The sequence below is a fragment of the Amblyraja radiata genome, chromosome 16 (genome assembly GCF_010909765.2).
Source record: "Amblyraja radiata isolate CabotCenter1 chromosome 16, sAmbRad1.1.pri, whole genome shotgun sequence".
In the NCBI taxonomy this organism is placed as follows: domain Eukaryota; kingdom Metazoa; phylum Chordata; class Chondrichthyes; order Rajiformes; family Rajidae; genus Amblyraja; species Amblyraja radiata.
The window spans coordinates 44,824,455-44,888,713 of NC_045971.1; the positions used below are offsets into that span (position 1 = coordinate 44,824,455).

The window sequence follows — 64,259 nt, forward strand, 5'->3', positions numbered from 1 at the left end:
AAAAAGCCCCTCACATTCCTATTAAATCTTTCCCAAAATTTCCCAAATTCATTCGAATTACGTTTAGGTCATGAGCAGGGAGATTTTTTGTGGTGCACTGTGCTGGTTGAGCTGTTGGATGATCAAAGTGTAACTGATCTGACTATGAAAATGGGAAAAAGGCAGAGAATTAAAATATTTTTAAAGATAGATTATTTTAATACAGCTATCAGAAAACTATTGAAATGGTTTATATAATGTACAAAAAATTGCTTTGTGCTGAAATTGTCAATTCTGTGTTGTCAACAGGATCTAGACCTTCACTGTTTCTTCTTGAATAAGTGCATTGGAAAAAGAAACCATCGTTTTTTCTACATTTTACTCTTTTCCCTAACCGTCTATTTTCTTCTCATGTTTTCCTTCTGCACAATTTTCCTAGTGAAGAATCCCAATTCAACATTTCTACCCAAGTTCACCACGTATCCTTTTACTGGCATTTGAAAGTAGTTATGAGCACAATATATCCCACATTGCAAATTGCTTAATAAATTAGACTCCAGCATTACAGATAATTAAGCAATACAGAAGTAGCCTATTGAGATTAGTGATGGATCCTGCATCATTTCACCCCATAAGTGGCGGCGCTGGGAACGGCTGCGGCTCGCCTGCAGTCCGTTTGTCTTTACTTTTTTGTGTTGTTTTTTTTTCGTTTTGTGTAGTTGCGTTTTTATTTTTTAGGTTGTGTTTATGTGGGGGGGGGGGGGGGAGTTTAAACGGGGTCTGCTGTCTCCCGTGAGGACGGCCTGGCGAGTGGCCGAGACTCTCCCGCGAGGGGCTGTGGCACTCCCGTCGGAGTGGCCCAGCCCGAGGGAGGAACGGCACTCCCGTCGGAGTGGCCCAGCCCGAGGGAGGAACGGCACTCCCGTCGGAGTGGCCCAGCCCGAGGGAGAACGGCACTCCCGTCAGAGTGGCCCAGCCCGAGGGAGGAACGGTACTCCTGTCGGAGTGGCCCAGCCCGAGGGACGAACAGCACTCCCGTCGGAGTGGCCCAGCCCGAGGGACGAACAGCACTCCCGTCGGAGTGGCCCAGCTCGAGGGAGAACGGCACTCCCGTCAGAGTGGCCCAGCTCGAGGGAGGAACGGCACTCACGTGAGGGCGATCCGGCTCGGGGCTGGAACGGTGCTCCGGTGGCTGGGACGGCGTTCTGGCGGCGGTGACCTGAGTCCTGGGTTCAGCCGCGGGCCAGCGGCTGCGTATGCTGGACTGGAGGGCGGCAGCTTCGACCACCCCCGGGCCGCGGTGTTTGAGCCGGCCCGTTGCGGGGTTCGGTGAGCCGCGGGACTGTTGTGCCATCGCCCGGTGGGGAATCGCCTCAGCGCAGAGGGAGAAGAGGAGGGAAGAGACAGTAACCCTAAGATTTTTTTGCCTCCACCACAGTGAGGAGGTGCTTGGTGGACTCACTGTGGTGGATGTTAATTTGTGTTTACTGTTGTTTATTATTGTATGATGTATGTATGACTGCAGGCACGAAATTTCGTTCAGACCGTAAGGTCTGAATGACAATAAAGGAATTCAATTCAATTCAATTCAATTCAATTCAATTCAATTCAATAAACACCCAGATTAAAGACAGCCCTCACGTTAGGTTACAATGCTGGCACCATACAGGGCAACCGCGCCAATAGCCTCTCGTCTTTTTCTTCTTTTGCTATTTTGGTCTGTGTTTACTGTGTTTACTTGTGTGTTATTAGTGTACCTTTAGTTTTTGTATTATGTGGGGGTGGGGAAAAACTTTTAAATCTCTTTCCTCGACGGCGCGAGCCTGCATCGACCAAAGCTCACGGGAATTCTCAGGAAACCGAAGCCGAGGTGCGGGCGTGCGTCGCCAAAGCTCGAGGGCCCGAGTCGAGGCTCAGGCGGGCAAATGTCTTCCGTAGACGGGTGTGTTTTAAACAACGGGGGGGGGGGGGGGGGGGAGGAGGGGTGGGAGGTGAAGTCAGTCGCAGTGCGAGCAGACGGCAGGCAGATCCATTGTCACGTCGTCAGCGGAAAAAGACAAGCGTTTTTAATTCAAAGTTGGATCGATTTTGTGAACATTTGAATTAATAATTCAAGAAATAAAGCACAACCTTTTCAGGTAAGCCGATTTTTTTACTCCAGGGGGTAAATCTCTACCAGAATATGTCAAAATATTCCCATTCACGCGTCGTTTTTTTCAAGTAGATGTGATCACACACAAACAAATAACTACCACACACACATGCACACACCCCTCCATAACACACCTCCCACACACACCTCCCACACACACCTCCCAACACCCTCCACACACCCCCTCCCACACACCCTCCCACACACACCCTCCCACACACCCTCCCACACAACACCTCCCACACAACACCTCCCACCACACCCACCACCCTCCCACACACACCTCCTCCCCACACACCTCCACACACACACACCTCCCTCCCACACACCTCCCACACACACACCCATCCCACACACCCCTCCCACACACACCCTCCCTACACACACCCTCCGCACAAAACAACCTCCCCCACACACAACCCTCCCACACACACCTGCCACACACACCGCCACCTCCCACACACCCCTCCCACACACACCGTCCCACACCACAGCCCTCCCACATACACCTCCCACACACACACCCCTCCCACACACACCTCCCACACACACACCCCTCCCACACACACCTCCCACACACACACCCCTCCCACACACACACCCCTCCCACACACACCTCCCACACACACCCACATCCAAGATCAGAGTTTTATAGATATATGGATATGATGTATCCTGTTGCTTTTTTGTATGACTGTTGGCAAATCAAATTCCTTGTCTGTTTACACACTTGGCTAATAAATTAATTACAATTACAATTAAAAAATTACAATTAAGTAGACCTCTTGGAATTCCATGGTGCATTTTTCCAAAACATAAATCTTAATTATCTAGAGTGCAACAAGATTAATTTCTGTAATGCTGCAGTTGCTCTAAGCCCCAATGCATATGTTTCTAGGGCTTTAGATGGTAAATTGATCAGTGAAGTAACCAGATTGTGTTCAGTTGTGTAAGGCAGAGAAGGAAGTGTAATAATATTCCTGAATATAATGTTGGACATATTCAGGAATAGGGAACAAGTTTCTCCTCCTCCCACATAACAGTGATGACCCATTTCTTGGCTGAAGATTCATTAAACAATTTACTTGTCTCTTTTAATGTTGATTGCAAGAAATTATATTTTCCTTAATAATGTTTTGCAGTTTTATTCTTGCAACAATTTCACTTCTTGCTTCTGTGCCGTTAGTTTTTCTCTTTCGCTTTTCAGATACCTCATTGCAGCTGGAATGAACACATATGAGCAGGTAAAAGTAAAGATAACAGTTGTAATTTAATGTTCACTTTATTTAAACACAGAAACAGGGATTTAACCTAATTAGTCTGTGTTTAGGGTTCACATGAGCCTCTCCCCACCCTTATTTATTCATCCCATGACATGTATTTCTCTGGCTTCCCTTGAAGCCATTCGTGTCATTTGCCTTAATTATTGTTCAAAATACTAACTGCTGTTATGGCAAAGGAGTTTTCTGAATCACCTTTTGGATTTAGTGGTGTGGTGATTCCTTGTCTTGCTACCTGCCATAAAGCATAGATTAGCCATTTTAAATCAGTTGAGTTGTTAAAGTCATTAAACTCTTCACTCAAACCCTAGTATATGCTCATAGACCTTTAATCAATGAATTTGAAATGTAAGACTAATTGATCAAAATATTTTCTCGTGGTTGTTGTGAGATTGCCCTCTGGAAGAACCGGTCACAAGAGGCTCCCAGTACAAAGAAACAAATTAAATCTGGTCCTGATGTGACATGGTAAAGCTCATGGCCTCTGACTTACTGAGTTTCCTGTTATGTTACGATGTTCAATTTGGTTCTGGACTGTTTCAATGCAGTTGTGATTAATTACCATGTGAGCCTGGGGGATGGGCTATGGGTGCAGGGTGGGGGATGGGCTGTGGGTGGGGGATGGGGTGGGTGGGGGATGGGCGGGTTGTGGGTGCAGGGTGGGGGATGGGCTGTGGGTGCAGGGTGGGGGATGGGCTGTGGGTGCAGGGTGGGGGATGGGCTGTGGGTGCAGGGTGGGGGATGGGATGTGGGTGCAGGGTGGGGGGTGGGCTGTGGGTGCAGGGAGGGGGATGGGCTGTGGGTGCAGGGTGGGGGATGGGCTGTGGGTGCAGGGTGGGGGGTGGGCTGTGGGTGCAGGGTGGGTGTGGGCTGTGGGTGCAGGGTGGGGGATGGGCTGTGGGTGCAGGGTGGGGGATGGGCTGTGGGTGCAGGGTGGGGGATGGGCTGTGGGTGCAGGGTGGGAGATGGGCTGTGGGTGCAGGGTGGGGGATGGGCTGTGGGTGCAGGGTGGGGGATGGGCTGTGGGTGCAGGGTGGGGGATGGGCTGTGGGTGCAGGGTGGGGAAGAAAAGTCCACAGGGACTGGAGTCAAGTCACTTGGTGTAAAATCAAAATACTGCAGTGCTGGAACTCTGAAATAACAACTGGAAACACCCACTGAATATATTTATTTTATACTTTGCTGATTTTACCTGATTTTCACCCAGAGAGTTGTGTATCTGTGGTTTTCATCCAGAGAGTTGTGTATCTGTGGTTTTCATCCAGAGAGTTGTGAATCTGTGGAAACCTCTGCTTCAGAAGGCAGTGGAGGCCAATTCTCGGGATGGTTTCAAGTGAGAGTTAGATAGAGCTGTTAAAGAAAGCGGAGTCAAGGGGTATGGGGAGAAGGCAGGAACGGGGTACTGATTGTGTGGTTAATCAGTCATGATCACAGTGGATGGTGGCGCTGGCTTGTAGGGGAAAATGGCCTACTCCTGCACCTATTCTCTATTGTCCATTGACTGATCAATATGATGTTCTTGCTGACAGATTATGAGGACATATAAACATGAAAGGAATCCATTTGATAAAGGAATGTTGGAGAAACTTTACTGTCCTGTTGTTCGGTCACCAGCTATCGAGGTAAGATTGCCTTGTAAAATAAGAACTTGAGACAACGTAATGTATTGGCCAATCTGTATTATTTAAATACAGAAATGTTATTCAATCAACTGAGTGAATTCCCGGTTTTACCCTGTGAGAAATATTTGCCTTCCACCCATCCTGCAGCTAAATTAACTTTTCCTTCCAGTTCCAATGAAGGGTCTTTGACCTAAAATCTTAACTCAATTTCTCTTCCTACAGATGTAGCCTGATCGGCTGAATATTTCCAGCATTTTCTGGTTTTATTGTGGCATTTAAATAAACCTCCTTGAGGGAGGATTTCTGCTGTCTGGCATCAGGCCACAGCAAATTCACATCCTGAAGTGTCCCAGCAATGGACACTGCTGTGTGAGGATCTTTACCAGAAGAACTGCGATGGTTCAAGATGGTAGTCCACCATCGCTTTCTCAAGGGCAATTGAAAATAGGCAATAAATGCAGATCCTATTAGGGACACTTGAAAAATATATTGATTTTCTTTAGCCAGAGGGTGGTGAATCTGTGGAATTCATTGCTACAGATCGCTGAGGAGGCCAAGACATTAAGTATTTTAAAAGAGGAGATTTATAGGTTTTTGATTAGTAAGGGTGTCAAAGGTTGGGAGAGAAGGCAGAATGGGGTTGAGAAAGAAAAACAGATCAGTTATGATTGAATGGTGGAGTTAACTTGATGGGCCGAATGGTCTATTTTTGCTCCTATGTGTTATGGTCTTATAGACTTCTTATGGTTCTAGCTGTATTGTAAGGCTGAACATCAGCATTACTAATTTAATTCACTTTGTTTTATTTTAGTTGCAAAAAAAAGAATAAAGTCACCGTGCTCCCAAGTTCTCTGGTGGAATGTCCGTCCGTCAGTTCAAAGTGTGCGGACACCACATCTGCCACTTTTATAGCCATCCTATCTCGTTCCAATGCTGTTGTTCCACTACCTGTCGCATTTGTTCCTACTTTACCCAACCGCCCTCAAAGTGCCCCCCTTGCCCACTTTCTCTTACCTTAATGAAAACTCTGGTGCTCCATTTCAAACTCTTTCCTCTCAACTGGACTATTTACCTGTTACCACATTAGCTACCCATTCCCCTGATGATACCCACGCCAGCCTCACTTTCCAGCAGCCCTTTGGAAAGCAACAGATTGTGTCACCTGGATGATTCTTGTGTCGTGATCAAACAGTGAGTACCTCTCAACAATAATAATATGTTAATTAATGAATGAAAATCTAGTTCAACAGAAAATTAAAACCAAAAGAATTATTTTTTTTAACTTCTGACCATTTTCTTCAGGAATTGTCAGCTATTGTTTACAGGGATTGTCTTTTGCAGGCTCCAGCACAAATGTGATATTTGGGCAAAATGATTCTCCCTGAACGTGGATCAAAAAGTTAGCAATTCACAAACATCTGTGAGGACAGGAAGAGACATAGAGGTAACATTCTACAACATTTTATTGGTGAGTTGCAGTTTCTAGTTGTTCTGTATTGGTATTTGTTTATTATTAGTGTGTACCAAGATAGAATGAAAAATGTTGTTGACAAACTATCCAGGTAAATCATACCAAATGAGTACATAAGATGGAGCAAAAGAGAAAATATACAGTTTGATTAAAAACACAATCAAATCATCCAAAATTCCAGCAGCCTCCCAGTTTTCTTACTTTTTAATCTATGGCCTATGACTGATTTAGACATGTTTATTTAACCATCCCGGGCAATAAGGCCAGTTTCAACACCATTAACTCTCCCCCAGAGTCCCCCACAAACTGTTTTTTGCTTAAAATTGTGTGTGGGCTATGTGTTAACTTCCACTTTACAAGATTGCTTCTTGATAATCAAAAGCTTTGAATCCCCTCAATTGGAGCGACAAGAGACAAGAGGGGATAAATTAATACAAATGAAATATTTCTCTGAGCAATCAAGGAAGGATAAAATTGCAGAGGATTTGGATGCAATTGTCTGATTTTAACTATTTACTAGACCAAGTGGGACACGTTGGGTCCCATCTCCTCAACGCACGGTTGCAGGGGGTGTGGGGGGAGGTGGGTGGCCTGCCGTTTCACACACACTAACCACTCCTCACACATTCACTAACCACCCCCACCCACACACACACGCTAACCCCCTCTCACTCTTGATATCTATATTACTAAATCTCTGATCTTGACCGCTTTTGGCTGACTGTGCTGCGATTTCTGAGAGAACGCCGCCATCTACGGCCGTCATTTTTGGCCACCTCGCTCAGAGCCCCCCTCCGCCATAAGAGTGCGGAGGATTTTTCCCGTCGATGATTAGAGAGATATTAATGGCTTTACAAAATTTCCCATTCTCTCTGCTGCCCCCGCTGGTGGCAGGGGGAAGGACTATAAAACCCGGAAGTGTCGTGCCTCACACAGTCTCTGATGGACCCGGGAAGCGAAAGGGTCACGGCTCTCTGAGCTGCGGATCTACTCCATGGTGAGTCCCCTCGATGTGCTTTTCAGCCAATTGATATGTATTTTGTCGGCTTGCTTGCAACGTGTATTTTCCCGCAATTGCTTGGAGTTTTGAAACTTGGTTTCAGCCAATTGATATGCCTTTTGTCCGCTTGCTTGCAACGTGTATTTTACCGCAATTGCTTGGTGTTTTTAAACTTGGTTTCAGCCACTTGATATGTACTCTGTCGGCTTGCTTGCAACGTGTATTTTACCGCAATGGCTTGGAATTTTTTGAAGTTGGTTTCAGCCAATTGATATGTATTCTGTCGGCTTGCTTGCAATGTGTTTTGTCCCGCTATTGCTTGGCGTTTTTTAAAGGGCTTTCAGCAACCGTTTTCACATGGATAAAGCATGAATAAACATTTTATTAGATCAGAACTGTGTTTAAGTTTAAAATTGGCGTTCATTCTGTGATTTTCGCTTGGTTGCAAGATGGCGTCGGTGACGTCATTTCCGGTCAGCGGCAAGATGGCATCCACGACGCAATTTCCGGTCGGTGGCAAGATGGCGCTGACTGCGGAAGATACAGAGTGCTGGCGCTGCTGAATAATTCAACAGAGCTGGCTGCTTTGTCTATGGTAAGTGTGTGTTTGTTGGACGTTATTTAAAAGCGTGTTTTTGTTTCAGCAGCAGCCTCTACAGCAGGCTTTAAACGTTTAAATCGTTCGTTTTATACACTGTCTGTTTACCATTTTCTTAAGTTACTTGGCATTTTAGTATTGACTGTGAGTGTGTGTGTGTGTGTGTTTTCTTCAGGAAATGTTTGGTTGTAAAGAGTTTGTAAATTTGTTTCTGTTGGCTGTTTAAAATAAATGTTTACAGAAAAGAAAATATTTGTTGTAAAGAGTTTGCAAATTTGTTTCTCTTGGGTTTTAAAATGGTTGCAACCGGTTTCAGATGGATATAGCATGAATAAACATTTTATTAGATGAGAACTGTGTTTAATTTTGAAATTGGCGCTCATTCTGTGATGTTGGCTGGGTTGCAAGATGGCGTCGGTGACGTCATTTGCGGACAGCGGCAAGATGGCGTCGATGACGTCATTTCCGGTTGGTGGCAAGATGGCGCTGACTGCAAAAGACACAGAGTACAGGCGCTGCAGAATAATTCATGAATTTACTGCTCTGTCTATGGTAAGTGTGTTGTTAATTAAATGCAGCAATTTGTTTCAGCAGCAGCCTCCAGAGCAGGTTTTAAAGATTTGTTTTACACATTGTGTATTCAACACGTTTTTGCGACTCCTAACAGACAAAGCAGACCAATTCTTAATGATTTGGTCTCCATATATCGACTTCTTACAAGCATATGGTGCAACATAACAGTAGAAATTAACTGTTTCGGGATCGGGTGAAGGGTGGTCAAGAATAATAAATAGCTATTTCTCCCTCAGTCCTCTGTTTTCTATCGCCTTTTTTTCTCTCTCTTTTCTTTCCTTCACCTCTTTTCGATATCACACTATTTTCTACTATTCTCTTTCCTTTCTTCCATTTACTGCTAAAAAAAATAAGTTGTGCATAAAATGTAACATGTCAATATATATTAGGTATCTACAAGGTACCACATTATTGTACTTACTTCTAATAAAATAAAACTAAAAAAACACATTTTGAAGTTGCTTGGCATTTTAGTATTGTGTGTGTATGTGTGTGAATATATGTGTGTGTGTGTGTGTATATGTATGTGTGTGAATATGTGTGAATATATGTGTATGTGTGTGTGTGTATATATATGTGTGTGTGTGCGTGTGTGAATATGTGTGTGAATATATGTGTGTGTGTGTGTGTGACCATGTGTGTGAATGAGTGCGTGTGTGAGAATGTGTGTAAATGAGTCTGTGAGAATGTGTGTGTGTGAATGAGTGTGAATGTGTGAATGAGTATGTGTGTGAGTGCAAATGAGTATGTGTGTGTGTGTGTATATGTGTGTGAATGAGTGTGTGTGTGAGAATGTGTGTGTGTGTGCGCGAGTGAGTCTGAATGATCTGTGTGTGTATATGTGTGAATGCGTCTGTATATATGAGTGTGTGTGTATATGTGTGTGTGAATATGAGTGTGTGAATGAGTCTGTGTGTGTGAGTGGGTGAGGTGGAGAGTGTGATGAATGTATGTGTGTGAATATATTTGTGTGAGTCTGTGAATATGTATTTGTGTGTGTATATGTGTGTGTGTAAATGTATATGTGTGTGTATGTGTGTGAGAGAATATATGTGTATGAATATTTGTGTGAATATGTATATGTGCATGTGTGTGAATATGTGTGTGTATGTGTGTGTGTGACTGAATATGTGCGTGTGTGAATGAATGTGTGTGAATATGTCTGAATATGTTTGTGTGTCTGAGAATGTGTGAATGAGTCTGTGTGTGCTTGTGTGAGAATGTGTGTGTGAATGAGTCTATGTGTGTGTAAATTAGTGTGTGAACGAGTGTGAATGACTGAATGAGTCTGCGTGTGTGTGAATGAGTGAGTGAATGAGTGCATGTGTATATGTGTGTGAATGAATGTGGGTGTGAATGAGTCTGTGTGTATATGTGTATGTGAATGAGTGTTTGCGCATATATGAGAGTGTGTATATGAGGGTGTGTGTGAATGAGTCTCTGTATGTGTATATATATGTGTGTGTATATGAGAATGTGTATATGAGTCTGTGTGTATATGAGTGTGTGAATAAGTCTGTATGTGTGTATATATATATGTGTGTGTATATGAGTGTGTGTTTATATGAGTGTGCATATGAGTGTGTGAATGAGTCTCTATATGTATATCTATCTATCTTCTATCTATCTATTCATCTATTCATCTACCATCTACCATCTACCATTTATCATCTATCATCTATCATCTATCATCTATCATCTATCAATCATTCTGACAGGCCACCTAACAGTAGTAGTGAAGTTGGAGATGGTATCAAACAGGAAATTAGAAATGCGTGCGACAAAGGCAAAACTGTTATAATGGGTGACTTCAATCTACATATAGATTGGGTGAATCAAATTGGCAGGGGTGCTGAGGAAGAGGATTTTTTGGAATGTATGCGGGATAGTTATCTAAATCAACATGTAGAGGAACCAACGAGAGAGCAGGCTATTTTAGACTGGGTATTGAGTAATGAGGAAGGGTTAGTTAGCAGTCTTGTTGTACGTGCCCCCTTGGGCAAGAGTGACCATAATATGGTTGAGTTCTTCATTAGGATGGAGAGTGACATTGTTAATTCAGAAACAATGGTTCTGAACTTAAAGAAAGGTAACTTTGAGGGTATGAGACGTGAATTGGCCAAGATTGACTGGCAATTAATTCTACAAGGGTTGACGGTGGACATGCAATGGAAGACATTTAAAGACTGCATGGATGAACTACAAAAATTGTTCATCCCAGTTTGGCAAAAGAATAAATCAGGAAAGGTAGTGCATCCGTGGATAACAAGGGAAATCAGGGATAGTATCAAAGCGAAGGATGATGCGTACAAATTAGCCAGAAAAAGCAGCATACCGGAGGACTGGGAGAAATTCAGAGACCAGCAGAGGAGGACAAAGGGCTTAATTAGGAAAGGAAAAATAGATTATGAAAGAAAACTGGCAGGGAACATAAAAACTGACTGCAAAAGTTTTTATAGATATGTGAAAAGAAAGAGATTAGTTAAAACAAATGTAGGTCCCTTGCAGTCAGAAACGGGTGAGTTGATCATGGGGAACAAGGATATGGCGGACCAATTGAATAACTACTTTGGTTCCGTCTTCACTAAGGAAGACATAAATAATCTGCCGGAAATAGCAGGGGACCGCGGGTCAAAGGAGTTGGAGGAATTGAGTGAAATCCAGGTTAGCCGGGAAGTGGTGTTGGGTAAATTAAATGGATTAAAGGCCGATAAATCCCCAGGGCCAGATAGGCTGCATCCCAGAGTACTTAAGGAAGTAGCTCCAGAAATAGTGGATGCATTAGTAATAATCTTTCAAAACTCTTTAGATTCTGGAGTAGTTCCTGAGGATTGGCGGGTAGCAAACGTAACCCCACTTTTTAAGAAGGGAGGGAGAGAGAAAACGGGGAATTACAGACCAGTTAGTCTAACATCGGTAGTGGGGAAACTGCTAGAGTAAGTTATTAAAGATGGGATAGCAGCACATTTGGAAAGTGGTGAAATCATTGGACAAAGTCAGCATGGATTTACAAAAGGTAAATCATGTCTGACGAATCTTATGGAATTTTTCGAGGATGTAACTAGTAGCGTGGATAGGGGAGAACCAGTGGATGTGGTGTATCTGGACTTCCAGAAGGCTTTCGACAAGGTCCCACATAAGAGATTAGTTTACAAACTTAAAGCACACGGCATTGGGGGTTCAGTATTGATGTGGATAGAGAACTGGCTGGCAAACAGGAAGCAAAGAGTAGGAGTAAACGGGTCCTTTTCACAATGGCAGGCAGTGACTAGTGGGGTACCGCAAGGCTCAGTGCTGGGACCCCAGCTATTTACAATATATATTAATGATCTGGATGAGGGAATTGAAGGCAATATCTCCAAGTTTGCGGATGACACTAAGCTGGGGGGCAGTGTTAGCTGTGAGGAGGATGCTAGGAGACTGCAAGGTGACTTGGATAGGCTGGGTGAGTGGGCAAATGTTTGGCAGATGCAGTATAATGTGGATAAATGTGAGGTTATCCATTTTGGTGGCAAAAACATGAAAGCAGACTATTATCTAAATGGTGGCCGACTAGGAAAAGGGGAGATGCAGCGAGACCTGGGTGTCATGGTACACCAGTCATTGAAAGTGGGCATGCAGGTGCAGCAGGCAGTGAAGAAAGCGAATGGTATGTTAGCTTTCATAGCAAAAGGATTTGAGTATAGGAGCAGGGAGGTTCTACTGCAGTTGTACAGGGTCTTGGTGAGACCACACCTGGAGTATTGCGTACAGTTTTGGTCTCCAAATCTGAGGAAGGACATTATTGCCATAGAGGGAGTGCAGAGAAGGTTCACCAGACTGATTCCTGGGATGTCAGGACTGTCTTATGAAGAAAGACTGGATAGACTTGGTTTATACTCTCTAGAATTTAGGAGATTGAGAGGGGATCTTATAGAAACTTACAAAATTCTTAAGGGGTTGGACAGGCTAGATGCAGGAAGATTGGTCCCGATGTTGGGGAAGTCCAGGACAAGGGGTCACAGCTTAAGGATAAGGGGGAAATCCTTTAAAACCGAGATGAGAAGAACTTTTTTCACACAGAGAGTGGTGAATCTCTGGAACTCCCTGCCACAGAGGGTAGTCGAGGCCAGTTCATTGGCTATATTTAAGAGGGAGTTAGATGTGGCCCTTGTGGCTAAGGGGATCAGAGGGTATGGAGAGAAGGCAGGTACGGGATACTGAGTTGGATGATCAGCCATGATCATATTGAATGGCGGTGCAGGCTCGAAGGGCCGAATGGCCTACTCCTGCACCTAATTTCTATGTTTCTATGTTTCTATTCTATAAAACTCTAGCCCCATCCGTCCAACATCCGTCCGTCCGGCTGCCTGTCTGCCTTTTGATTCGTTGACTTTCTGCCTTTTGATTTGTTGACGGCTGCTCCTTCCTATCAGCTTCCAACACACTTCGAAACAGCTTCCAACACACTTCGAGACAAACTTGCAAGACAGGAACACTCTGAACCTTTCACTGCTGCAGCAGGCAGGGGAGGTGCAATTTGATTTTTTTTTTAATCCACTGCTGAGGGAGGCAGGGGAGTGCTGGAATCTTACATTTATAACCATATAACCATATAACAATTACAGCACGGAAACAGGCCATCTCGACCCCTCTAGTCCGTGCCGAACACATAGTCTCCCCTAGTCCCATATACCTGCGCTCAGACCATAACCCTCCATTCCTTTCCCATCCATATAACTATCCAATTTATTTTTAAATGATAAAAACGAACCTGCCTCCACCACCTTCACTGGAAGCTCATTCCACACAGCTACCACTCTCTGAGTAAAGAAGTTCCCCCTCATGTTACCCCTAAACCTCAGTCCCTTAATTCTCAAGTCATGTCCCCTTGTTTGAATCTTCCCTACTCTCAGTGGGAAAAGCTTTTCCACGTCAACTCTGTCTATCCCTCTCATCATTTTAAAAACCTCTATCAAGTCCCCCCTTAACCTTCTGCGCTCCAAAGAATAAAGCCCTAACTTGTTCAACCTTTCTCTGTAACTTAGTTGCTGAAACCCAGGCAACATTTGGGGACGGCTTCAGTTCCATTGGAGGAGACGAGTGCATGGTGGAATATTGGGTTGGGGGATCACACCATTGGGGGAGCAGACCCAACGGGTCTGCACTTGGTCTAGTATATCTATAAAACTCTCGTGCCATCCGTCCGGCTGCCGTCCGGCTGCCTTTCTGCCTTTTGATTCGTGCCCGATACTCGCAGATGTCCAATCGGAATGGCCGATGCTCGCAGATGTCCAATCGGAATGGATCCATTTACATGTACGGCTGCCGGCTGCATTTCTTCCTTTGATTCCTTGCCACGCCGGATCCAGACGCTCAATCTCCGAGATCTTTTCCATTTCGGTAGAGATTTCGCTTTTCTTTCTAAGTATCTGCTCCTCATTACATTTCGTCGTGTTTAAGTACACGTTTTTAATCACATCCTTCTCCCCCCCCCCCCCCCCCCAGTATTTCACAAATAAACTGGCTTCTCACCCATACAAACAGCCATTTCAGCTTCCAACACACTTCGAAACAAAGCTGCAAGACAGGAACACTGAACTTTTCACTGCTGCAGCAGGCAGGGGAGGTGCAATTTGATTTTTTTTTAAATCCACTGCTGAGGGACGCAGGGGAGTGCTGGAATCTTACTTTTGGGAACGGCTTCAGTTCCATTGGAGGAGACGGGTGCATGGTGGAATATTGGCTTGGGGGATCACACCATTGGGGGAGCAGACCCAACGGGTCTGCACTTGGTCTAGTATATTACTAAAACTCTGTTCTTGACCGCTTTTGGTGATCTGTGCTGCGATTTCCGAGAGAACGCCGCCACCTACGGCCGTCATTTTTGGCCACCTCGCTCAGAGCCCCACTCTGCCGCATGTGTGCCGAGGATTTTTCCTGTCGATGAAATATGACCGAGATATTAATGTTTTTACAACATTCCCCATTCTTTCTGCTGCCCCCGCTGGCTCTACTCCAAGGTGAGTCCCCTGCATATGCTTTTTCAGCCAATTGATATGTATGTTGTTCACCATTCACCATGGTCTGAAGTTTCTTGGCATTTTGTTGGAAAGAGTTTGTAAATTTGTCTATCTATATTGTCTTTGAAATGTATATTGAACATGAAATCCATTTGTATATTTGTCTATTTATATTGTCTTTGAAATGTGTATTGAAAATAAAAAGCATTTGCAAATTTGTCTATCTATATTGTCTTTGAAATGTGTATTGAACATGAAATGCATTTGCAAATTTGCCTATCTATATTGTCTTTGAAATGTGTATTGAACATGAAAGGCATTTGCAAATTTATCTATCTATATTGTCTTTGAAACGTGTATAGAACATGAAATTCATTTGTATATTGTCTATCTATATTGTCTTTGAAATGTGCATTGAACATGAAATGCATTTGTTATTGTTATAAAGCGTTTGCAAATTTGTTTCTCTTGGATTTTAAAATGGTTGCACCCGTTTTCAGGTGACTAAAGCATGATGTCTGTATTGTCTTTGAAATGTTTATGTAAATTAAAATGCATTTGTTGCAACGTTTTCAGGTGGAATAAAGCTTTTTATTTGGACCAGAACTGTGTTTAAATTTAAAATTGGCGCTCATTTTGTGATTTTGGCGGTTGCAAGATGGCGGCGATGACGTAATTTCCGGTGATCGGTAAGCCGGCGGCGATGACGTCATTTCCGGTAGGAGGCAAGATGGCGGCGATGACGTTATTTCCGGTCGGAGGGAAGATGGCGCTGCCTGCTGAAGACGGAGTGCACGAGGTGTTGAATAATTCTACAGAATTGGTAAGTGTTGCAGCAAAAGCTGCATTGTGTTTCAGCCAAAGCTGCATTGTGTTTCAGCCAAAGCTGCATTGTCTTTCAGCCAAAGCTGCATTGTGTTTCAGCCAAAGGTGCATTGTCTTTCAGCCAAAGGTGCATTGTCTTTCAGCCAAAGGTGCATTGTCTTTCAGCCAAAGGTGCATTGTCTTTCAGCCAAAGCTGCATTGTGTTGCAGCATTGTGTTTCAGCCACAGACTACAACAGGATTTGAAGATTCGTTCAAATATTCGGCTGCTTTCTCTATGGTAAGTCTGTTTGTTGGACGTTATTTAAAAGCAGCATTTTGTTTCAGCAAAAGACTCTACAGCAAGATTTGAATATTAGTTTTACACAGTGTATTTTAGTGTTGTGTGTGTGAATGCGGGTGTGAATATATATATATATATATATATATATGTGTGTGAATATATATGTGTGTGTGAATATATATATATGTGTGAATGTGTGTGTGTGTGAATATATATGTGTGTATATGATTGTGTGAATATATATGTGTGTGTGAATATATGTGTGAATATATATGTGTTTGTGTGTGTGAATATATATGTTTGTGTGTGTGAATATATATATATGTGTGTGTGTGTGTGTGAATATATAGTTGTGTGTGTGTGAATATATATGTGTGTGTGTGAATGTGTGTGTGTGTGTGCGTGTGAATATATATGTTGTGTGTGTGTGTGAAATAATATAGTATTTCGTAGTTCAGAGCTTAATTAAGTTGAAGCTGTTCCTCAATGTAGATGTTACCGTTTTCAGTTTACAAAAGTCAGTCAGTCAGTCTAAAGGGCATGAGTTAATCCCAAGGCAGTGAGTGAATCCACAGGTCATGAGTAAATCGCTCACTGCTCCCTCACCTCCACTGGCTATAGGATGCACCCCCTACTGAAGACGCCCTCATCCCCTGCATGAGCCCCCCCCCCATTTCTCATCAGCTCACGAGAACCCCTGCCTGAAGCTGTGCCCCACCCTTGGCTGCATGATGTTTACCACCCCCCCCCCCCACCCCACCCTGACAGCCCCCACCTCAAAAAAATGTTTTGCACAAAATCTTCAGTTCATTAACAACTGAAATTGTCTTTAGGCTGCTTTTTCAACATCATGTCAGGAAATGTTAGAGGTCAAGGTGATGTGGCTATTGCTGTGGTATCATATAACCATATAACAATTACAGCACGGAAACAGGCCATCTCGACCCTTCTAGTCCGTGCCGAACACATAATCTCCCCTAGTCCCATATACCTGCGCTCAGACCATAACCCTCCATTCCTTTCCCATCCATATAACTATCCAATTTATTTTTAAATGATAAAAACGAACCTGCCTCCACCACCTTTACTGGAAGCTCATTCCACACAGCTACCACTCTCTGAGTAAAGAAGTTCCCCCTCATGTTACCCCTAAACTTCAGTCCCTTAATTCTCAAGTCATGTCCCCTTGTTTGAATCTTCCCTACTCTCAGTGGGAAAAGCTTATCCACGTCAACTCTGTCTATCCCTCTCATCATTTTAAAGACCTCTATCAAGTCCCCCCTTAACCTTCTGCGCTCCAAAGAATAAAGCCCTAACTTGTTCAACCTTTCTCTGTAACTTAGTTGCTGAAACCCAGGCAACATTCTAGTAAATCTCCTCTGTACTCTCTCTATTTTGTTGACATCCTTCCTATAATTAGGCGACCAAAATTGTACACCATACTCCAGAATTGGCCTCACCAATGCCTTGTACAATTTTAACATTATATCCCAACTTCTATACTCAATGCTCTGATTTATAAAGGCCAGCACACCAAAAGCTTTCTTTACCACCCTATCTACATGAGATTCCACTTTCAGGGAACTGTGCACAGTTATTCCCAGATCCCTCTGTTCACCTACATTCTTCAACTCACTACCATTTACCATGTACGTCCTATTTTGATTTTTCCTGCCAAGATGTAGCACCTCACACTTATCAGCATTAAACTCCATCTGCCATCTTTCAGCCCACTCTTCCAACTGGCATAAATCTCTCTGTAGACTTTGAAAATCTACTTCATTATCCACAACCCCACCTATCTTAGTATCATCTGCATACTTACTAATCCAATTTACCACACCATCATCCAGATCATTGATGTACATGACAAACAACAGTGGACCCAACACAGATCCCGGTGGCACCCCACTCGTCACTGGCCTCCAACCTGACAAACAACCATCCACCATTACTCTCTGGCATCTCCCATTCAGCCACTGTTGAATCCATCTTGCTACTCCACCATTAATACCCAACCATTGAACCATCTTAACCAACCTTCCATGAGGAACCTTGTCAAAGGCCTTACTGAAGTCCATATACACAACATCCACTGCTTTACCCTCATCAATTTCCGAGTAACATCTTCAAAAAATTCAAGAAGATTAGTTAAACATGACCTTCCAGGCACAAATCCATGTTGACTGTTCCTAATCAGACCCTGTTTATCCAGATGCTTATATATATTATCTCTAAGTATTCTTTCCATTAATTTGCCCACCACTGACGTCAAACTAACAGGTCTATAATTGCTAGGTTTACTCTTAGATAGATAGATAGATAGATAAATACTTTATTAATCCCCTTATTCAGGGGAAATTCTGATGTCCTTGCAGCACACTAATAAAAATACAACACAGTATTCATAAAGAAATTCAACACCAAAACATCCCCCCACAGTGATTCCCACTGTGGGGGAAGGCACAAAGTCCAGTCCCCATCCTCTTGTCCACCCATAGTCGGGCCTATTGAGGCCTCCACAGTCGCCGCCACGGCGCCCGATGTTCTCGCCGGGTGATGGTACTCCGGCGTCGGGAGAACCCCCAGCAGCTTGGGGTGCCAGGAACGGCCGCCTTCCCACCGGAGCCTGCGGCTTCCAAGCCAACAGACCACGCCAGACGGAGCTCCGCACACTGGTGATCTCGGCGAGATGTAAGTTCAAACGTCTTAGACCCCTTTTTAAACAATGGAACAACATGCGCAGTACGCCAATCCTCTGGCACTATTCCCGTTTCTAATGACATTTGAAATATTTCTGCCATAGCCCCTGCTATTTCTACACTAACTTCCCTCAATGTCCTAGGGAATATCCTGTCCGGACCTGGAGACTTATCCACTTTTATATTTCTCAAAAGTGTCAGTACTTCCTCTTCTTTGATCCTCATAGTTTCCATAGCTACTCTACTTGTTTCCCTTACCTCACATAATTCAATATCCTTCTCCTTGGTGAATACCGAAGAAAAGAAACTGTTCAATATCTCCCCCATCTCTTTTGGCTCTGCAGATAGTTGGCCACTCTGACTCTCTAATGGACCAATTTTATCCCTCGTTATCCTTTTGCTATTAATATAGCGGTAGAAACCCTTCGGATTTACTTTTACCTTACTTGCCAAAGCAACCTCATATCTTCTTTTAGCTTTTCTAATTTCTATCTTAAGATTCTTTTTACATTCTTTATACTCCTCAAGCACCTCATTTACTCCATGCTGCCTATAATTATTGTAGATCTCCCTCTTTTTCCGAACCAAGTGTCCAATTTCCCTTGAAAACCATGGCTCTTTACAATTTTTACGATTTCCTTTCAACCGAACAGGGACATAAAGATTCTGTACTCTTAAAATGTCACCTTTAAATGTACTCCATTTCTCTTCCACATCTTTCCCATAAAACAAACTGTCCCAATTCACTCCTTTTAAATCCTTTCGCATCTCCTCAAAGTTAGCCTTTCTCCAATCAAAAATCTCAACCCTAGGTCCAGTTTTGTCCCTCTCCGTAATTATATTGAAACTAATGGTATTGTGATCACTGGACCCGAACTGTTCCCCAACGCATACCTCTGCCACCTGACCCATCTCATTTCCTAACAGGATGTCCAGTACCGCCCCTTCTCTAGTAGGTACTTCTATGTATTGTTGCAAAAAACTATCCTGCACACATTTTACAAACTCCAACCCATCCAGCCCATTTACAGAATGTGTTTCCCAGTCTATGCCTTTGAAATCTCCCACAATCACTACCTTGTGCTTACTACTAATATCTGCAATCTCCTTACATATTTGCTCTTCCAATTCTCGCTCCCCATTTGGCGGTCTATAATACACCCCTATAAGTGTTGCTACCCATTTCCCATTTCTCAGTTCCACCCAAATAGCCTCCCTAGACGAGCCCTCTAATCTATCCTGCCAAAGCACTGCTGTCTTCCCTGATAAGCAATGCAACACCTCCACCTCTTGCCCCTCCAATTCTATCACACCTGAAGCAACGAAATCCTGGAATATTTAGTTTCCAATCACAGCCCTCCTGCAACCATGTTTCACTGATCGCCACAACATCATACTTCCAGGTGTCAATCCAGGCTCTAAGTTCATCCACTTTTCTTACAATGCTCCTAGCATTAAAATATACACATTTAAGAAACCCACCCTCTCTTATTCTCTGATTATTTTCTTTTTCTTCTCTCTCCCCTACATTTTGGGTCAGATTGCTACCATTCTCTGCCCCCTGCTTCACACACTGACTGCTAGCTTTCCCAATTTGAGTCCCTCCCCCCATCCATACTAGTTTAAAGTCTCCCCAGTAGCCTTTGCAAATCTCCCCGCCAGGATATTGGTCCCCCTTGAGTTCAAGTGCAACCCGTCCTTTTTGTACAGGTCGCACCTTCCCCAAAAGAGGTCCCAATGATCCAGAAACTTGAATCCATACCCACTGCACCAGTCCCTCATCCACGCATTTATCCTCCACCTCGCTCGATTCCTACTCTCACTGTCGCGTGGCACAGGCAGTAATCCTGAGATTGTTACCTTTCCAGTCCTTCTCCTTAACTCTCTACCTAACTCCCTAAATTCTTCTTTCAGGACCTCTTCTCTTTTTTTAGCTATGTCGTTGGTACCTATATGCACCACAACCTCAGGCTCCTCTCCCTCCCTCTGGGATAGCAGCTACATTTCTGCCTGGTGGAAGAACTACACATTCTCGATTTAAGATACCCATCCAAGTGGCCGAGGATACATTGTGCAACATCGAGAAGAACTCTAAGATGGCACATTTCACGAGGCAAGTGAAAGTCATTGTTTGGGATGAATGTCCAATGATTAGGAGAGAATGGTTTGAAGTTGTGGACAGAACTTTTCCAGATGTCTTCAGCAGCACCAAGCATTTTGGTGCCCCCCCCCCCTGCCAGTACAGGCCTCAGTGACTGAGCTGCCAGTCCTCAGTGACTGAGCTGCCAGCCCAAAAATCCATTCCGCCCACAAAGTCCATACTGGCCCTCTGGAAACCAGTACCTATGGCCCAACATACTAGCTCAACAGAAATATGAAGGGAAATGTCAAAGGTTTCCTGAAGGATGGAACATCGCCCAAGAATGTTGTCATTAATAGCGTGCTTCAATGAATGATGACTTCTGAGGTATTCTCAGATTTTCCTTCTTAAAATTTTTAAAAAGTGGGATGACATTTGCAATCCTCTAATCCACAGGAACGGATGCTGAATCTATAGAATATTGGAAAATGGTCACCAATACGTCCACGATTTCTAGAGCCACTTCCTTAAGTACCCTGGGATGCAGACCATCAGGCCCTGGGGTTTCATCAGCCTTCATTCACATCAGCCGACCCAACACCATTTCCTGCCTAATGTGGATTTCCTTCAGTTCCTGACACACCAGATCCTCTGCCCACTAGTACATCAGGAAGATTGTTTGTGTCCTGCTTAGTGAAGATGGATCCAAAGTCCCTATTCAACTCATCTGACATATCCTTGTTCCGCATAATAAATTCACCATTTTCAGTCTTTACGGGTCCAACGTTGGTGTTAACTAATGTTTTCCTCTGCTATACAAAATGTGCCGTTATTACTACTTTAGTAATTGACTCTAGCATCTTCCCACCACCACTGTCACACTAACTGGTCTATAATTCCCCGTCATCCCTACAACCTGAAATAGTAACATTTGCAGCTATGATAGTAACAGCCATACCTCCAACTCAGGTCGGCATGGAAAGACTGTTCTCCGCACTGAAAATAATTAAATCAGATTTAAGGGCTTCAATGAAAGAGGATCTGGTAGAAGCAATTCTGTTCCGAAGGATGTTATTAAACAAATTCAAGGTACACTTTGGCAACTTTTTTTTCTCTTCACTTACCTAAAGAAGCTTTTACTACCCTCCTTTATATTCTTGGCTAGCTTGCCTTCGCACTTCATCTTTTCTCCCCATTTTGCCTTTTTGGTTATCTTCTGTTGCTCTTTAAACATTACCCATTCCTCCTGCTTCCCGTTCATCTTTGTTTCGTTGTACTTCTCTTTTTATTTTATACTGTCCATGACATCCCTTACTCCCCTTGGAATCTTTCTTCCTCTTAGGAATGAACTGTTCCTGCACCTTCTGTATTATTCCCAGAAATACCTGCCATTGTTGTTCCATTGTCATCCCTGCTAGGGTATATTTTCAGTCAACTTTGGACAGCTCCTGGCTCCTCCCTCATGGCTCCATAGTCCCCCTTGTTCAACTGTAGCACTGACACCTCGGATTTATCCTTCTCCCTCTCAAATTGTAGATTAAAATTTATCACATTAGTCTAGGCCTCCCTGATGTAGTTTGGCCTAGTTCTGCCCTCCTCGGCCTACCGAGTCCCAGAGCAGCCGTCCCAGGACTGTTTGAGCCCAATCCAACGTGTTTATGTTTGGTGGTGGAGAAACTCAGCAGGTGCAGCAGCATCTATGGAGCGAAGGAAATAGGCGACGTTTCGGGCCGAAACCCTTCTTCAGACTGATGGGGGGTAGGGGGGAGACGGAAGGAAAAAGGGAGGAGGAGGAGCCCGAGGGCGGGGGGATGGGAGGAGACAGCTCGAGGGTTAAGGAAGGGGAGGAGACAGCAAGGGCTAGCAAAATTGGGAGAATTCAACGTTCATGCCATCAGGACGCAACCTACCCAGGCGGAATATGAGGTGCTGTTCCTCCAATGTCCGGTGTTGCTCACTGGCAATCGTTTCGCCGAACACCTCCGCTCAGTCCGCAATAACCTACCTGAACTCCCGGTGGCTCAGCACTTCAACTCCCCCTCCCATTCCCAATCTGACCTCTCTGTCCTGGGTCTCCTCCATTGCCAGAGTGAGCAACACCGGAAATTGGAGGAACAGCACCTCATATTCCGCCTGGGTAGCTTGCGTCCTGATAGCATGAACGTTGAATTCTACGAATTTTGCTCCGAACCTCGTCTCTAACTGCACACCCTCTGTGATCCCCCCGGCCCTCCAACTGTACGACCACATCCTTACCCAGACTCGATACCACAGCCACAGCCACATTTGCTTCCTCGGGGCCTGCCTGTGCCTCCATCTCATACCCATGGCTTCCAGCTCCAGTTCCCTACCTCCCAGTTCGGACCCCAACCGGACCATCGGTACCGACTGGCTATCCACCGGCATACCCAGCAATTCTCCAACCGGGCACTGAGATCCACCCTGGTCCCGATGCGCCGGCACCAGCAGGACCTCGCATCGACACTCCCTGAACTTCAGGCCTCACTAACCCATATCTGCAACGGACCCCAATTATATTTAATCCGCCTGAAGATCCACCTCTTCAATCAAAAATTCCTGGCCTACCTTAATTCCACCAAGGATCTTAAATTATCCCGCCTCCAGGCCGCTCCCGACGCCCCGCGACTTGACCACCAGCAGACTCCAGGCCCCAACTCCGGCCTGCATCGCCTGCCCGAGTCCCGCGATGCCATCTTGGCCACGAGGAGCGCCTTCAATACTCACCAAGACGCCGCCTTCACCGACCTCCACATCGATGCCGCCGCCGACCCTCACCTGCCTACCGATGATGCCCACCCTCGCCGCTTCTACGGTAACTTGGACCCCCTCCCCATCGCTGATTCCTCCGACCCTCGCCGCCCTCCGGGACCGCCCAGCCTCATCGCCGCACCGGGCCCACCCGGCATCGCCGCCGGACCGGGCCCACCCTGCATCGTCAGCGGACCGGGCCCACTGAACATCGCCGCCGCACTGGGCCCGCCTAACACCGCCGCCGCACTGGGCCCATCCAGCATCGTCGCCGGACTGGGCCCACGGAACATCGCCGCCGCACTGGGCCCGCCTAACACCGCCACCGGACCGGGGCTCCCCCAACATGGCCGCAGCAACGCACCCGACTCATCTCGCCGCCGACCATCCGCCCACCGGGACCTCCTACACATCGCCCGCGGACCCCGACTCAACTGCCACCGGACTCCGACCATCGGGTCCGTTGACTCGCGCCACTCCAGCAACCCACAGCCGTCGCCTTACCTGGAGCCTGGACTCTGCACTGGGCCTGGAGCCTCCACGCTGCTCACTCCCACTCTCCTGGGCTCAACTCCACTGGGTCCTAGTGCCCGTCTGCCCAGCCTTGCTAACCTCAGTGGCTGTTCCACTGACTCTCCCCATCCCCCTCCAACCATGTCACCCCCGCTCTTTCCCACCCACATTACAGCCCTCTCACCCCCCACCCCCTGACCACCCACCACCCCCTCAACACCCACAGCCCCCCCCCCCCTACACATCGCCCTGTCCCCAGTCCACCCACCTGCCTTCCTCTGGCCCCAACTCCCATCCCTGCCGGGTGTTCACCATCCCCCCCGACCTCCCCCTCTCCCACACCGAATGGTCTGTCCTCAGCAGAGGTCTTACCTTTGTCCCCCTCCGACCCCATCTCAATGATTCCGCGCCCACCATGCTTGGAGCGCTTCTAACGTCGCCTCCGCCTCACAGTGCACTTCCATGGGAAGGAGTCCTCGCCCCTTTTTCCCGTCTCCAACGCACCCCCTCTTCGTGGAACCCCCTCGTAACGTCCCGGCTCTGGAACTCTTTATCCAGAACTGCCGCCGCGACGTCAACCGCCTCAACTTCTCCACTCCCCTGTCTCACTCCAATCTCTCCCCCTCTGAACGCACTGCCATTGAATCACTCCGCAAAAACCCAGATTGGGGCATCAAACCAGCCGACAAGGGAGGTGCCGTGGTAGTCTGGCGCGTCGATCTCTACAAAGCTGAGGCCACGCGCCAACTCTCGGACACCTCCTCCTACTTACCCTTGGACCATGACCCCACTGACGAGCACCAGGCCACCATATCTAGCACCATCACCGACTTCATCAATTCCCACGCCCTGCCCGACCAAGCTTCCAACCTCATCGTTCCCCAGCCCCGCACGGCCCGTTTTTACCTTCTCCCCAAAATCCACAAACCCGGCTCTCCCGGCAGACCCAGCCTGTTCGTGCCCCACCGAACTAATCTCCACATACCTTGACTCCATACTATCCCCCTTGGTCAAATCCCTTCCCACCTATGTTCTAGACACCTCAGACACTCTGCCGCCTCCACGCATTACACTCTCTAGGCCCTCACCCCCTCATCTTCACCATGGATGTCCACTCACTCTACACCTCCATCCCCCACCAGGATGGCCTCAAAGCCCTCCGGTTCTTCCTCGACCAGAGGAGCAACCTATACCCAGCCACTGACACTCTCCTCCGCCTAGCGGAGTTGGCCTCACCCTCAACAACTTTATGTTTGACTCCTCCCATTTCCTCCAAACACAAGGCGTAGCTATGGGCACACGCATGGGCCCCAGCTACGCCTGCCTCTTTGTCGGGTACGTTGAACAATCCTTGTCCAATACGTTCCAGGGCCCCATTCCCGACCTCTACCTCCGTTACATTGACGACTGCTTTGGGGCAACCTCCTGCACCTACACACAACTGACTGACTTCATCCACTTCACCACCAACTTCCATCCGGCACTCCAATACACCTGGACCATTTCCGACACTTCCCTACCATTCCTTGACCTCACCATCTCCATCGCAGGGGACAGACTTCTGACCGACATACACTACAAACCAACTGACTCACATGGCTATCTGGACTACACGTCTCCCCACCCTGCCCCCTGTAAGGACTCCATCCCCTACTCCCAATTCCTCCGCCTACGCCACATCTGTTCCCAGGATGAGACATTCCATACCAGGGCATCGGAAATGTCCTCGTTCTTCAGGGAACGGGGATTCGCCTCCGCCACCATAGATGAGGCTCGCACCAGGGTCTCATCCATACCCCGCAACACTGCTCTCTCTCCCCATCCCCGCACTCGCAACAAGGGCAGAGTCCCCCTGGTCCTCACCTTTCACCCCACCAGCCGGCAAATACAACACATAATCCTCCGCCATTTCCGCCACCTCCAACGTGACCCCACCACTCGCCACATCTTCCCATCTCCCCATATGTCTGCCTTCCGCAAAGACCGCTCCCTCCGCAACTCCCTTGTCAATTCTTCCCTTCCCTCCCGTACCACACCCTCCCCGGGCACTTTCCGTTGCAACCGCAAGAAATGCAACACCTGTCCCTTCACCTCCCCCCTCCACTCCATTCAAGGACCCAAGCAGTCGTTCCAGGTGCGACAAAGGTTCACCTGTATCTCCTCCAACCTCATCTACTGCATCCGCTGCTCTAGATGTCAGCTGATTTATATCGGGGAGACAGCGGAGGTTGGGCGATCGTTTCGCCGAACAGCTCCGCTCAGTCCGCAATAACCTACCTGAACTCCCGGTGGCTCAGCACTTCAACTCCCCCTCCCATTCCTAATCCGACCTCTCTGTCCTGGGTCTCCTCCATTGCCAGAGTGAGCAACACCGGAAATTGGAGGAACAGCACCTCATATTCCGCCTGGGTAGCTTGCGGACGATGGTATGAACGTTGAATTCTCCCAATTTTGCTAGCCCTTGCTGTCTCCTCCCCTTCCTTAACCCTCGAGCTGTCTCCTCCCATCCCCCCCACCCTCTGGCTCCTCCTCCCGTTTTCCTTCCTTCTCCCCCCCCCCCCCCACCCCTCATCAGTCTGAAGAAGGGTTTCGGCCCGAAACGTCGCCTATTTCCTTCGCTCCATAGATGCTGCTGCACCCGCTGAGTTTCTCCAGCAATCTTGTGTACCTTCGATCTTCCAGCATCTGCAGTTGCTTCTTGAACACAACTGTTTATGTTTGGTGGCTAGATTCAATTTGCACCCTTTGTCCAGGCTACTGTTTGGGAGCCTGTAGACAATTCCCATCAGTCTTTTTATCCATACTGACTCCACATCTCCCGATTCCATGTCATCCCTCGCAAGGGACTGAATTTCATTCCTTACCAACAGAGCTACCCATCCCCTCTGCCCACCTGTCTGTCTTTTCAATAGAACGTATGCCCTTGACTATTCAGTTCCCAGCCCTGGCCCTCTTGCACCCATGGCTCTGTAATTCCCACAACATTATACTTGACAATTTCTAACCGAGCCACAAGCTCGTCCACTTCATTTCTTATTATTTGTGCATTCATATATAATAATAATAAATTTAATTTTTATAGCGCTTTTCTAAGACTCAAAGGACCAGGACCCGCCCCCTCCTTGCGTCCGACCAATTAGAACCGCGTCCTCGCCGCAGGAGACCGCATCCTATAGGCCGAGCCACCGCCAGGTGGCGCTACAGTCGGAGGACCAGACACGCTGCACTGCGGCCTCCCGCCGCCAGGTGGCGCTACCATCGGAGGACCAGTGGTCGCCCCTTGACCCCGCGGCTCCTACACCACGTGGGGGGGGGGGGGGGCAAAATAAGAGCAGCTGCAGATGCTGCAAACCTGAGATAAAACCTCAAGGGGGGGCAGACCAAAGATCTTAGAGCAAGATGGGCTACTCCTGTGAAATACAATGGGCTGGAGTACAAGAGTACAACGGTACAAGAACTGTTCCAGAGCCGCTGTCTGAAAAAAGCTCAGAAATTGCTAAGGACAAACTGCACCCCCTCCACATACACCTGGATCTCCTGCCATCAGGCAAGAGATATCGAAGCATCAAAGCACAGACCACAAGACTGCTAAACAGTTTCCGACCACAGGCTGTGAGGCTGCTACACAGTCACTCTACTCACAGTCACTTGATTCTGCGGCTGGCACGGACACTTTAATAACTGACACTGGCCACTTTAATATCTGGCACTGGCCACTCAAATCAGCTGCCCCGGACATTTTTATGATTGGGTTATTGTATTTTAACATTGTGTTTTACCTGCTTTTAACTATTTATACTGTTCCATCAGGGACTGGATTGTTTTTAGTGTTATTATGGGTGAAATGTTTTTAAATTTCATGTGCGATGCTCCGCTATTCCCTGGGAAACGTCTTTTCATTTAGCACTGTACACTGTTGCTTGCAAGATGACAATAAAGGTTGATTGATTGATTGATTGATTGACGTGTAGTAGCTACGGAGGGGATCCTGGGCATTTCCCCCCGCCCATTTTAGTAACCGGAGCCTACCTGACCCGACCCGACTCGCAGTGTAATCAATGTTGCGGGGCAACAGTTTGTGTGTGTGATATAGGGTTAGATTCATAATTCTGTCAGTTCATACTTCTTGTCAAGAATAAAATTTGACTGGTAATTGTCTTTTTTTATGTTTTTTAAATCATTTCTTTTTAAATGGCTCACAAGCAGTGTTTGAGTTGCTTTTGTAGTAACCGGAACCGACCCGACTCGCAGGGTAATTGACATTGCGGGGGAAGTTTTTGTGTGTGATATAGGGTTAGATTCATAATTCTGTTAGTTCATAATTCTGTTAATTCTTGTTCGAGAATAAAATGTTTATAAACACACATACATGAATGCGATATAAATGTATATAATCACATAACACACACACTTATATTTCTTCTGATCCAATTATGAACTTTATTTCAGACTAGACAAGGGACATTAAATAAGAAACATAGTAAACCTCCCCGCAACTTCACACACACTAGGCCTTATCCCACTCCTCAACTCTCCCCCCCTCCCCGGCACTCCCTCGCCTGCCCCCACACTACAATGTCTCCCCGTTCCTATGCCCCTCTCCCCGCTGCGCCGGGCCGCGCACCCCCTTTCCCCGCTGCCCCGGGCCGCGCACCCACTCTCCCCGCTGCCCCGGGCCCCACACTCCCTCTTCCCGCTGCGGAAACAAAGATCCGATCTTTGGCCGGAAGCAAGATGGCGGAACAAGATTGCGGGGACTGGTTGCTAAAATGGGTTCTATAATCACCCATGAATCCGTCCATGAGCGTACTACCCGTTTGCGTGAGAGTAACCCATCTTGCTCCGCTATAAGATCTTTGGGCCAGACTACAAAATGCTGCAGTAACTCAGTGACACGGGCAGCATCTCTGGAGAGAAGGAATGGGCGACGTTTCAAGGTCGAGACTCGTCCTCAGACTGAGAGTCGCAGGAGTGATATCGACGGGGATGTGGAGTGAAAAGCTTCTACATAGAAACATAGACAATAGGTGCAGGAGGAGGCCATTCGGCCCTTCAAGCCAGCACCGCCATTCAATATGATCACGGTTGATCATCCAAAATCAATACCCCATTCCTGCTTTCTCCCCATATTCCTTGATTCCGTTAGCCCCAAGAGCATAATCTAACTCTTGAAAACATCCTGTGAATTGGCCTCTACTGCTTTCTGTGGCAGAACATTCCACAGGTTCACAACTCTCTGGGTAAAAACATTTTTCCTCATCTCAGTCCTAAATCACCTACCTCTTATTCTTAAACTGAGGAACCTGGTTCTGATTAACAAAACATTGGGAACACGTGTCCTGCATCTACCCTGTCCAATCCCTTAATGGTGTTATATGTGATTATACGATCCCCTCTGATCCTAAATTCCAGTGAATTCAAGCCCCGCCGACCAATTCTTACATCATGTCAGTCCCGCCATCCCGGGAATTAACCTGGTGAACTGAACCTGTTTTTCCTCAAGATCAAGCATGTCCTCCCTTAATTGAATTGAATTGAATTGAATTCCTTTATTGTCATTCAGACCTTACGGTCTGAACGAAATTTCGTGCCTGCAGTCATACATACAATCATACAATAATAAACAACACTAAACTCAAATTAACACCCACCACAGTGTATCCTCCAAACACCTCCTCACTGTGGTGGAGGCAAAAATCTTAGGGCTGCAGTCTCTTCCCTCCTCTTCTCCCTCTGCGCTGAGGCGATTCCCCACCGGGCGATGGCACAAACAGTCCCGCGGCTCACCGAACCCCGCAAACGGGCCGGCTCAAACACCGCGGCCCGGGGTGGTCGAAGCTGCCGCCCTCCAGTCCAGCGGTCGCAGCCGCTGGCCCGCGGCTGAACCCCGGACTCAGGTCATAGCCGCCAGAACGCCGTCCCAGCCACCGGAGCACCGTTCCAGCCCCGAGCCGGATCGCCCTCACGTGAGTGCCGTTCCTCCCTCGAGCTGGGCCGCTCCGACGGGAGCGCCATTCCACCCTCGGGATGGGCCGCTCCGACGGGAGCGCCACAGCCCCTCACGGGAGAGTCTCAGCCCCTCGCCAGGCCGCCCTCACGGGAGCGTCACATCCCCTCACGGGAACCAAAATTGCACACAATACTCCAGGTTATGGCCTCACCAGGGCCCTGTATAACTGTAGAAAGGGCTCTTCGCTCCTCAACTAAACTCCCCTCATTATGAAGCCATTAGCTCTCTTCACTGCCCACTGTATCTACTGCATACTTTCAGTGACTGATGTACAAGAACACCCAGGTCTTGTTGTACTTCCCATTTTCCTAACTTGACACCATTCAGCTAATAGAGTGCTGGAGTAACACCTTACACTTATCTCTGTGTCTCCCTCTCCTGTGACTCAGTCTGAAGAAGGGTCACGACCCAAAACGTCGCCTATTCCTTCTGTTCATAGATGCTGCCTCACCCGCTGAGTTACTCTAGCACTTTTTGTCAACTTCATTCTGATGAAGGTTCTTTATCACCAGAGATGCTGCCTGTCCCGATGAGTTACTCCAGCATTTTGTGTCTGTCTGTGGAGAACTTGTATAGCGGACGTTTTCTGGATCACGACCCTTCTATAAACATGAAACATTGCCTATCCACATTGACCAGAGATGCTGCCTGAACCAGCATCTGTAGTTCCTTGTGTCTGCCAAAGATAGGCATAAAGTGCTGGGAGAAAAAATATCGGCAACCTTTCAGGTCAGGACACTTGGCTACTTGTCAAACTTTGAGAAGATAAATGTAATTCTCTGGTTTTAGTTATCTATTCAACAACGCAGGGCCGGCCTTAAGCCAATTGGACCAATTGCTCCCAATTGGACCCCCCGCCTAATGGGGCCCCGCGCCCCCCGGGTGGAGGGGAGGAGAGTGAGGTGGAGAGTGAGTGGAGGGGGAAAGAAAGAGGTAGACGGGGAGCGGGGTGTGAGGGGTGTATGGAGAAGGGGGTGAGGGTGAGAGGGGGAGGTGGATCGTTCCCTCACGATCCAGGGGCAGCGCTCTAGCCCCTCCAGTCGCCGTGCTTCACGCACACAGCTCCTGCTCCACCCCTCTCTCTCCCCGGGGAGACGCGGTGAAAAATACAGGGAGGACCGGGCCGGGGTTTGGAGCAACGTTTACAAACCTCGGCCTCAGCTCATACCCGCCCGCCCGGACCCCGGCATCCGCTCCCACCACCAGCCCTCTCCCTCCCTCCCTTCTGTCCTTCCCTTCCCTCCCTCCCTTCCCTTCTTCCGTCCCTCCCTTCTCTCCTTCCCTCCCTCCCTCCTCTCTCTCTTTTTCCTTCTCTCCTTCACTCCCTCCCTTCCTTCTTCCTCTCCTTCCCTCCATCCCTCCCTTCTTTCTCTACTTCCCCCCTCCCTTCTCTCCTTCCTCCCTTCTCTCCAAAGATCTCCGCTATAGGATCGTTGCTTCTCTCCCTCCCTTCTCTCATTCCCAACCACACACATCACGCACAGACAACTAACACATACACAACTAACACACAAACACAACTAAGTTAGGATGGGGTAGGAGCCCAAAGGGTAGGATGGGGCTGAAGCCCAAAATTTAATGCCTGGACTGGTTTTTCACCAATGGTTATTGTTTTTCCAGGATCTAGTTAATAAATGTGTTTTTTTCCATTTCGCAGTCAGTAAAACAAGTGGTATCGTAACTATGTACTTTTCAGAGGTGATCTACAATTTTGTTTGTTACTTGTAGGCTTACATGTGTGCAATTTGATATTAAAATGTAGCTTAGATCTGTCTGGTCCATTTACTCGCAGGCACTTTTTAAGCGCACATTTTTATTACTTTCCATTCTACCATGGAGATATAAATTCATTAATAGACTTTATTTATATTTCTATGATTCTACAGACCTTGGCTTGGAACCTGGGGCTCACCAAAATTGTTCCCAATTGGACCCCGCACTTCCTAAGGCCGGCCCTGGAACAACCTACCTCCCTTTTATTGATGTTTAAGAAGGAACTGCAGATACTGGAAAATCGAAGGTAGATAAAAATGCTGGAGAAACTCAGCGGGTGAGGCAGCATCTAAGGACAACGTTTCGGGCTGAAACCCTTCTTCAGACTCCCTTCTTCATACGTTGCCTATTTCCTTCACTCCATAGATGCTGCCTCACCCGCTCAGTTTCTCCAGCATTTTTGTCTACCGTCCCTTTTATTGATAGCAGCATGAATATTGATTTATCTAACTTCAAGTAACCCTAACATCCCATCTCTCTCCATCCCTGCCCCACCCAAGTCATACCAGAATCAGTCATCTTGTCGAGTCTCGTTGTCTGTAACTCAATTTCACCTCACCCACAGCGAACAGTGGCCTGTTTCCTTTAACATCGTCAATGTTATTGCATTTCTTGAGCATCTGCTTTGTTCTGTCATTTTCACATCGCCATTTTACTTCCCAATGGCAGTGGCCTGCGCAGTTTGCTGGCATTTAGCGTTGGCGGAATCAGGCCCAATGGCGAGGTCTCGTATCCTGATGCTACGCCACCGATCTACCCATCTACTGACGGACTTTCTCTTCCCTCACGAGCTGCAGCTGCAGACCTACCCCTGGTTGTGTCTCCAGCTCCCTCACCACCACACTCGGTGCCACGCTCGCCTGCCTCGCTGTGTTTGTCCCCCAGGTCCCCAATGCTCCCGCCGCACGGGACCCCGACATTCTCGCCAGTGAAGGGAGGAGATGCGGCTCTGTACCGTACGCGCACGGGACGGGTTTGTAGGCCGACCCTTAAATACAAAGACGTTGTTTGAACCACCTGAATTCCCTTGTATGCGCTATTAGCATTTTCGGTCACATTATTAATCAGTCAGCACCTAGTAGCGGGCTTATACATATATATCCTGTCATATATTAGTCCTGACAAAAAACAAATGTTAGTTGGAGGTCTTTTATGTGGTGGGTGGGGAATGGGAAGGGGGAAACTTTATTTCCTAGTCCATACCTGGTCGGAGAGGCGGCTTCTATCCGAGCAGCTTCTTCGCCCCTTCCTCGCGGCCTACCTTCGGAACTGGAGCGGCGTTTCCTGTCGGGACCGGCCGGGACTGCAGCTTCGGCGGCGGCACAGCGCTGGGATACCAACACAGAGCGGGCGATACCTTACCGGGTCGCCGTTCGGTAAGCTCCGGAGTGCGGTGACCGCCGACTCCAACATCGACGAGCTGTGGCTGCGGAGCGTTCAGCCGCGGGCGGCGCTGGATTTGGAACACCGCGGAGCCTGGGATCCTGGATCGCCAGAGTCGGAGCTCCAGCCAACGCGGCCTGAGGACTACGGATGCCGCAGTCTCCGGGGAGGGACCGGCCGCTTCAGACATTTCCAAGCCGCTGAGTATTTGCCCAACGCCGGAGTCCCAGCTTTCCGGCAAAGAGAGCCTGAAAACATCGGACTGGCTGCGGAGGCCACAAATAGGTCCCGACCTCGGTTGTTTCACAGAGGAAGAGGACTTAACTTTTTGTTGCCTTTCCCCACAGTGGAAAAATTTGATTCTGTTCTGGGGGGACGTTCTTGTTGAATTCTATAATGTGTTGTGTCATTTTTCTGATTTTTAATTTTTCTATGGATGTACGGAAACTTTTATTTCGTTCATTATTTATTTTATGTGAAGTAGGTATGTTACAAAACGTACCTTCAGCGGCGCTGCAGTTCTGCCACTGGCCGTGTGCGCGACTGGCGCCTTTGAGGGGGGCGGGGTAAAAATGCGGGTTATCTCCTACCTGACCTGGATATATTTTCTCGGAGTGCAAGCTTTTGCTGAAGAATTGTTCCGACGCCATTCTGTGAATATTTTATTTTAAATCGCCTGACAATTTCAGCACTGGAGTAATTTAAAAATCAGCTTCTAAAGCCGTCAACGCCGACAACGGGGACGGATATCACGTATGGGACAGGTAAAGGAAAGCCGTTTATTTTATTATATGTGCTTCTTAAGATGCCTTTAATCCACATTTTACGTCGCGAAACGGTGATTTAGGACCCATACGAACAGGCAGCATTTTTCTGCCGATATGGGCTTTAAATTCACTGCAGGCGCAACGTTCCAATCGATCGCTTTCCTCAAAAACCCACTCGCAAGATGATTTAAATCAAAGATTATAGAGGAGCTCCTCTATAATCTTTGATTTAAATGGCCATTAATTTACGGGAATTAAACACTAAATTCCTTCCATTTGGGATATAAATCCATGACAATGAGATTTAAAAATCATGTTATATTGTGAATTATTGTGTGAATGTTATTTGGACACTTAGGCTATTTAAAAATGTTAATCTTTTCTTAAGAAATGGATAGATGTTTAGATCGAGTAATTGAATTTTGTAATCAGCTACAATTGGGTAACTAACTAATTGTATGCTTTAATTTCAGGTCATCCAAGTAAGATTGTTTAATATTTGTTTCAGAATGCTTCAATCTATAATAACTGAAAATTCTTCAGATTTTTAAGAAAGTTATGGGCTTTTGACTGTCCTTGATCACAGTCAATGGAAAAGCAATAGGGGACAAGTTGCTAATTTCCGAGTATGAAAATGGCCATAACTGTTTCAATACTGAAGATATGAAAGTGAATTAGGTGTCAAATTAAACATAATTTAAACGCTTTATCTAATGGGATAAATTGCAGACTTGATATTTAAAATCTCGAAATGTTGTAACATTGCTATGTAAAGCACTTTGGTTATAAAGCGAGTTGATTTAAACGTGCTATATAAATAAAACTTACTTACTTACTTACTATATCACTTTATTGTAGTCGTGTTTCACTTTTTATTCTTATTATTCTTACAAGGAAAGATGTAGATTGGTTACATTACATACTAACCAATGTAATGAATTATTAATATAAGCTCCGCCTATTACTGCACCATTCATATTATCACAAGCCGACATGTGCTGTTAGTTGGTGATGCAGCACGGTAGAATTGATATGCTGCTGAGTATTGTATGTGTTACTCAGCAAATACTGTTGTACCAGTCCCTGAGTACGTGTGACTTACTCAACAGGAGCTGGGCTAGAGAAGAGCAGGGGGATGAGGGAACACAGTGGGGTAGAGGAAGAGGGAGTGACCAGGCTTGGGGTGCAGGCACGGAGGGAGGGAGGGAGGGACGAGGAGAGTGAAGGAACAGGAGGAGGGAGGAGTGAGGGGAGGAACTGGTGGAAGGGGGTGAGTGCATGGAGGACTAGAGAGGAGTGAGGAATTGAGGTAACAGTGGGAGTGAGGGGGGGGGGGGGGGTCAAGGAGAGGGTTATGCCCCTGTCCCACGAAGGAAACCTGAACGGAAACCTCTGGAGACTTTGCGCCCCACCCAAGGTTTTTGTGCTGTTCCCGGAGGTTGCAGGTGGTTGCCGGAGGTTGCAGGTAGTGGAAGCAGGTAACATAGAAACATAGACAATAGGTTCAGGAGTAGACCATTCGGCCTTTCGAGCCTGCACTGCCATTCAATATGATCATGGCTGATCATCCAACTCAGTATCCTGTACTTGCCTTCTTTCCATACCCCCTGATACATTTAGCCACAAGGGCCACATCTAACTCCCTCTTAAATATAGCCAATGAACTGGCCTCAAATACCTTCTGTGGCAGAGAATTCCAGGGATTCACCACTCTCTGTGTGAAAAATGTTTTTCTCATCTCGGTCCTAAAAGATTTCCCCCTTATCCTTAAACTGTGACCCCTTGTTCTGGACTTCCCCAACATCGGGAACAATCTTCCTGCATCTAGCCTGTCCAACGCACCTAAGAATTTTGTAAGTTTCTATAAGATCCCCACTCAATCTTCTAAATTCTAGCGAGTACAAGCCGAGTCTATCCAGTCTTTCTTCACCTGAAAGACCTGGCATCCCAGGAATCAGTCTGGTGAACCTTCTCTGTACTCCCTCTAGGGCAAGAATGTCTTTCTATAAGTTCTATTAGTTTCTCTAAGATCCCCCCTTAATCTTCCAAATTCTAGTAGGGAGACTGGCCAAAACCTCCGGGAACCGCACGGAAACCTTGGGTGGGGCGCAAAGTCTCCAGAGGTTTCCGTTCGGGTTTCCTAAGTGGGACAGGGGGTTGACGCGACTATTGAAACGTCCAGTGATCCTCGGTTGTGACGCCAAGATGCCGACGGTTCTTTGCGCCGTTCGAAGAACAGGTCGCCTCTGTTGCGTCACTCACGCTGAGAACCAATCGGCGTTCTCTTTACCTTTGTGTCCGCGTTCCACGGGTCGCTGGTGGCCAATCACAGCGCGGCCCGGGTGTATGAACGTTCTATTGGGGCGGGGTATAAAAGGGACGCGTTCGGCGAATGCGACACATTGTCTGGAGCTGAGAGACTGGAAGGAACATCATGGTGGGTGATCCCGGGGCTGGGCGGCGGGGCGTCGTGTGAAATTGGTGACGGGGAGAGCCAGGATAACTCCAGAGAACCGGGAACGAAGGCCCATGGGTGGAGAGTGATTCCGCGGTGACCACGCTGGGTAAACGCGTCGATCCGGTCGCACACCGTGGTGTGGCGTGGGGGGAATGTTAGCACTCGGAACCGATATTCGTGGGAATAACACAATCATCTCTTCCGCGTTTCCTCCACCGACCCACTCCCTCTTTCTCTCTCTCTCTCCAGCGTGAATGTATCTCCATCCACATCGGCCAGGCCGGAGTTCAGGTCGGGAACGCCTGCTGGGAGCTCTATTGCCTGGAGCACGGGATCCAGCCGGATGGACAGATGCCCAGCGACAAGACCATCGGGGGCGGCGACGATTCATTCAACACCTTCTTCAGCGAGACGGGGGCGGGTAAGCACGTCCCCCGGGCCGTGTTCATTGACCTGGAGCCCACGGTGATCGGTAAGATTAAACCGGGGAGAGTCCTGACATGTTGAGCCTTGTCTGAAACCTTCCCCACGGCGTTTTCCGAGGGACATGTGATTCTTAATGAACCAGTTTCTTAATGAACTGGTTCATTCTCCGTTTTCTGTTTGCTCCATTGTAGATGAAGTGCGGACCGGTACATACCGGCAACTCTTCCATCCCGAGCAGCTCATCACCGGCAAGGAGGACGCGGCCAACAACTACGCCCGGGGCCACTGCTCCATCGGCAAGGAGATCGTCGACCTGGTCCTGGATCGCATACGGAAGCTGGTAGGTTGTGGATGCGAATCCAAGTCTGAACCAGCGCCCGGTGTTCAACGTTCTGGCGCTCCTGGTTCGCCAGTTGGATTCCGCACTTTGTGAATGACCTATCCCTCAGAATACTCTCTAGCAACTTTCCAACTCCAGATGTTACACACAAATTACAGTTGTTAGGGTGCGACCACAGAGGTTAGACACCTCTCCAGAGGGTCAGTTTAATCTTGCAAAACTCAAACTCACCCCACCTTTCTCCTTCTCACTTCTCACCGTTTTATCTGCCCACAGGCCGATCAGTGCACCGGTCTGCAGGGGTTCCTCATCTTCCATAGTTTCGGTGGCGGCACCGGCTCGGGCTTCACCTCCCTCCTCATGGAGAGACTGTCCGTCGACTACGGCAAGAAATCCAAGCTGGAGTTTTCCGTCTACCCGGCGCCGCAGATCTCCACCGCCGTGGTCGAGCCCTACAACGCGGTGCTGGTCACCCACTGCACCCTGGAGCACTCCGACTGCTCCTTCATGCTGGACAACGAGGCTATTTACGACATCTGCCGGCGGAACCTGGACATCGAGCGCCCCACCTACACCAACCTCAACCGCCTGCTGGCGCAGGTAGTGTCGTCCATCACCGCCTCGCTGCGCTTCGACGGCGCCCTCAATGTGGACCTGCTCGAGCTCCAGACCAACCTGGTCCCCTACCCGCGCATTCACTTCCCGCTGGTGACCTACGCGCCCCTGATCTCGGCCGAGAAGGCTTACCACGAGCAACTGTCCGTGTCGGAGATCACCAACGCCTGTTTCGAGCCGGCCAACCAGATGCTCAAGTGCGACCCCCGCCAGGGCAAATACATGGCGTGCTGCATGATGTACCGCGGGGACGTGGTGCCCAAGGACGTCAACGCCTCCATCGCCACCATCAAGACCAAGCGCTCCATCCAGTTCGTGGACTGGTGCCCTACGGGGTTCAAGGTAGGTGTAGATTGTAGACCAATCCACGCAACATAAGCTCGATCCAACCCGCAGTTCCACACTGTATTGTGATATCTACCACACCCAGAACAGACGAGAACCTTCCTGAACGGTGGCCCGGGTTTCTTAACATTTAGCTCGCAATGGATACTATTGAAACTTTCTATGAGTCTCTTCTTTCTCTCCCCCGCAGGTGGGCATCAACTACCAGCCCCCGACGGTGGTGCCGGGGGGCGACCTGGCCAAGGTACAAAGAGCCGTCTGCATGCTGAGCAACACCACCGCCATCTCCATGGCCTGGACCCGCATGAACCTCAAGTTCGACAAGATGTACGCCAAGCGGGCCTTTGTCCACTGGTACGTGGGAGAGGGTCTGGAGGAAGGAGAGTTCCAGGACGCGCGGGAAGACATGGCGTCGCTGGAGAAGGACTACGAGGAAGTGGGCATCGATTCGGCGGATCTGGACAAGAAGGCGGAAGAGGAAGAGTGAATTTTGTTGTATATCTGGAAAGATTAGTTATTTTTAATACTGGTGTAGATCTAATTTATGAAATTAAATATATTTAAGACATAGTTTGCTATTGCGTCCTTCGCAAAGGCCCAATTGCTTAATGTCTATAGTTTCATACCGTGGAAGCAGACCCTTCGGCCCAACTTGTCCATGCCCACCATGCCGCCTCATCTCTGATTATCCAATTTGCCCACGTTTGGCGAATATAATTCTTTCCAATTCTTCGACACGAAACTGCATACATATCCTTTAAATGTTACTGCACCTGCCTCTACTAGATCACCTGGAACCTCGTTCCATGTACCCACCACCGCCTGCGAGATATATGTCCCCTCAGTTTCCTATAACTCTTTCCCCTCTCATCTAGATCCTATGCCCTCTAGTTTTTGATTCATCTTTGGTGCTGAAGGTTTCTGTGCATTAACTCTATCTATGCCGCTCATGGGTTCATATACCTCCACAGGAACATTACTCAGCTGTCTTTACTCCAAACTTGTTAAATCTCAATCCTACGAGTCCTGGCATCGTAAATCATCGCCTCTCACAAATCGTCACACTGATGTATCTCGGGATGGGTATGATTGTAAAGATGGGGATTGGCTATTGGGGAAAGCAATCTGTTTCTTGAAAGAGCACGGGGGTCCAAGGACCACAACGTTCCAGTCATTGAAACTCCTTGTGCTGATGGAGCGGGCTGACCGGGCGCCGACAATGGGAGATACTCCAGTGTTCATAGACCACAGAACATACCACAGTACAGCTCAGGAACGGATCCAGCGGCCCACAGGATTTGCGCCGAACATGCTGCCAAGTTAGACTTATTTCATCTGCCAGTACATGATCCATATCCCTCTATTCACGGCACTTCGACGCGTCTATTGAAAAGCCTTTCCAATAGACGCGTCGTAGAAACTACGCCGCACAACTTCGTTAAAATGTCCTCCGTTCATTTCATAGCTACCCCTGTGGGGTTACACATTTCCACCATGGGAAACCTGCTCTGTCTCTCTACCCTATCTCTTATTATGCCCCTGTCCCACTTAGGAAACCCGAACGGAAACCTCTGGAGGCTTTGCGCCCCACCCAAGGTTTCCGTGCGGTTCCCGGAGGTTGCAGGTAGTGGAAGCAGGTGGTTGCCGGAGGTTGCAGGTAGTGGAAGCAGGTAGGGAGACTGACAAAAACCTCCGGGAACCGCACGGAAACCTTGGGTGGGGCGCAAAGTCTCCAGAGGTTTCATTCTGGTTTCCTAAGTGGGACAGGGGCATAACTCTCATAATGTTTATACCTCCATCAAGTCTCTCTTCAACCTCGGCGTTCCACAATAAACTATCAAATCACGTTACCACACCCCCCTTTACTTTCTCGGGTCTTACGTGCGCCTCTTGTTTTACTTCGCGGATTCCAGCTCTGATTCCAGAATTCCCAGTCCGGACCCAACCCGGCCTATAGGTTCCGACAGTCGATCTCCCATTTCAGCCCGCCGAAACTTACCTGATCTCCCGGTTGCTCAGCACTTTAACACCCCCTCACATTCCCAATCTGACCTTTCTGTCCTGGCCCTCCTCCATTGTCAGAGTGAGGCACAACGCAAATTGGAGAAACAGCACCTCATACTTTGCTTCGGTAGTTCACACCCCATGCGCTATGAACATTGACTTCTCTAACTTCAAATAACCCTTGCTTTCCCTCTCTCTCGCTCCCCTCCCCCTTCAAGTTCAAGTTCAAGTGAGTTTATTGCCATGTGTCCCTGATAGGACAATGAAATTCTTGCTTTGCTTCAGCACACAGAACATAGTAGGCATTTACTACAAAACAGATCAGTGTGTCCATATACCATTATATAAATATATACACACATGAATAAATGAACTGATCAAGTGCAAATAACAGATAATGGGTCCTTCCCAGTTCTCCCACATTTCTTACCGTCTCTTGCCCAAAGTAGGGGAATCGAGGACCAGAGGACATAAGTACAAGGTGTAGGGGAAAATATTCAAAAGCAATCTGAAGGCGAACCTTTTCACACAAAGGCTGGTGGGTGTACGGTACAAGCTGCCCGAGGAGCTAGTTGATGCTGGTACTGTCCCAACGTTCAAGAAACAGTTACACATGGATAGGACAGGTTTGGAGTGATATGGACCAAGTGCACGCAGGTGGGACTGGGGTAACTGGGACATGTTGGCCGGTGAGTGCAAGTTGGGCCGAAGGGCCTGTTTCCACACTGTATCACTCTATGACTCTAGCTTACTCCGCCATTTAATCGTGGGTGATCTTTCTTCCCCTATCAGCCCCATTCCCCTGCCTTCACGCGATAGCCTCTGCAACCCATTTGTTTCAGTCAGGTTCTCCCGTCTTCCTTCTGCACTCCAGCGAGTACAGGCACAATGTCGTCAAACGTTTATCATACGTGAACCCAAATCGGTGCTGTGATCATTCTCATAATCATCCTCCATACCCTTTCCAACGCCAACACATCAGTCCTTAGATATGGGGTCCCAAATTGGTCACAATACCCCAAATGCGCTCACCAGTGCCTTTTCAACCCTCAATATTACATCCGTTTTTAAAAAAATATTCTTGTCCTACCCAAATAAATGCTTGAATTGCAATTTCCTGCCTTACTATCAATTCGACTTGCAAATTACATTTTTCTGAATCCTGTATCAGCATTCCCGTTACAGCTGGTGCTTTACAGCGCCAGAGACACGGGTTCGATTCTACTACTGGTGCTTATCTGCACGGAGTTTGTATGTTCTCCCTGTCACCGCGGCGGTTTTCCCAGCGTGCTCCGGTTTCCACACACACTCCAAAGTCTTACAGGTTAGCAGGTTAATTTGGCGTCTGTACATTGTCCCTAGTGTGTAGGATAACTTTGAGGTAGGGGAATTGCTGGTCGCCGCACGCTCGGCCAGCCGACTGGACTCTTTTCGCGCTGCATCTCTGAAAAACGAAATACCCTTGAAGGAAACTGATGAGTCTGAATTTGGGTCTCGACCGCAAACGTCACCTATTCCTTTTCTCCAGAGATGCTTCCTGACCGCTGCTATTCCAGCATTTTGTGTCTATCTTCGACGGTACACCAGCATCTGTAGTTCATTCCTACACAAAAGGAAATACAAGTAAGTTTTAGGAAGTTGAGATGGGACAGGGACCCGATGGAATTTACAAAAAAAGAACAAGACACTTAGGTAGGGAATCGGGAAGGTTAAATGTCCTTGACCACTGGGAATATGAAAAATCCCATGGGTTTCAACTATATATGGATTATACGGGGAGGACCATTTACGCGCAAGGAAGGGAAGTTATGGATTGGATGAGGAGGAAATGGCCATGGGACATTTCTTGTCTTCCCCAAATAATTGCTTGCATTGCATTTTACTGCCTTACTATCAATTTGAATTGCAAAATATATGTTAGGAATCCTGTATCTGCATTCCCGAGTCCCTTTGCACCTCAGATTTCAGAATTCTCTCCTCATTTAGAAAATAATCTTCGATTGATTCCTACTATCAAAATGCCGGTCTCCGCATTTTGCTGCGCCATATTCCATCTGCCATGTATTTGCCGACTTTCCAAACATGCCCAAATCCTTCGGCAGAGTCGCTGCTTTCTCTACACTATCTGCCCCCTCCACCGACCTTCGCAGCATCACCAAACTTCGCACCAAGCATTCAATTCCCTCGTCCAAATCATTGATATACAACGTGAAGAGCAGCGGCCACAGCACCGACCCCTAGACTCCGGCAGGCAATGAGTGAAGATTTACGCGGATGCTGCCAGGCTAGGGGGTCTGAGCTTATGGGAGAGGTTGAGTTGGCTGGGTCGCTATTCCTTAGCGCACGAGGATGAGCGGTGATTGTATAGAGGTGTTAAAAATAATGAGAGGAACGGGTCCAAAGGCAGGCAGATGGGACCAGTGTAGCTGGGACATGCTGGCCGGCGTGGGAAGTTGAGCCGAAGGGCCTGTTTCTACACTCTATGTTTCTATAAAGCCATCAATGTGATATGCTTGTGATTCATCCGTCATCATATTTGTAGAGAACATCTTTCAATCAATCAAGATGTTCAATGGCAACTTTATTAATCAGAGATTTATCAATTGGAACCTAATTGCATGCCATCGTCACAATCAAGGGCCACTCCCACCCCTAACCCCTCTCTCCCTTAAGGCCCGGTCATTCACTCTTCTCTCCACTTCTGTTGGAAGCGTGTACCAAAGCATGAAAGAACGTATCACCTGATTCAGGGACAGCTTGTTCCCAGCTGACCTCTCGTGTGCTACCTTCCTATGGTCCTCATGCTTGAAATTAAAAATGCTATTTTTATTCTCTAGATGTGACACTACACTCTGCACGTTGCTCATTTGTATCGTGTTGCGCTACCAGATATACTGAGGAGTGATGTGATCTGCCTGTATAGTGCGCCTAACATTTTGTTTCGCAGCACACGTGATGGTAATCAATCAATAACCATTGATCTTAGACAATGCGATGATAGACCGGGGATCCCGGATTATGTAGTGATTAATGGAGCGAAATTGATGGTTATCTCTTGTATGCGTGGGATTAACATCACATTCGCTGTGATCTGCAGCAATGTTTCCACTGGTAAAGTAGCTAAATTAATACGACCAGTGAAATTGGATAGTTATATGGACGGGAAAGGAATGGAGGGTTATGGTCTGAACGCAGGTGTATGGGACTAGGGGAGAATACGTGTTCAGCACGGACTAGAAGGGTCGAGATGGCCTGTTTCCGTGCTGTCATTGTTATATGGTTATATGGTTATTGCATGGGGCTAGGAAGTCAAATAGTTGGCGCTAGGTATCATTTGGAGGCATGTGGTCAGATACCTTAATTTCCAGCTGTAATTGATAGATTGGAATCTGGGAGGTGAAGGCAGACAATGGATTGCGTCACTGAAGGTCCATTGTTCTACGTCACACACTGTGGATTATTCATCAACGAGCGCCTTGGAACCTTCTATGTTTGTTTCCTGTGGCAACCAAGGTCATTGTTCTCATTGCCCAATCGGCGCGCGTTTGGCCAACGCCACCGTTCTATCCCCGGGGGCCGTATAAATACCGGAGCGGCGCCGCATTGCGTCACAGTCTCGAGAACCACGCGAGCGGAGCAACATGGTCAGCGCGCGGGAGAATGTCCGCGGGACGCGCGTGTTCCCCCCGGGCGAGGGATCCACGGGGGAGGGAAGCGATTGTCTACAGACACCGGACACGGGAAGGGGAGAGCGCACCCGGGGAATGGGAACGTAGTGGGTAACTGGGAACTGAGAGCGGGAATGAGACGGCGACGGGGGGAGGGAGGGCGCAGGGTAATATTGGGCAGGGAAACGAGGAATGCAATTTCGAGGAATTTGCGGGTTACATTCGGCGAAGGCAGCGTGGAGAGTCTGCGAATTACAATGTTGGGTGGAACTGAGAAGGTGGTCATATTGGGCGGGGGACGGTGAGCGATCAGGGCCAAACTGGCTATGAATAAGTCCAAGTGGTGATCAATAGGAATTATGGAAATCACGCGGCCCGCAGCAGTAAACGAGAAATTACCAACGTTCACATCTCGCCCTAACATCTCACCGCCTGTTTCCCCTCGCCAACAGCGCGAGTGTCTTTCAATCCACATCGGCCAGGCTGGCGTCCAGGTTGGCAACGCTTGCTGGGAGTTGTATTGCCTGGAGCACGGGATCCAACCGGATGGACAGATGCCCAGCGACTCGACCATCGGAGGCGGCGACGATTCGTTCAACACCTTCTTCAGCGAGACGGGTGCGGGCAAGCACGTACCAAGGGCCGTGTTCATCGACCTGGAGCCCACGGTGATCGGTAAGTTGGGAGGTGCAGAGAATGTTGGCCGTTCTCTTAAGTCATTCCCTTCCGGGGATGGGGCAGTGTGTGGCAATGGTTAATTCTCTCTCTATACCGCCCTACAGATGAGGTGCGGACCGGCACCTACCGCCAGCTCTTCCACCCCGAGCAGCTCATCACCGGCAAGGAGGACGCGGCCAATAACTACGCCCGGGGTCACTGCTCCATCGGCAAGGAGATCGTGGACCTGGTCCTGGATCGAATCCGGAAGCTGGTAGGTTGCTCAGCGACTGCAAATTACCGACTGCCGCTCCGCGTGCTTACAGCGCCAATGTATCCGGTTGCACCGGCCCATTCGCGAGTGCTGCGGCCACGATGTTCCCAAATACTCATTGTCACCGCTCTATTTATCACTGAGATACTCACCGAACCATCTCGCTCTGCGCCGGCTGTAGAGAGCACCATGACCCTCTCGTGTCGCTCCTTCCCTTTAAACGTTGGCACAGAATTGAGCTTTTGTCCCATCTCCACCCTCAGGCCGATCTCTGCACCGGACTGCAGGGGTTCCTCATCTTCCACAGTTTCGGGGGCGGCACCGGCTCGGGCTTCACCTCCCTCCTCATGGAGAGACTCTCCGTCGACTACGGCAAGAAATCCAAGCTGGAGTTTTCCGTCTACCCGGCGCCGCAGATCTCCACCGCAGTGGTCGAGCCCTACAACGCGGTGCTGGTCACCCACTGCACCCTGGAGCACTCCGACTGCGCCTTCATGATGGACAACGAGGCCATTTACGACGTGTGTCGGCGGAACCTGGACATCGAGCGCCCCACCTACACCAACCTCAATCGCCTGATGGCACAGTTAGTGTCGTCTATCACCGCCTCGCTGCGCTTCGACGGCGCTCTCAACGTGGACCTGACTGAGTTTCAAACCAACCTGGTTCCCTACCCGCGCATCCACTTCCCGCTCATCACCTACGCTCCCATTATTTCTGCAGAGAAGGCTTACCACGAGGAACTGTCCGTCTCCCAATTGACCAACGCCTGCTTCGAGCCGGCCAACCAGTTGGTGAAGTGCGACCCTCGCCAGGGGAAGTACATGGCGTGCTGTATGCTGTACCGCGGGGACGTGGTGCCCAAGGACGTCAACGCCTCCATCGCCACCATCAAGACAAAGCGCTCCATCCAGTTCGTGGACTGGTGCCCGACCGGGTTCAAGGTGAGTGTGACCACCGCTCGCGTTTCCATGCACACACATGCAGTCTAATTCATCTGCTGGAATAACAACATACATGCAACGACTCAGAATACATCCTTGGCACCATTTGTAATCTGCAAATAAATCATATCAGCACCCGATGGACACACACACACCCCTTCTTCAAGGGTGTGAATATTTTGTAAAGGGTGCAGGAGGGTGTCACCCGGACAGTCCTTGGCCTTGCGGCCTTGTGTTTATGGGAGAGGTTAGATAGGCTGGGGCTTTTTTTATTTGGGGCGTAGAAATCTGAGGGGCAGGACATATCCTGGTGTGCAAGATCACGAGGGACATGATCTCTCATCTTAACATCTCAAAACTGGATGTCCTCTACGTGAGGCGAGAGATGAGATATTTAAGAAGGACCTCCCGACCAATTAATCTGTTTAGAGGGTAGTCCGCATCTGGAACCAGTTGTCAGGTAAAGCTAGAAACCCTTACGTTTGCCACATTTAAAACATAGATAGAAATTCCCAAAACATAGGATGCACAGGAAGGGTTTAGAAGGATAAAGGGCAGTCGCATGCAAATGAGCGAGCTCAATATGCCAACTGTGGGGCATGGACAAGGTGGTTGGAATAGCACGCTTCCCAGCTGCACAGCATCATACCTTCATGGCTCGAACACACATGTATCGGAGCTTGCAATCCGGAGAATAATTACATCCAGAGATGTATTTAACGGAATCGCTAAGCTATCAATCAATGATAATTTGTGCAATTTAAGGGCGCAGTATTAAACCGATAATGCAAGCATATTTGTGCAAGTAGAATTAATTTAAAGATTTTTTTACCGGCCGCAGGTGGGCATCAACTACCAGCCCCCGACGGTGGTGCCGGGGGGCGACCTGGCCAAGGTGCAACGTGCCCTCTGCATGCTGAGCAACACCACCGCCATCTCCATGGCCTGGACCCGCCTCAACCTCAAGTTCGACAAGATGTACGCCAAGCGGGCCTTTGTCCACTGGTACGTGGGAGAGGGGCTGGAGGAAGGAGAGTTCCAGGACGCGCGGGAGGACATGGCGTCGCTGGAGAAGGACTACCACGAGGTGGCCGTGGATTCCGCCGACCTCGAGAGAAGGGGGGAAGAGGAAGAATAAAATGTATTAATTTAGTAGTTAGAATTTTAATTTAATACAGATTTAATAGATTATATTGATAGATATTATACTTATGATGATAAAATTATTTTACGGACCGATTGTTTTGTCGATTTATTTGAGGTCGGAGAATGGAAAATAACAACATTGTTAGGCAGAACGTGGGGAGAGTAATTTGGGAGCAGCTGTTCGTATGTAAGTCCTCATCCTACCTGTAGGAGTCATTTAAAGACGAGGTGATTGGAATTCAGTTCTGGCGTGCTCCACAGAACATGAAGGATGCGGATGGCGGTTTTCCTGAAGCTTGGATGGTAAATTCAGTCAATAAGAAAAGAGGAAACTACCTCGGCGGCGCAGCGGTACAGCTGATGCTTTACAGCGCCAGAGACACGGGTTCGATTCTGACTACTGGTGCTTATCTGCACGGAGTTTGTATGTTCTCCCCGTCATCGCGTCGGTATTCCCAGCGTGCTCCAGCTTCCTCACACACTCCAAAGTCTTACAGGTTCGCAGATTAATTTGGCGTCTGCAAATTGTCCCTAGTGTGTTGGATAATTTTGAGGTAGTGGAATTGCTGGTCGCCGCACGCTCGGCCAGCCGACGGGACTCTTTTCGCGCTGTATCTCTGAAAAACCAAAAACACTTGAAGGAAACTGATGAGTCTGAAGTAGGGCCTCGAATCGAAACGTCACCTATTCATTTTCTCCAGAGATGCTTCCTGTCCGCGGCTATTCCAGCATTTTGTGTCTATCTTCGGTGGTAAACCAGCATCTGTAGTTCATGCAGACAGAAAATGAAATACAAGTATGTTTTAGGATGTTGAGATGTGACAGGGTCGTGCATCGGGAAGGTCAAATGTCTTTGGCCACTGGGAATATGAAAAATCTCATGGGGTTTCAACTATATATGGATTTTACGAGGGGAGGCTCGGAGAGGAAAGGACCATTAATAGGTGATGGAATTTAATACTGAGAAGTGTGAGGTGTTGCATTTTGGGACGTCGAACAAGGGAAAGAGCTACACAGTAAATGGCAATGCTCTGAGGAATATTGTGGGGCAGAGGGTTCTAGGCGTGCAGGTGCACGGTTCCTTAAAGGTCGAGTTTTAGTTAGATAAGGTAGTCAAACAGGCTAATGGCACATTGACCTTTATCAGTCAGAGTAATGTATATGGAAGTTGGGAGGTCATGTTGCAGTTGCATAAGTCGTTGGTAGGACCGCATTTAGAATATTGTGCCCTATTTTGGGGCACCATGTTATAGGAAAGATATGTTCAAGCTTGAAAGGGTTCAGAAACGATTTACGAGGATGTTGCCAGGACTAGAAGGTGTGAGCTATAAGAGAGGTTGAGTGGGTTGGGTCTCTATTCCTTGGGTCGCAGGATGATGACAGGTGATCTTACAGAGGTGTACAAACTAATGAGAGAAATAGATCGGGTAGATGCACAATCTCTTGTCCAGAGCAGGCTAAATCGAGAACCAGACCACACGGGTTCAAGGTGAACGGGAAAAGATTTAATAGGAATCCGAGGGGCAACGCTTGCTGGGAGCTGTACTACCTGGAGCACGGGATCCAGCTGAATGGACAGATGCCCAGCGACAAGACCAAGTGGGTGGGGGGGGGCACGACTCCTTCAACACCTTCTTCAGCGGGGCTGGGGCGGGCAAGCACGTCACCCGGGCCGTGTTCATTGATCTGGAGCCCACGGTGATCGGTAAGGTGAAACCAGGGAGAGTCCTGACATGTTGGGCCTTGTCTGAAACCTTCCCCGCGGCGTTTGACGAGGGGCGTGTGATTCTTAATGAACCAGTTTCTTAATGAACTGGTCCATTCTCCGTTCTCTGTTTGCTCCCCTGTAGATACAATACAATACAATACAATACAATTCAATTTATTGTCATTTGGACCCCTTGAGGTCCAAACGAAATGTCGTTTCTGCAGCCATACATTACAAAACAAAAAGACCCGAGACACAACACAATTAACACAAACATCCATCACATCGCTGTGATATAACCTTATAACCATATAACAATTAAAGCACGGAAACAGGCCATCTCGACCCTTCTAGTCCGTGCCGAACACATAATCTCCCCTATTCCCATATACCTGCGCTCAGACCATAACCCTCCATTCCTTTCCCATCCATATAACTATCCAATTTATTTTTAAATGATAAAAACGAACCTGCCTCCACCACCTTCACTGGAAGCTCATTCCACACAGCTACCACTCTCTGAGTAAAGAAGTTCCCCCTCAAGTTACCCCTAAACTTCAGTCCCTTAATTCTCAAGTCATGTCCCCTTGTTTGAATCTTCCCTACTCTCAGTGGGAAAAGCTTTTCCACGTCAACTCTGTCTATCCCTCTCATCATTTTAAAAACCTCTATCGTCCCCCCTTAACCTTCTGCGCTCCAAAGAATAAAGCCCTAACTTGTTCAACCTTTCTCTGTAACTTAGTTGCTGAAACCCAGGCAACATTCTAGTAAATCTCCTCTGTACTCCCTCTATTTTGTTGACATCCTTCCTATAATTAGGCGACCAAAATTGTACACCATACTCCAGAATTGGCCTCACCAATGCCTTGTACAATTTTAACATTATATCCCAACTGCTATACTCAATGCTCTGATTTATAAAGGCCAGCACACCAAAAGGTTTATTTACCACCCTATCTACATGAGATTCCACTTTCAGGGAACTGTGCACAGTTATTCCCAGATCCCTCTGTTCACCTACATTCTTCAATTCCCTACCATTTACCATGTACGTCCCATTTTGATTTGTCCTGCCAAGATGTAGCACCTCACACTTATCAGCATTAAACTCCATCTGCCATCTTTCAGCCCACTCTTCCAACTGGCATAAATCTCTCTGTAGACTTTGAAACTCTACTTTATTACCCGCAACCCCACCTATCTTAGTATCATCTGCATACTTACTAATCCAATTTACCACACCATCGTCCAGATCATTGATGTACATGACAAACAACAGTGGACCCAACACAGATCCCTGTGGCACCCCACTCGTCACTGGCCTCCAACCTGACAAACAACCATCCACCATTACTCTCTGGCATCTCCCATTCAGCCACTGTTGAATCCATCTTGCTACTCCACCATTAATACCCAACCATTGAACCTTCTTAACCAACCTTCCACGAGGAACCTTGTCAAAGGCCTTACTGAAGTCCATATACACAACATCCACTGCTTTACCCTCATCAATTTCCCGAGTAACATCTTCAAAAAATTCAAGAAGATTAGTTAAACATGACCTTCCAGGCACAAATCCATGTTGACTGTTCCTAATCAGGCCCTGTTTATCCAGATGCTTATATATATTATCTCTAAGTATTCTTTCCATTAATTTGCCCACTACTGACGTCAAACTAACAGGTCTATAATTGCTAGGTTTACTCTTAGACCCCTTTTTAAACAATGGAACAACATGCGCAGTACGCCAATCCTCCGGCACTATTCCCGTTTCTAATGACATTTGGACTAATGGAAGGCAAAAAAAAACTTATCTCTCCACTGCACTCTCCCTCCCCCCCGATGTCAGAGTCAGAGTCAAAGTCAAAGCCCCCGGCTGGCGATGGCGATTGTCCCGCGGCCATTAAAGCCACGCCGGGTGATGCAAGGCCACGCACCGGGTCTTGGTGTTAGAGCCCCCGGCGGGCCCTCGCAAAGTCCCGCGGTCATTCCAAGCCGCGCGGGGCGGTGATGTAAGGCCCCGCTCCAGGTGCTCTTCAAACCCGCAAATCGGGCGGGAGAAGTCGCCGTTGCGGAAGCCCCGAAAAGCGGTCTCCCAGCAGGGACCGGCGGGCTCCCGGCGTTTCCGTCCGCCAAACCCGCAGTTGCAGCCTCCGAAACTCCGGAGGTCGGTTGGCAGCAGCGTCCACCACAGCTCCACCCGCTCCGGACTCGGCCAGCCCCGTGACGGTGAGTAGGGGGCAGCACCGCAGCTGGAACCCCAGGTCGTTCCTGTTGGAGGCCGCTCCACGTTGCAGCCCCAACCACAACGGAGACCCGACAAAGAAAAGGTCGGGTCTCCCGTGCAGGGGAAAGTTTTAAAGTTACCCCCTACCCCCCACCCCAACCCCACCCCCACACACACATATACCCCAACAAAAAAAATAACAAAAACTACATAAAAACGAGACAAAAAATAATAAAACACAGACGGACTGCAGAGGCCGCTGCTGACGAGAGTCGCGCCGCCCACCGATGAAGTGCGGACCGGCACATACCGGCAGCTCTTCCACACCGAACAGCTCATCGCCGGCAAGGAGGACGCGGCCAACAACTACGCCCGGGGCCACTGCTCCATCCGCAAGGAGATCGTCGACCTGGTCCTGGATCGCATCCGGAAGCTGGTAGGTTGTGGAACCGAATCCAACCGTGAACCAGCGCCCGGTGTTCACCGATCTGGTGATCCTGGTTCGCCCGTGGCCCGCAGTTCATGAATGGTTCAGCGGTCATGATTCAGCTCAGCGATCGTCACCCGACTGGATCCCCGTTCACGTCTCCTCCCCGCGCCCACAGAGTCATATAGCGATAGTTGTGCAGCGTGGAAACAGGCCATCGACCCACACCGATGCATCTACTCTGGTCCCACCTGTCCGCGTTTGGTCCATATCCCTCCAAACCTATCATATCCATGTACATGCCAGTTTAAATGTTTCTTAAACGTTGCCATAGTACCTGCATCATCTACAGTTATAGAGAAGGTTCACCAGACTGATTCCTGGGATGTCAGGACTTTCATATGAAGAAAGAGTGGATAGATTCGGCTTGTACTCGCTAGAATTTAGAAGATTGAGGGGGGATCTTATAGAAACTTATAAAACTCAAATCCTTTTGCTATGAATCGTTGGCTGATCTATCTTCCTCTCTTAAACCCATCTACATGCTTTCTCCCCATAACCCTGACACATGGCACATAGCAAAAAGATTTGAGTATAGGAACAGGGAGGTTTTACTGCAGTTGTACAGGGTCTTGGTGAGACCACACCTGTTGTATTGCGTACAGTTTTGGTCTCCTAATCTGAGGAAGGATATTCTTGCCATAGAAGGAGTACAGAGAAGGTTCACCAGACAGATTCCTGGGATGTCAGGAATTTCATATGAAGAAAGATTCAATAGACTCGGCTTGTACTTGCTGGAATTTAGAAGATTGAGGGGGGATCTCATAGAAACGTACAAGATTCTTAATCGGTTGGATAGGCTAGATGCAGGAAAATTGTTCCCGATGTTGTGGAGGTCCAGAACAAGAGGTTACAGTTTAAGGATAAAGGGAAAGTCTTTTAGGACCGAGATGAGTAAATAATCTTTCACACAGAATTCTCTGCCACAGAAGGTAGTTGAGGCCAGTTCATTGGCTATATTTAAGAGAGAGTTAAATGTGGCCCTTGTGGCTAAAGGGATCAGGGGGTATGGAGAGAAGGCAGGTACAGGATACTGAGTTGGATGATCAGCCATGACCATATTAGAAACATAGAAACATAGAAACATAGAAAATAGGTGCAGGAGTAGGCCATTCGGCCCTTCGAGCCTGCACCGCCATTCAATATGATCATGGCTGATCATCCAACTCAGTATCCTGTACCTGCCTTCTCTCCATACCCCCTGATCCCTTTAGCCACAAGGGCCACATCTAACTCCCTCTTAAATATAGCCAATGAACTGGCCTCAACTACCTTCTGCGGGAGTGAATTCCAGAGATTCACCACTCTCTGTGTGAAAAAAAGTTTTCCTCATCTCGGCTCTAAAAGATTTCCCCCTTATCCTTAAACTGTGACCCCTTGTTCTGGACTTCCCCAACATCGGGAACAATCTTCCTGCATTTAGCCTGTCCAACCCCTTAAGAATTTTCTAAAAGATCCCCCCTCAATCTTCTAAATTCTAGCGAGTACAAACCGAGTCTATCCAGTGTTTCTTCATATGAAAGTCCTGACATCCCAGGAATCAGTCTGGTGAACCTTCTCTGTACTCCCTCTATGGCAAGAATGGCTTTCCTCAGATTAGGAGACCAAAACTGTACGCAATACTCCAGGTGTGGTCTCACCAAGACCCTGTACAACTTCAGTAGAACCTCCCTGCTCCTATACTCAAATACTTATTGAATGGCGGTGCAGGCTCGAAGGGCCAAATGGCCTACTCCTGCACCTATTTTCTATGTTTCTATGTAAACCTCGATCAGATTCTTGACACACGACCAACCAGCTACACAACCGTGCTGACTATCCCTAATCCGCCTATGTCCATCCACATGCATTCATAACCTGTCCCTCAGATACTCGCTCGCGTCTTTCGGACCACAAATGTTAAACTAAAACCACTAATGTTAGGTTCCATCCACCTCTCCAGAGGGTCAGTTTACCCCTTGTAACACCCACACTCACCCCCACCTTACCCCCTTCTCAATGCTCTCCGCTTTATCTGCTCACAGGCCGACCAGTGCACCGGACTGCAGGGGATCCTCATCTTCCACAGTTTTGGGGGCGACATCGGCTCGGGCTTCACCTCCCTCCTCATGGAGAGACTGTCCGTCGACTACGGCAAGAAATCCAAGCTGGAGTTTTCCGTCTACTCGGCGCCGCAGATCGCCACCGCCGTGGTTGAGCCCTACAACGCGGTGCTGGTCACCCACTGCACCCTGGAGCACTCCGACTGCTCCTTCATGCTGGACAACGAGGCTATTTACGACATCTGCCGGCGGAACCTGGATATCGAGCGCCCCACCTACAGCAACCTCAACCGCCTGCTGGGGCAGGTAGTTTCGTACATCACCGCCTCGCTGCGCTTCGACGGCGCCCTCAACGTGGACCTGCTCGAGTTCCAGACCATCCTGGTCCCCTACCCGCGCATTCACTTTCCGCTGGTGACCTATGCGCCCCTGATCTCGGCTGAGAAGGCTTACCACGAGCAACTGTCCGTGTCGGAGATCACCAACGCCTGCTTCGAGCCGGCCAACCAGATGCTCAAATGCGACCCCCGCCAGGGCAAATACATGGCGTACTGCATGTTGTTCCGTGGGGACGTGGTGCCCAAGGAGGTCAACGCCTCCATCGCCACCATCAAGACTAAGCGCTCCATCCAGTTCGTGGACTGGTGTCCGACCGGGTTCAAGGTAGGAGACGGTTGTGCAGGAATCCACGCGGCAGAAGCTTGACCCAAACACTGGTCTCGCACTGGGCTGTGAAATCTACCACAGCCAGACCAGCCGCTCCACGATTGCAGAAACCAGGAGACGTTCTTTCCAAACCGAGGGCCTGGGTTCTAAACATCCAGGGAACCATTGAAGGTTTCTAGGAGACTTCTGTCCAATGACTCACGCCAGGATCTTGATAACTAGCATGGGTTTCCCTCGTTTAAAGGCGCAAATCTACATGTTTTAGACCACGATCAGTAACATTCGGCCCATCAGGTCCATGTTGACCCTCCCACACTGATCTGTTTTGTGGTTAATGCCTATTATGTTCTGTGTGCTGAAGCAAAGCAAGAATTTCATTGTCCTATCAGGGACACATGACAATAAACTCACTTGAACTTGAACTTGGACCAGTAATTCCATTCTGTCCTGTCACTAATGTCTCGCTAGAATTTAGAAGATTGAGTGGCGATCTTATAGAAACGTACAACGCTCTTAGGTGGTTGGACAGGCTAGATGCAGGAAGATTGTTCGCGATGTTGGGCAAGTCTAGAACAAGGGGTCACGGTATAAAGATAAAGGGGAAATCTTTTAGGACTGCGATGAGAAAAACATTTTTCACACAGTGAGTTGCGAATCTGTGGAATTCTCTGCCACAGAATGTAGTTGAGGCAAGTTCATTGGCTATATTTAAGAGGGAGTTAGATGTGGCCCTTGTGGCTAAATAGATCAGGGGGTATGGAGAGAAAGCAGGTACAGTATACTGAGTTGGATGATCAGCCATGATCTTATTGAATGGCGGTGCAGGCTCGAAGGGCCGAATGCCCTACTCCTGCACCTATTTTCCATGTTTCTATGTAACGCTCGTACAGTCCCATATTTTTGCATTACTTCTCCATGAGACTTGCCAGCACCAGCCTCTTTGCGGTGGGGGGAGTGGGAAGGGGGAAGGCGGCTGATCGTCGGAGGTTGGGATCGATCCCGCGTCTATAGCGCTCTGGAACAGCTGCCTTCGTGGAACTCCAACCCTAGCGGGAACCATTTGTAATTTCCGGAACTCCATTGGTTGGCCCCGGTTTCTTCCAACCGAAGAACAAAACTGGTGTCCCTCTGCTAAAAGAGCACCGATTTCTCTTTCACCACTCACTTATGCACACTGCCAATTAATCCATCGCCGACATGTTGACGGGACAAAGCAATGGAGGTCGGCTATTATTCGCTGCGCCACTGCCGCCACCTACCGGCGGCAGATGCATCTTATCTTGAATTCAGGTTCAGATTCAGATTCAGATTCAATCTTTATTGTCATTGTGCAGTGTACAGTACAGAGATAACGAAATGCAGTTAGCATCTCACCCAGAAGAGCAAACATAGAATAATGAACAGTAATATATATATGTACAAACTGTAGCAGTAGTGCAATTTTACTGGGGGAAGGAGTGTCCGGGGGGGAGGCGGGGTAGGGGGGGGGTTGAGTGGCAATCACCAGGGTGCTGAGTTAAGTTGTGTAACAGCCACAGGGAAGAAGCTGTTCCTGAACCTGCTGGTCCGGCAACGGAGAGACCTGTAGCGCCTCCCGGATGGGAGCAGGGTAAACAGACTGTGGCTGGGGTGAGAGCAGTCCGTGACGATGCTGTGCGCCATTCCCAGACATCGCTTGCTTTGGACAGACTCAATGGAGGGGAGTGAGGAACCGGTGATGCGTTGGGCAGTTTTCACCACCCTCTGCAGTGCTTTCCGGTCGGAGACCGAGCAGTTGCCATACCATACTGTGATACAGTTGGTAAGGATGCTCTCGATGGTGCAGCGGTAGAAGTTCACCAGAATCTGAGGGAACAGATGGACCTTCTTTAGTCTCCTCAGGAAGAAGAAACGCTGGTGAGTCTTCTTGACCAGTGTTGACGTATCGTGGGCCCTCAGAGATGTCATCAGAGATGTGGACGCCCAGAAACCTGAAGCTGGAAACACGTTCCCTGTGACCCCTTTCCAGAACTAGGGGTCACAGTTTAAGGATAAGGGGAAAATATTTTAGGACCGAGATGAGAAACAAAATTTTCACACAGAGAGTGGTGAGTCTCTGGAATTCTCTGCCACAGAAGGTAGTTGAGGCCAATTCATTGGATATATTTTAGAGGGAGTTAGATGTGGCCCTTGTGGCTAAAGGGATCAGGGGGTATGGTGAGAAGGCAGGTACAGGATACTGAGTTGGATGATCGGCCATGATCATATTGAATGGCGGTGCAGGCTCGAAGGACCGAATGACCTACTCCTGCACCGATTTTCTATGTTTCTGTTTCCTCCTCCGTCCCGTTAATATGGATGCTTCCAATGTGTCTGCAACCAAACTAAACGCTGTTTCTCTCATCCCCGCAGGTAGGCATCAACTACCAGCCCCCGACGGTGGTGCCGGGGGGCGACCTGGCCAAGGTGCAACGAGCCGTCTGCATGCTGAGCAACACCACCGCCGTCTGCATGGCCTTGACTCGCATGAACCTCAAGTTCGACAAGATGTACGCCAAGCGGGCCTTTGTCCACTGGTACGTGGGAGAGGGTCTGGAGGAAGGGGAGTTCCAGGACGCGCGGGAGGACATGGCGTCGCTGGAGAAGGACTACGAGGAAGTGGGCATCGATTCGGCGGGTCTGGACAGGAAGGCGGAAGAGGAAGTGTGAATATCCAGAAAGACTCGTTTACTTTTATTACTGATGTTGTAAATATAATTTATGAAATGTAATAAATGTAATAAATCTATTTTAAATTCAAATCGTCTTCCCTCCTCCTTAACGCTATAATTTCGCTTGAGACTTTGGATTTTTATTTCAGCGTGCGAGCAGGCCATTCGCCCCACTGAATTGGCGCTGACCAGCAAAAATCCTATAGCAGAGCAAGGATCCCCTCCGTAGCGTACTACACGTCAGCCCATTGCATTTCGCAGGAGTAAGCCAGCTTGCTCCGCTATAGGATCTTTGCTGACCAGTACACTGTTCCCGGTACACTGGCACTATCCTACACACTAGGGACACTATATATATTATAGGAAGCCAATTAACCTGCAAAAATGTTTGTTTCTGGAGTGTGGGAGAGGAAATCGGAGCATCCGGAGCAAACTGGTGGTGTGTGAGGCTGCAACTCTAACGCAATGCCACTTTGCCACCGAGAGACAGAGCCATAGAGATATTGCCCCATAGTGCATGGAAAATTGTCAACTAGTCAATGCCGACACATTTTTCCACCTAACCCACTCTCATTTTCCCACATGTTGGCTGAGTCCAGAAGAATATCCGGATCACCGTGTAAGAATAAGTGTAGACCATTTAGGACTGAGATGAGGAGAAACATTTCCAGCCAGAGAGTGGTGAATCTGTGGAATTCTCTGCCACAGAAGGCAAATTCACTGGATGTATTCAAGAGAGAGTTGGATATGAGTCTTAAAGCTAACGGAATGAAGGGATATGTGGGGAAAGCAGGATCGGGTGCTGATTTAGGATGATCAGCCGTGATCAAATTGAATGGCAGTGCTGGCTCGTAGAGCCGAATGGCCTGCTTCTGCACTCATTTCTATGTTTCTACGTGAGTTTTCTAATCACACTCCAAAGACATGCAGGTTTGCAGGTTAATTAGCTTGGTGTAAATTGATCCTAGTGGTAGGCGAAAAGTCGTAAGAGTTTGCAGGAAATCGGCTTGGTTTAAATGAAAACTCGGGAGAGGAACTTGGACGAGCGAAGTGTGGGGGGTGGAGAAGGGGCAGCCGCCTGTGCGCTCCCGCTGGTGGGACAGCAGCTTGGAGGGGCTGGTGAAGTCCTTGCCGCTCTGGGCGCAGTTGACGGGGCGCTCGCCGATGTGTGTGCGCTGGTGATCCAGCAGGTGATTGGACTGAGTTAAACCCCTGCCACAGTCGCTACAGGTGTAGGGCCGCTCCCCGGTGTGCAGGTGCCTGTGCCCCTTCAGTTTCGTGGACGACTTGAAGCCTTTGCCGCAGTCGGAACAGGTGAAAGGCCGCTCACTGCTGTGCACCTGCAGCCACGACAACCGGGCAAAGCTCTTACTGCAGGTGGAGCAGCCGAAGGGCTTCTTACCCGTGTGCACCGCTGGTGGATCTCCAGCAGGTACGGGCTCTGCCAGGCCTTGCCACACACGTCACACACATAACGTCGAGCAGATGTGGGGGGTGGGGGGGGGGGGGTGGGGGTTCAGCGGCACCCAGGCCGCCCTCAATGGCCGATCACGTCCCCGTCTCTCCGTCCACAGCAAAGGCTCCTAAACCCTGCAGGAGGGGAACACAGAGGGTCAACAAGCTGGCAAACAGGACATTACTAACGGGTAAACATCACTAGTGCTTAAAGGGTGGAAGGGGAAAACGAGGGGGGTGGTGTTTCTGGAGGGGTGAGTGAGTCGGGGGGGTCGTCAGTAGGGGGGCTGAGGGGGCGAGTGCGGATCGAGGAGTTTGGGGGAGAGGGGGAAGTGGGGGAGGGCAGGGGTTGAGGGGTGAGTGAGGGGTGAGTGGGGTAGGGTGGGGGGGGGGTTGAGTGGGAAGGAGGTGAGTGGGGGGGAGGGGTGATTGGGCAGAGAGGGGGTTGGGGTTGTGAGTGGGGTGACGGGATGGTTGGGGATGAGGGATGAGTGGGTGGAGTCACCGCCAATCCGAGGGGGACTGCCGGCCCCGCCACCTGCCATTGTGCAGTCACGTGAGGGGGCGGCATGCATCATGGGAAGACGGTCACACAGTGCTGGAGTCATTCAGCGGGTCGGGCAGCTTCTGTGAAGAGAAGGAATGTGCGACGTTTCGGGTCGAGACCCTCCTTCAGTCTGATGGGAGGTACAGAGATAAGGAAGTGTAAGGAGTAAAAACAGGGCAAAGGGAATGCAGTTCAAGGAAAAATGTAGAATAGATCATTGTTAGTTGTGAGAAGGTAACATAGAAAATATGCGCAGGAGTAGGCCATTTGGCCCTTCTAGTTCCATTCACTATGATCATGGCTGATCATTCACATATCCCTTGATTCCTCCCATATCCCTTGATTCCGCTAGTCTAGGAGCTAAATCTAACTTGAAAATCTCCAGTAAATAAGCGAGTTCTGTATTCCGACTGCACATGCCCAGGTCATAGGTCATTTGCTATAAACATCTCGGCGCCTGTGCTGCTGCGTGTGTGCAGACCTGCGTTTCGTTCCTGGTCGGGTTCGAGCCTGGGTCTGCTGCTCTGTGAAGTTGCCGCTGGGCCATCCTCATCCCCTCCAGGGTATCCTGTTGGTGACCGGGGTGGCCCTGCGCTGGCAGGCACCGGCTCGGGGCAGTCCTGGGCACAGGAGTTTTGGGGGGAGGCGCTGGCTCCAGTTCGGCTCTGCCTATCCCGCCGGGTTGGGCGACAGCCCTGGGCACTGGATGCCCCGGACTTGCAGCCGGCGCGGAGGGGTGGGCACTGGCTCCGGTTTGGCTCTGCTCCGGCTCCCGGGGGGTGGGCCTATTCCCCAGCGGCCTGCGGATGGCCGGCTGAGCCTTTCTCCTTGTCTAGTAGCTGACGGTTGGCCCCCTCGGTGCCGGTAGGGTTCGAGCGCCGGTCACCGGTGCGGATGCACACGGGGTGCTTCAGTGGCGAGAAATAGTTTTCATCAAGCGAGAAATAGTGTTGGGTAGGCTAATGGGGATGACGGATGATAAACCCCCTGGGCCTGATGGTCTGCATCCCAGGGTCCTCAGGGAGGTGGCTTTTGAAATAGTGGACGCATTGATGATCATTTTCCAATGTTCAATAGATTCAGGATCAGTTCCTGTGGATTGGAGGATAGCTAATGTTATCCCACTTTTCAAGAAAGGAGCGAGAGAGAAAACAGGGAATTACAAACCAGTTAGCCTGACTTCGGTTGTGGGAAAGATGCTGCAGTCAATTATTAAAGAGGTAATAATGGGACATTTGGATAGCAGTAAAATGATTAATCCAAGTCAACGTGGATTTAAGGAGGTAAAATCATGCTTGCCTAATCTTCGGGAATTTTTTGAGGATGTGACAAGTAAAATGGATGAAGGGGAGCCAGTGGATGTAGTGTATCTGGACTTTCAGAAAGCCTTTGATAAGGTCCCGCACGGGAGACTAAAATGAGAGCACATGGTATTGGGGGTAGGGTGTTGACATGGTTAGAACATTGGTTGGCGGACCGGAAGCAAAGTGTAGGAGTGAACAGGTCATTTTCAGAATGGCAGGCAGTGGCGAGTGGAGTGCCGCAAGGTTCGGTGTTGAGACCGCAACTGTTTACCGTATACATTCATGATTTGGAAGAGGGAATTAGGAGCAACACTAGCAAGTTTGCGGATGACACAAAGCTGGGTGGCAATGTGAACTGTGAAGAGAATGTTAGGAGGTTGCAGGGTGACCTGGACAGGTTGAGTGAGTGGGAAGATACGTGGCAGATGCAGTATAATATGTGAGGTTATTTTCTCAAAGGGGTTAGGTTAGGTAAGGGGAAGGTGCAGCAAGACCTGGGTGTCCTTGTACACCAGTCACTGGAAGTTGGCGTGCACGTACAGCACGCAGTGAAGAAAGCTAATGGAATGCTGGCCTTCATAACAAGAGGATTTCGGTATTGGAGTAAAGAGTTTCTTCTGCAGTTGTATAGGGCTCCGATAAGACCACATCTGGAGTATTGTGTACAGTTTTGGTCTCCTAATTTGAGGAAGGACATCCTTGTGATTCAGGCAGTGCAGCGTAGGTTCACGAGATTGATCCATGGGATGGCGCGACTGTCATATGAGGAAAGATTGAAAAGCCCAGGCTTGTATTCACTAGAGTTTAGAAGGATGAGGGGAGTTCTTATAGAAACAGATACAATTATAAAAGGACTGGTCAAGCTAGATGCAGGAAAAATATTCCCAATGTTGGGCGAGTCCAGAACCAGGTTTTAGAATAAAGGGGAGGTCATTTAACACTGAGATGAGAAAAAAAGTTTTCACCCAAAGAGTTGTGCATTTATGGAATTCCTTGCCACAGAGGGCAGTGGAGGCCAAGTCACTGGATGGATTTAAGAGAGAGTTACAAAGAGCGCTAGGGGCTAATGGAATCAAGGGATATGGGGAGAGGCAGGCACGGGTTATTGATGCGGACGATCAGCCATGATCTCAATGAATGGCGGTGCTAGATTGAAGGCTCGAATGGCCTCCTCCTGCACCTATTTTCTATGTTTCCCGCTTAGTTGGTGCAGCGTTTTGTGTGTGTGTGTCCGTTGATGGCTGGTGGTCGGCTTTAGCCGGCGCCAGAGGGGGTTGGCCAGCAGTAGATTGGGAGGGGAGGACAGTGTGTGCGGCTGGCGGTCCCCGTGGTTTCTAGAAGTTGGAGCGAGGTTGTGCTGGGGTTGGCACTCTTTCTCCGTGCTGTCAATCCTCTGATTTTAACCATATAGGATTAAGGGGAATGGGAGGTAAACAGTTTATGGGATTAAGGGGCATGGGAGGTAATCATCTTGTAGGATTAAGGGGAATGGGAGGTAGCCATCTTGTGGGATTAAGGGGAATGGGAGGCAGTCATTTTAGGGGAGTAAGGACAGGGAGGTAGCCAGCGTGGGGTGTAAGGGATGGGAGGTAGCTAGCTTGGGGGTTTAACGCATGATAGGTAGCCAGCTTGGGGTTTAAGACATTGGAGGTAGTCAGCATTGGGGTGTAGGGGGTGGAACGAAGCCAGCTTGGGGCAATAAGGTATGGGAAGATGCCAGCTTGAGGGAGTAAGGTTTGGGACATAACCAGCTCGGGCGAGCAATGGGAATCGGAGGAAGCCAGCTTGGGGAAGTAATGAATGGGAGATAGCCAGCTTGGGGGAGTAAGGGATGAGAGGCAGCCAGCTTGGGGGAGTAAGGGGTGGGAGGAAGCCAGCTTGGGGCAGTAATGAATGGGAGATAGCCAGCTTGAAGGTGTAAGGGATGGGAGGCTGCCAGCTTGGGGGTGTAAGGGATGGGAGGATGCCAGCTTGGAGGAGTAAGGTTAATGAGAGGTAGCCAGCTTTGGGGGTAATTGATGGGAGGAAGTCACCCTGGGGGAGTAAGGGATGGAGGTAACCAGCTTGGTGGAGCAAGGGATGGGAGAAAGCCAGCTTGGTGGAAAAAGGTATGGGAGGTAGCCTGCTTGGGGTAGAAAGAGATGGGGGTAGCAAGCTAGGTGTAGTAACGGATCGGAGGTAGCCAGCTTGGGGATTAATGGATACGAGGAAGCCAGCATGATGGAGTAACGGATGGGCGGTAGCCAGCTTGGAGCAATATGGGATGGGAGGTAAGGGCAGGGAGTTAGCTGGCGTGGGGGTTAAGGAATGGGAAATAGCCAGCTCGGGGGAGTAAAGGATGAGTGGTAGAAAGTTTGGGGGAGTAAGGGGAATGGGAGGTATCCAGCCTGAGTGTATAAGGGGAATGGGTGATAGATGGAATCGGGGTGTAAGGGGAATGGGATGTAGCCAGCTTGGTGGAGTAAAGAAAGGAGGTAAAGAATGGGAGGTAGCCAGCTTGGGGGTTTAAGGGTAACGTGGGGAAGCCAGCTTTGGGGAAAAAGGGGAATGGGAGGTGCCCATCTTGGTGGGGAGGTGGGGGGGGGGGGTAACGGATGTGAGGCAGTCACCTTGGGGGGAAACGGATGTGATGCAGCCAGCTTGGGGCAGTAAGGGGGATGGAAGGTAGCTAGCTTGGGGCAGTAAGAGGAATGGGAGGTAGCCAGTTTGGGGCAGTAAGGGGAATGGGAGATAGTCAGCGTGGGAGAGTAGGGAATTGGAGATAGCCAGCTTGAAGGGGGGGGGGGGTAAGGGATGGGAAGAAGGCAGCTTGGGGGAGTAAAGAATGGAATGTAGCTAGTGTGGGGGGATTAAAGGGAATGAGAGGTTGCCAACTTGGGGTAGTAAGGGATGGGAGGTAGTCAGCTTGGGTGTGAAAGTGGAATGCTTGCTCGGCAGCTTGGGGTATAAGGAGGGCAATGGGAGGTAGCCATCTTGGGGAATTAAGGGGAATGGGAGGTAGACTGCTTGGGGGAGTAAGGGATGGGAGGTAGCCAGCTTGAATGAGTAAGGGGAATGGTGGATTGTCTGCTTGGGTGAGAACGGGGAATGCTTGGTAGGCAGCTTGGGAGTGAAAGGGGAATGTGTGGTAGCTAGCTTGGGGTTGTAAAGGGAAAGATCGTAGCCAGCTTGTCGGAGTAAGGGATGGCGGATGCCAGCTTGGGGGAGTAAGCGCAAGAGGAGTTATCCAGCTTGAGGGGAGTAAGGGGAATGGGAGGTAGCCAGCTGGGTGGAGTAAGGGATGGTAGGTATCCAATTTGGGGGTTAATGGGTGGGATATCGCCGGCTTGCGGGAGTCAAGGAAATACGAGGTAGCCAGCTTGGGGCATTAAGAAGAATGGGAGATGGCGTGCTTAGAGGATTAACAGATGGGAGATAGTCAGCTTGGAGGGTAAGGAATGGGAGGTAGACAGCTGGGGGCGGGGGGTGGGTGGGAAGATGGTAGCTTGGGGGATGAAGGAAGGGATTGGAGGCCGCCAGCTTGGGGAAGGGGAATCGGAGGAAGCAAGCTTCGGGCAGTAAGGGATTGGAGGAGCGAGCTTGGGTGGTAACGGATGGGAGGAAGCTAGTTTGAGGGAATAAAGGATGGAAGATATCTTGGTGAAGTAAAGGATGGGAGGGAGCCAATCTGGGGGAATAATGGATGGAAGGTTGTCTGCTTGGGGGAAGTAAGGGATAGGAGATAGACAGCTTGTGGTAGTAACGGATCGGAGGTAGCCACCTTGGGGAATAAGCGATGTGAGGTAGACAGCTTGGGGTAGTAACTGATTGGAGATAGCCGGCTTGGGGGGAGTAAGCGATGGTAGGCAGCAAGCTTGTGGTGTAAGGTGAATGGGAGAAAACCAGCTTGGGGGAGTAAGGGATATGAGGAAGCCAGCTTGGGGGTGTAAGGGATGGAAAGCAGCCAGCATGGAGGTTTATGGGATGGGAGGTAACCAGCTTGAGGGAGTAAGGGGTATGGGAGGTAGACAGCCTGGGTAGTAAGGGATGAGGTGAATCCAGCTTGGGGGAGTAATGGGTGGGAGGGAGGTTGCCAGCTTGGGGGATTAAGGGGAGTGGGAGGTAGCTTTGGGAATTAAGGAATGGGATGAAACCATCTTGGGGGTGAAAAGGATCGGAGGTAGAAAGCTTGGGGGGAGTAAGGAATGGGAGGTAGCCAACTTGGGGGAGTAAGGGGAATCAGGGGAAGTCAGCTTGGGGGTGTCAGGGAATGGAGGTAACCAGCTTGGTGAGGGGGGGCAGGGGATGGGACGAAGGCAGCTTGGGGATGTAAAGCCAGCTAGGAGGAATAGGGGATTAGAGGCAGCCAGCTTGCGGAATTATGGGGTGAGAGGTAGACAGCTTGGGGGAGTAAGGAGAACGACAGTTAGCCAGCTTGGGGGGAGGAAGGGAAATGGGAGGTAGCCAGCTTGGGGGTTAACGGATCTGCGGCAGCC

The 64,259-nt window shown here is 48.7% G+C and overlaps 2 protein-coding genes, 1 long non-coding RNA gene and 1 pseudogene across 3 annotated transcripts; 3 read left to right on the forward strand and 1 right to left on the reverse strand.

Moving 5' to 3' along the window:
* Positions 1 to 26,753: 26,753 nt before the first annotated feature.
* Positions 26,754 to 35,006, reverse strand: LOC116982194. The gene is made up of 3 exons (XR_004414390.1): positions 34,995 to 35,006; positions 30,209 to 30,221; positions 26,754 to 26,880 (listed from the first exon to the last, which is right to left on the reverse strand). It is a non-coding gene; the product is annotated as an uncharacterized LOC116982194 (long non-coding RNA).
* A 1,530-nt stretch (positions 35,007 to 36,536) lies between these two features.
* On the forward strand, positions 36,537 to 38,480 carry LOC116982193 (tubulin alpha chain-like). The gene is made up of 4 exons (XM_033035495.1): positions 36,537 to 36,711; positions 36,857 to 37,005; positions 37,282 to 37,962; positions 38,156 to 38,480. Exons 1-4 carry the CDS (start codon positions 36,591 to 36,593, stop codon positions 38,450 to 38,452), a joined length of 1,248 nt encoding a protein of 415 aa, XP_032891386.1. The 5' UTR covers positions 36,537 to 36,590; the 3' UTR covers positions 38,453 to 38,480.
* Positions 38,481 to 44,072: 5,592 nt separating this feature from the next.
* Positions 44,073 to 46,650, forward strand: LOC116982195 (tubulin alpha chain-like). The gene is made up of 4 exons (XM_033035496.1): positions 44,073 to 44,312; positions 44,420 to 44,568; positions 44,832 to 45,512; positions 46,354 to 46,650. Exons 1-4 carry the CDS (start codon positions 44,192 to 44,194, stop codon positions 46,648 to 46,650), a joined length of 1,248 nt encoding a protein of 415 aa, XP_032891387.1. The 5' UTR covers positions 44,073 to 44,191.
* A 279-nt stretch (positions 46,651 to 46,929) lies between these two features.
* LOC116982289 lies at positions 46,930 to 59,407 on the forward strand (annotated as a pseudogene).
* Positions 59,408 to 64,259: the final 4,852 nt, after the last annotated feature.

Coding starts and splice junctions, on each gene's coding strand:
- LOC116982193 (XM_033035495.1), top strand. CDS start 36,591: ATGCCCAGCGACAAGACCATCGGGGGCGGCGACGATTCATTCAACACC. Junction 36,712..36,856: donor CCTGGAGCCCACGGTGATCG/GTAAGATTAAAC, acceptor GCTCCATTGTAG/ATGAAGTGCGGACCGGTACA. Junction 37,963..38,155: donor GGTGCCCTACGGGGTTCAAG/GTAGGTGTAGAT, acceptor TCTCCCCCGCAG/GTGGGCATCAACTACCAGCC.
- LOC116982195 (XM_033035496.1), top strand. CDS start 44,192: ATGCCCAGCGACTCGACCATCGGAGGCGGCGACGATTCGTTCAACACC. Junction 44,313..44,419: donor CCTGGAGCCCACGGTGATCG/GTAAGTTGGGAG, acceptor ACCGCCCTACAG/ATGAGGTGCGGACCGGCACC. Junction 45,513..46,353: donor GGTGCCCGACCGGGTTCAAG/GTGAGTGTGACC, acceptor TACCGGCCGCAG/GTGGGCATCAACTACCAGCC.